Raw genomic sequence first — 72,089 nt, 5'->3', positions numbered from 1 at the left:
TAGACCGATAGTGACGTCGTTTCTCTCTAGCAGCAGAGCACGCGTGCAGCAGTCTCTCTCAGACTTCCCAATAGGTTAGAAAATGTGTCCGTGTATTTAATTAAATGAAATGTGCAGCCCCGGTGTGTCACTTCGTAACTACAGTGCATAACTAAGTCATAAACATTATGATTAACGCATTACAAAACACAAGTGCATAACAGCATTCAGAAAGACTTTGATGGACCCGCTGGATTAACACAATGAACCACTCATTGCACTTTCCATGATGGTGATCTTGCAAAGTGCAATGTGTGGCATTCCAAATAAACAATGTGATAAACCCAAGCCAAACATGTGCATAACCTCATTAAGAAACACAGACATAACCAATAATATAGAAAGACTTGAATAAACCATTGGAATTAACCCAGTGATAAACACTGGGGCTGCACATTTCAGCTTCGCTGGTTTATCGTCTGTACAGGGTGCATGGGCAGTAACGTTTTCTGTTATTGTTTGTTAAGTATTGTAAATGTTGGGCCAGTAAAATACGTTGGGCTAGTTGGTGTAATGTATTGGTACTGCTTTTTTTGCTGGTTTTTTTCTTAATGTTGTGCCCTTCTTCCTTATGTAACAACTTTTTTATTCCCCCTTGCATAATACTCCAACCTTGCAGCCTGCAAGGTATATAAATAAGTACATAAGCACGTCATTCATTCATCTGCATGCACCTCGCACCATTCCTTGCTCAACAAACGTCACTGCATTGATGTCTCGCAGCGTGCATCTACATTAACTGCCATTTGCGTTTCGGTATGGTTTGTGAACAGTGTAATGCATAAAGATTACATGACATTAAGGTTTTGACCTATGCGGTGCATAAGCAAACCTTGCAAAAGATGACATGTTGGATTGTTGAAAATAAGACAAATTGTATATATCGCAGTTACTTTAACAGCATTTAATTGACCACTTGACAGAAACTTCACTTCGCATAGATTCCAACACGTACACTGAATCTGCAGTTTTCTTTTTTGCTCATTAATGCAGTCGTTACTGCATGGCCACATGGTAGATTTGAAAACAAAATGAAATAAGTTAGTTTGTTACAATATAGCAATATGTGTAGATCACTGCGATTGTAACACGAGAACTTAATACAAACATGCACACTATAGGATGAAGACAAATGCTCAGGACAATCTCCAGAATGTTTGCATCCTGATACTTATGAAAGTGAACGGTTTCATTCCATGGCTGTCAATGAGAGGGAGAGAGAAAACTTTATTGTGTTCGTGGAACAAAAACGCATTGATAAGCTTAGACATATAGTCATTGCTTAACACTTTCGAAATGAATAATTATAGCTTGCTATCGACATTGGAGCAGCCTTTCGACAGCAAGAAAAGGAATCAGTTTTTCCAGCTCTGAACATTGAATTGCAGGAAATGCAAGCAGGCATAAAATTCTGCCAATATAATCTGTTTAGGAATACGAAATTGGAATAAATATTGAAGCTTGCATTTGTACTTCCTCTGGCTGAGCAATCTAGTTTGAAATGACTCCCAAAGGCATGTCATAACAATGTTGACCTAATACAGGTTAAATGCATGACTAGCTTAAGAAATCTGGATGATTGCTATAAATTACAGTGAAGAAACTATAATACCTAATAACATTAATAATATAATAATAATGTTTATTTCCACAAAACAGGCTAACCATGAGAGGCGTGCGAGGCTGAGCAGAAAGCTGAAAAATTCCACGGCAAGTGCAGAAGCTTGATGTGGGTGAGTTGGTTATGCATACTTGATGAAAAGAGCGCTGCGAAGACGCGGACGAAAGAACACATGTACGACAGACAAGGCGCTTGTACGACAGACAAGACATGTACGACAAGACAAGGCGACAGAAGCGCCTTGTCTGTCGTACATGTGTTCTTTCGTCCGCGTCTTCGCAGCGCTCTTTTCATCACGGCAAGTGCGCCTGCCGTGGGCCTACGATCCTGCATTATGAATAGCGCGTATTGATATGGTCTTCTTGTTAGAAGTTCCGAGTATACTACCAGCGCGAGACACGGGACAACAAAGTGGACGAGAAGCGTGTCTTTTAGAATGCTACATTACAACGTACAGGTTTCTACAAAAGCGACGGTAACTGCTCGAAACATTTGATGCGTCGGCTTTTGCGCCTTTAGAAATATTTAGAGAGGGCTCCCATATATATATTCGCAGCGCAAGCACGGCGATGGACGAACCAGGCTAGCGCTAAGGTTGAATTTCACAACACAGTTTTCATTCCACGTCGTAATCACACTGATAGTTTGAGCCTTCGTTCAGGGGCACACGCGGGCGTTCGGGTTGGTGCTTCTTGTTGCGTTTGGCGTAAGAATACGGCTAGGAGCAGGCACCACATATGCGCAATGACGGGCAATATACACGCATCGTTTCTCCAGAAGCTGACGCCGAGCACGGGTAGCGCGAGGATCTTGCTGGGCTGACAACTTCGTGGCAGCCGAATTCCGAATACTGCATATACGGTGACGGTAGCTATATGGACTTGTCGATAGGTCATCTTGCAGATTGTTGTAGCGCAGGCAGAACGAAACGGTCATAGAATGTAGATAAGACACCACACAACGCTGAACCACAGAATAAAGAATCGCTGGCTGAACCACCTGCGAACAGCTGTTTACGTGCGCGATGTCGCACTGAACTAACAAAACCGCCGTCGCGCACCCCAAGACAAATCTTAACTAACGTTCTTAAATTAGTAAACGTACATATTATTTGCTTCTAATCAAGAGAAGTCAATAATATTATAGTGTAAACGTTTTATTCACTAAAATAAAAGAATTATGCAGCGTGTGCCACGAAACCTGGCACTAAGCAACCCTGGGCGTCGCACCAGTCACATTGTTGAAATCGCAATCATGTGAAATGAGCCCTCTAAAAATCGCATTGCTACGCGTGCGACAGCACCGATTTTCGTCGTTGCAGTCGCAGCATGTGAAACAGGCTTAACCCGACAATCGCTTCGTAAACCAGTGGTACTATATCTCAGCCAAAATTCAGGCGGAACGCGAGGTATGAATGAAAGCGCTGGCTCGTTCGCACTCAAATGCCATAAAAGAAATTAAAGGGGAAAAAAATGAGGCTTGCCTTGTCAAGACCACGATCTGATTGTGAGGCAGGCCGTAGTGGGAAACTCCGGATTAATTTTGACCACTTGCGGTTCTTTTCAAATGCCGTAGTCGTCTGCTTTTAACATGCCTTTTAACATCGCGTTAGAGTACAATTTGCTGTATCTAGACCGTAACGCCATCTGCTACTATTAAGGTGACATCAGAGAATATGGGGGTGTCCTTTATTTTGCCATTACGAAAACAGACGGCACTGTGGTCCGTTGTAACTCGGGCCCCTAGATGAAAAAAGAAGGCAAGTTTTATTTAGGCACCCTAATTTTAGTGGTATACGCTCCGTAAGCGTGTACAGGTGCAAAAGCTGTCACATCTACACTCCCTGCTAGGCTCTGAATTAGGCAACGCATATTTCGATATATTTTGAACGAGACAAGCAACAGTGCACCTAAATGTTGCATTAAAATGCATGCACCTCGAGGCGATTTCCTTGTGTAAAATTTGATCGCGAACGAGTGCACAGTTCAATAAAGAATGATGCATACCCGATGGTCTCATTTGGCAATATAGTCTGTGATTTTCTATGCCCCACCTTTATTTCGCAGTAAAAGACAGACAGGAATCCGGTGAATAACACATTTTATTTCTAGCAGTACATAGGATGGAAGAAGTGGAAGAAATGTAGAAGTACCTCGCATGAGCTCCGGCTTTTTCCTCTCACAGCGACCGTCAACCTATAGATTCCCTGGAAGTAACCATCGCCGCTACTGCGGGAAGTCATCAGGATCATGAAGAAATCAACATCTCGGCAAGTGCTTCCATATCCATCCATAAAACGCCACATTTCGTGTCCGGTTCGCCGGCCACCGCGTTAACCCTAACGCCGGTTTGGCAGCCCGGCATCTCTACCAACTCATCAGGCAGCTATGGAAATAGAAGTGGAGGGGACTGAAATCGCCCCAGAAGAACTAAACGAGGCCGGATGGCTTGCCGCCCACAAGAACCTACAGCGAAGCAAGCCAAGCCTTAACGAATCCAACGCCATACCGCGTACAAGACCTAATTCGGTAGCGCAGACGCCGTCGTGCCGTCCGCGTCGGCAAGTGCCGAAGCCCCCACCGCTGCCGGAAGACGACTTCAAGGTGGTTCTCCGACCGCGTGACGGATTCAATACAGCCAGCTGGAGCTCCGCGCTCATCACCGACAACATCATGAGAACGGCCGCTCTGGACGCGGCGACGCAACTAGAAGACACAATCCGAATCAACACCAGCCAAAATATTATTGTCAGCCCACCAAGGGAAGATAACGCCGTCAAGTACAGCCAAATCAAGGAGCTCAAATTACAAGAGAAGAGATTCAGCATGACTACCTACATTACGGCGCCCGAAAACTCGGCCAAAGGAATCATCCATGGGATTCCGGACTACGACACACAAGAAGACATTATTAGAAGTTTGGCGCGTAATACCCCCCGGGTTTTGCACGCCAGGCGCATGGGCAAGACGTCCTCAGTTATCATCGTTTTTCAAGGTGAAGAAGTACCACACTACGTCAACTACCGAAATACTACGTACCGATGCCTTCTGTACAAGAAGAAGATCGAAATGTGTGGAATCTGCCGAAAAGTCGGCCACCGGGACGATGTGTGCCCCACACCGAACGAAAAATGTTGTATCCGGTGCGGCAAGCAAAACCCGCCAACGGACCATGACTGTGAACTAGTATGCGCTATCTGCAACGGCAACCATCTCTCCGGTTCAAAGCAATGCAAGAAGCGTTTCCAAATCCCCTACATCATCCGATAACGACAGTGGCAGAAACTATCGGTGGAAGAACAGAACCACCCCAACGAGGGCAGGCAAAGTAGATCGCGAGAACGCCGATCGACGCAGAACAGCCAAGAAACCAGTGCAAGCTATTTTCCCGGAGGATCGAGCAGTCGGAGCCGATCTCGATCTTACCCGAGACTAAGCTCAACTCCGAGTGCCACCGACTCCGACGGGACATCGCGGAACCGGTCGAGTTCCGGGAGACGAACGACCCCGACTAACAGCGGTCCACAGGTGAGCTGGGCTAACATTGTCTCTTCTCCCAATGCTCAGTATCCTAAGATGCAGGCTCTCGAGGCAGAACTCCAACAAATGAGGCAGTTAATAGAACAACAGAGAACCGAAATCACTAAGCAGCGTGCAGAAATCACCCGACTACAAAAAAGACAACAGGAGCGCAGTCAGACGCCGCGCCCAACCCCACCATCTAATCCCTCGCACAACACCACAGCACCACCACAGAAACGTAAGGCAGAAGATCATACAGACAACTCTTCAGACATATCCCCAAGATTCGAGAAACTAGAACATATGATTACTGAACTTGCCAACCAGATGCTTCAGCAACATCACGATAATGGCGCCCACTTGCAACAAATAAGCGCACGTCTAGACGCTCTGGAAACCAGAACCACCAACCTAGAGTCTCGGGTAGCCGCGACCGAAGCCAAAGTACTTCGCTGGGAGTCGAGATTTACATCCACGGCCTCCGGCTCCCTTAAGGGCGTGGCATCCAAACCCTATGACCGTCCATCCCTATCCGAAATCTCCAAACCATCGCTGAACCCCCGCCACCTCAGAATGGCTCACACTCCTAACTACAAGATCTGGCAGTGGAACTGCCGTGGGTTTTGCCGCAAACGGGGAAACCTTCAGCAGTTCCTTGGGGGTAAGGCGGCCCCGGATATCATTGCCCTTCAGGAGACGGGAGGCCACGCAAAATTGGCAGGGTACAAATCCTATAATGCTTCTGGGTCGGATTCCACCAACGCTATTCTAGTTCACAGAAATCTAACAGCCATTAAACATGATATTGAAGAAGTCGACATAGACCACGTCTTTATTGAACTCATCCCTAAACGTAAGGAGGATGAAAGCCTATTTATTCTCAATGTCTATAGTAGCCCAAAGTGCCGACGTCGCAAGTTCGGAACTCTATTCAGGAAGGCTCTCAGAATCTCCCAACAAAAGGCCATATTATTATTAGGTGACTTTAACGCTCCCCACACTGCATGGGGATACCGCACAGAGGTAGTCAAAGGTCGTAATGTTTGGCTAGAAGCCCAACAACAGGGACTGACTCTCAGCGCAGACCCCCAGACACCCACCCGTATCGGGAATAGTGGCAGTGTTGACGCCACTACCGACCTAACTTTCATCAAAAACATAGGCAACTATGATTGGACTAATACCGGGAAAGCCTCGGTAGCGATCATTATATCATAGAAATCCACATTCAGGCGGGTCCACCCCGCAAGAAGGGCAAACGAGTTTCGCTCGCGGAATGGGACCGCTTCCGCCAGATTCGGGAGACAACCGCCACCGAGCACATAAACGATCTCGAGGCCAGGATCGGGGATCTCAGAGAATGCGTGAAACACGCCACGAGGGAAATCCCTGAAGACGATGGTCTGGTCGAGGTAGATAGCCGCCTCCTACACTTGTGGGAAGCCAAAAAGAGCATGCAAACCCGCTGGAAAAAGAATAAACTAAACCGTACACTCCGCTTGCGCATCGCGCAAATCAACATGGAAATCGAGGAATACGCTAACCAATTAACCAAAAACCGATGGGAAAAGGCATGCGACAGCATGCAGGGACAACTCGGTCTTGCCAAAACGTGGAATCTCCTCCGATATCTTATGAACCCGGATAAGAGTAAATCCGAGCAGAGGAAATGCCTCAATAAGATCACTCACCAATACCAGGGCACGAACGACGAGCTCCTAACAGAGCGCAAAACCCGGTACATAGGCACAAATCCCCCAGAGGCCATACACTGGTCCGGAGAATGTTAACCTAGACGCACACATCCTAGAGGCTGAAGTACGAGCCGTCTTGCTGAAACTCCGAACTAAATCTGCACCAGGCCCCGGCGGCATAACAAATAAGACCCTCCGAAATCTAGACGACGTATCTATCACTGCCCTAACAGAGTACTTCAACCGCTGTTGGGAAACAGGTTCCATCCCCTCGCAATGGAAGCATGCACAAATAATATTCATACCTAAACATGGTAAGCGACAGCTCGAGAACTTACGCCCGATCTCTCTGACCTCATGCGTAGGAAAACTCATGGAGCACGTTATACTTAACCGCCTCCACAATTTTGCGGAGGACAACTTATTCCCGAACTCCATAATTGGCTTTCGTCCAAAACTTTCCCCGCAAGACATCATGCTTCAGCTTAAACATCAAGTTCTGGACCACATACCCAAGAATGGCACCCGGGCTGTCCTGGGCCTTGATCTCACAAAGGCCTTTGACAACGTAGCGCATCAGGCTATACTAGAGAATCTGCAGTACCTAGGTGTGGGCCAGAGGACCTACAACTACATCAAAGATTTCCTCAACCACCGCACAGCGGAACTATGAATAGGAGAACTACAATCGGACAAGATCCCTCTTGGAAGTCGTGGCACACCGCAGGGATCACCTTATCTCCCTTCCTCTTTAATTTAGCGATGATCCGATTACCGGAACAACTTAATCAGATTCCAGATCTACACCACAGTCTGTATGCCGACGACATCACGCTGTGGGTGGTTAAAGGTAGCGATGGAGATATAGAAACCACGCTGCAAGCTGTAGACACGGTTGAAAAGTACGTTACCGACAAAGGCCTCGCCTGCTCCCCGCAAAAATCAGAACTCTTCCTATTCAGAGCCCCTACAAACCGCGAATCCGACACTGCGCTACCACCAGAGATCACTGTGCGAGCCGGAGGAGGCGCGATCCCGGTGGTGACCACCATCCGTGTACTAGGCCTCTTCATGCAAGCTTACGGGCGCGACGGCAACACAATTCATAAACTGGAAGCATGCGTTGAGCAGACGATGCGACTCATTTCAAGAAAGTGCACTCTGGCATGAAAGAAGCCAACCTCATAAGGTTGGTACAAGCCTTCGTTCTCAGCCGCATCACCTAATCACCCCGTACCTCTGCCTCAAAGCGGCTGAGAGAGAGAAAATAGAGGGAATTATCCGGAGGGCCTATAAACAGGCTCTTGGGCTACCGATAACAACGGCCAACGTTAAATTGCTAGCCCTAGGTGTGCACAACACCCTCGATGAACTTATAGAAGCGCACCTTATATCTCAATACGAAAGGCTAGCTCAGAGTGCCGCCGGGCGAAGCATCCTCCAGAATCTCGGCATCAACTACGAGTCGATGCAAAGCATTAAAGTAGACATTCCTCACGATCAGAGGCGTCATATCAAAATTAATCCACTCCCTAAAAACATGCTACCCGGATTCCACAAGGAAAGGAGGGCCGAGCGGTCCAAAACCCTACATCAGAAATTCCACGCCTTCAAAGACGTAGTCTATGTCGACGCAGCAGAATACATAGAACGCAACTGTATGTCCCTTGCAGTGGTGGACTCCTCAGGTCAAATACGCGCTGGTGGTTCAATTCGCACCAGAAACTCCGAAACAGCGGAAGAGGCGGCTATCGCTCTGGCAATAGCCTCCACACATTGTCATTACATTATTAGCGATTCCAGAGCAGCAGTACGCAATTTTGCGAGAGGTAGGGTCTTGGCTCCCGTAAAACACATAGTAGACACCAACCAACACCCACGACCAATCCAGATCATTTGGGCACCAGCACACTCCTCCCTACCCGGCAATGATGCCGCCCACACCGCCGCTCGAGGACTCGCCAACCGAGCACCTGGACGGCTCACGCTAGGATCAGAGAGGGATCGCATGGTCAGTTACCAGGAAATAACCCAGCACTACAGGTTAGCCAGGGCAATGTACCCGCCAGCACACAAATCGCTTAACAAGCGACAAGAGGTAGCTCGGAGACGACTTCAGACGAACACCTACCCCAACCCCGTAGCCTATCACTACTACTACCCGGACCAAGACATGTAAGCATTGTAAGCAAAAAGCGGATCTATACTATATTATGTGGTCGTGCCCAGCCGAAAATCATACAAATCACGAAATAAGTAATACTGAGCAGTGGGAGGCCGTGTTGCTCAGCTCCTGACCTGCAGGCCAAGGTCATCGAGAGAGCTGAAGAAGCCGCCCGGGCCCAGGAGCTCGTGGCTGCCTAACAACAAGGTCTTCCGTCAATACCTTGTTTTTCAATAAAGTTTTACTCACTCACTCACTAGCAGTACATAGGCCATAATTGCGAGTAGACAAGCTTGCATCACGAACGCTGCAAACGGTAAAGTCATGGGCATGATAAATCATTCTATGTTTCAGGCGTTCGTATACTTACGTGCACCGTGCTTGCGTGCAAGTGACAGTTTCAGCAAGACGAGTACCCGTGCCTGAGCGAGCAGCGCATCACCGCACTTAACATCAGGATGACCAGTAGTAAACAACTGGCGGACGGCTGGTTGTACGAACAGAGTGCGTGGAATGCGCGCTGCCAAGTTGGAAACGGATGCTACGCTAACATACCACAGGTCCCAACCCACTGAACGACTCCGTTGTCTGCTATCAACACCACGGAAGCGGTCGCGTTCAAATAATCGGATGCGCACAAGTAGGCCTGTCGCCAAAACCTAAACACTGGGCCGTTTTGCCGAAGCTTTTCCACTCACGCACTTTACGTCGCCGTCAGACCGGTGAGGCACACTCACGGATACACCACTGCAATTTCTGTGTTCACAGATCACAGCACGTCGGCATAATCACCACGTAGCCAGGTTGGAACCGCACACAGAGACGCCGCGTCAAGCCCGCGTCCGCTGCTAGCATTAGGCGACCTACCGACTGTGGTGAATGGAAAAGCTCCTTGGTTCCTCACATTCTCTCGTTGGGGAGGCGATGGCGGACGAAATCATCTCTCAGTGTCCAATTATCCCAGCGTCTTTGGCCATCGAAAGAAAGCCTTCTAGTTGGGTTGAGTGCCGTGAACCGACGCCGAGGCGCAGAACAGATCGCAGCGATTTCGCGGAGCTGTTCGGGCGGTTGCCGAGCGTATGTAGCCTCGGAAAGAACCGTAACACTTGCCTAGTCAAATATGTCGCAATAGAACGTCATGCAAGAGGACTTACCGTGTGTGGCGTCATCTATATCTGTAAATCTAAACTATTTGTTTCAAAACATTTGCTCTGCTATTACAAGCCTGCTCGTTTTCTAATTTCCAGACGGAAAATTGACGGTCCCTTAATCTAAGAAGTGTATCCACAGAACACCTATACGTGTATCACGCAAGTTCCACAATAATTTGCGTCACGTGGTACAAAAAGCCGGCTTTTGCGAGTGAAATTCGTCCACTAGTTTCTTTATTTAACCGTTGGCTCGGCACAAAGTTGCAGTAATCGAGGGAACGTATCATAACATGGTATTAAAACTGTGAATAATTTTGCTATTAAATATTCCTTCAAGCCGTGCAGCAAGAGTGATAAGTGCAGATCTCGGAGGCATATGGCGGGGAAGGCGTGGGACTCTATGGACTGGGAGACTCGAGGGCGCTGCTAGTCTGAACGTTGTTTAATTTGGAACGAAAATTGAGTATGTTCCGTTATTCAGTGCGGTTTGGTGTCAATTGCAGAGTCGTAAAGGCATTAGACAATTACAGAGTTGTAGGACATCAAACAAAACGCCTGTTTTGTTTCCCGGATTTTATGAATTTGTATATCTACATTGTAGCTTGAGCCCTGCGAGTATAATAATATTTTTCATTTTACAAAACAAGATACATCGCTGCTATAAATTATTTACTATCGCAAAGCGTGTGTATATAATATTGAACTCTGGCGTACATGCATCGCCTCTACAACTGTAAAAAATAATAAGCAATGTGTTTTGTGGCCAGACTTTAACTAAATTTTCAAAGTGGCCACACTTTTAATAAAGCGTAGAACCAAAGTCAATTCATTTTAGCGTCGCATAATTTATTATTTTTTTGCACTCAAATTCATGCATACTGCAACCAATTGAAAGTTATGAAAAAATATTTTTTGAGTTATCATTGTTTGCCGACTGCATTGTTTGTAAAATTTACATTGTTGCCAAGTTTTTATTTACCTGTTGCACTTTTTGACTGTTTATAGATGGTGTCAAAGCACATGGCGTCCATGACGTTATTTCGCCTCGGCAGTTGGTTTCAGCCAAGGTTTCAGCGTAATCTAGCGAGAGAAAGCATAGCGTGAGATTGTTCTTGTTGTTATTATTTTTTTTTGTCACATCAACAGAGAGGCTGTTGGGACAGGGGTTTGGACACCACCTATTCGTTATATTTCAGTTTATTTCTGCGCATAATAATATAGTTCCGAACATCACGAGCTGTTGTATATTTATTTTTAGTGCAAATGGAAGGAAATAATGCTTTGGGTCATTGTGACTAGGAATTCGTTACGCGATTGACTAGCATGTTGTGAAAGCATGTTTACGCCCAACTGATAAAAATAAGAACTTTATTAAATCTGTTTGCGCAACGTACCTTTTCAGCTGTTGTGTCATAACGCTCTGGCAATCGAGTGAGACGAAAATAACCTAAAATACAGTTCTGGCGTAGCCCTCAGCCGTTCAACTAGGTTCCACGAGCTCGTTCCGTGTGTTCGCCTGCGGTGCTATACAGAATACCTACATACCTACCAGTTGCTGCAGTGAATAATCATCATCATCAGCCAACGGTATTGTTAGTTGGGCGTTTGTGCTCGCGCACGCAAGAGCAGAATAGTGAATGGTGACCATGGAGCGCACTTGTGATGTACTCGTCGAATCCCGCTGTGTATTCATGCGTAGCCTAGAAAACGTCGCAGACGGACAGCTGATCGCTGCAGCTTTGTATTCGGGGTTAAACTAGTAGTGCAGATGTCTTGCAAACTTTGCGCGCGTGTGTGTTTGTGGAAGGGGGGGGGGTGTATGTGTTATCTGTGCGTGCGTGTATGAGCAACGTATCGTGAATGGAGATCGCTGACGCAGCTTTTGCCATGTAACTGATATCAGACCGCTTCGACTTATTCAGTGAGAGACAGCTTCCTTGCACATGCAGACGCCCCACGTAAGCCTGCGCGTACGATAGCGCAATATGTTTACGTGTGATTTATACATTTTAGTGGCTGTGCAGGTGCACATGGAGGTGGGGGAAATATCAGCGGAAGTGAGTTCGCGGTTGAAAATTCGAAAGTTCTGTTACCATCAGCTTTCGGCAAATGTCTCAGTTCCTATTTCGCACCAGCAGTTCTGTCTAGTTGTATACCCAGTTGCATATGCGCAAGTCTTAAGTGAGATAGTGTTGCAGAAATACGCCAGCCGCTACTGGTTATACGAACTGTTGACTAGAATAATGTAATTGCATACGATATACATGACTCTTGGCTCGCAACCCCTGTCTGTCCTTGCCAACCGTTAGCATGATTCAACGGAGGGCGAAATGCGAAAGCACCTGTGTACTTAGATTCAGGCGCACGTTAAAGAACCCCATGTGATCCAAATTTCCGGAGTCCCCCGCTGCGGCGTGCCTCATTATCAGATCGTGGTTTTGGCACGTGAAACCCCATAAAAAAACATTATTCGATGCTACACCTCCCTACCCCCAACCCTTGTTTTCTGTTTTATGTTGTTTTGTTTTTATTTTTTTGCGCTCTCAAAGGCACTGGCGAAAACTAAAAAAATTATGGAATGAACTTAGGGCTATGCAACTGCAAGCAGGCTGATGTGATAGCGGGATCCCTTTTCAGAGCTGATATGTCTGAACGAGTGGTGGACCTTACCTTCTTAATTTCGTTTATTTAAATTTTTTTTCAGCATTTCCGTTGCAGTACTGCGCAGTCCGGCATTCTTAAGGACGATTTCATTCGCTTTTCATGTCCCATAGACGCCTATGCGTGCCGTGCCTCGTGAGTATGGTGGAACGCGCTCACCTGAGTCTCGCCAGAATGCAGCAAACCTCATAGGTTGGAATGACGCTGGTCTAGGTTACGAAGATCGCATCGTGCCTACACACACCTGTCTTGCTTTTGTCCTGCGCACTCAAGGACGGCAGAACAGCGTCTTTTCGATCGCGCACGTCGATAGCAGACCATTGTCTAATGAGTATATTTTGGGTGTGACCGCACGCAAACAGAGCAGCCGTGATTATATAAGGCAGCTGTAGTCGTTTAATACGAAAGTGCTTTAAGTAGGGCGACACCGAAAATCTGTCCGGTGTACGTACGTCACGCAATCTCCGTCGCGCAGATCCGCGAGATGATGGTACTTGGCCCTTTTGTTCCTAACGAAAGGTTAGAAGAGTAGACATTGCGGAATTATAAAGAATTGCTTTATCAAAGGAATTGTGCTCTTGACTGCGTACAATATTTGAATGAGAATATTTAGCTGTCACCTGTTTCAATGCGAGTACTCCATCAAAATCTGTTCGTCACGCGAACAGCGTAATGCATTGTATCTGCACAAAAATGCTTAATTTGCGAGGACATTTACTCTTTACATGAGTAAAAATGACGATATTTGATACCTTTATAATCCACAAGGAATAATTGAAACTGAAAAATATTGTCAGAGAATGCCCACATAATCAGATTTGTGCATACCCATAGGGAGACATAGGGCTCCATAGAAAATGTAGGAGGAAGCATATAGTAGGGGTGGGCCAAGTGAATTTGGGGGCGAGCCAACTTAAATATGAGGGTGGGCTAACGTAAATTTCGGTGCAGGCAAACTTGCATTGGCAGGTTCATGGTTACGAAACAACTGAATACTGGTAAGCGAAATTCCAAGACGGGACAGAAGATAGACATACAAGAACAGGACAAGCGCTAACACGCAACTAAATTTTATTCTGAAGACTTCGCCTACTTAAGTACACCGCATATCACGATTCAGAAGAATAAGAATGAATCAGAAGAATAAGAATGTGTTGGGGTGCGCTTGGCAGGCATTCTGAGATCATGAACAGCAGGTTGCCATTATCCCTCAAGAGAAAAGTGTTTAACAGCTGTGTGTTACCAGTACTCACCTACGGGGCAGAAACCTGGAGGCTTACGAAAAGGGCTCTACTTAAATTGAGCACGACGCAACGAGCTATGGAAAGAAGAATGATGGGTGTAATGTTAACGGATTAGAACAGAGGAGATTGGGTGAGGGAACAAACGCGAGTTAATGACATTTTAGTTGGAATCAAGAAAAAGAAATGGGCATGGGCAGGACATGTAATGAGGAGGGAAGGTAACCGATGGGCAATAAGGGTTACGGACTGGATTCCAAGAGAAGGGAAGCGTAGCAGGGGGCGGCAGAAAGTTAGGTGGACGGATGAGATTAGGAAGATTGCAGGGACAACATGGCCACAATTAGCACATGACCGGAGTAGTGAGAAGTATGGGAGAGGCCTTTGGGCTTAGCCAGGCTTAGGGAGAGGCCTACAGTGGGCTTAGCCAGGCTGATGATGATGATGTTAGAAAGAAAAAAAAGGGACTGTATTAGGCGATATGCCGCTAGTTTTGGTAGCAAAGAAAAACAGTTTTTAGAAATGATGCTGTAATCTATGCGCCTCTTGATATGATGTATTGGTTGGCTTGATAGGCAGTGCGCTTGCGCGATCCTGGCGTGCTGTGTACTGCAGTAGGCGAAGTCTTCAGAATAAAACTTACTTGCGAGTCAGCGCTTGTCCGGTTCTTGAGTGTCTATCTTCTATCCCGTCTTGGAATTGTGGTGGTGGTGGTGGTGATGGTGGTGAATTGTACCAACAGGCGGGTTTAGCCTGGCGATCAAGGCCGGCAATTGCTCTGCCCGAGCGTCTCGCACAATACCGCTGAAGGGTTTCACCATATGTCCATCAAACCAGTCTCTCTTAAGAATTCGATGAGAAGACGTGAAGTTTCTCTTCGGGCTATAACTGATCCCTCGGGAAATATAAGGTGTTGCAGGCGCGCATGCGGAAGGTCCTTGTTTTGCAGATTCTTCAGGAGAGTGTCTCTTTCATCTTGGATTTGCTGGCATGACCACAAAAAGTGCTCAATGTCTCCTGTCTCGCTACATGCCGCACAGTTCGGAGAATTGATTCGCCCCGTTTTAAATAACCAGGCCGGTGTATTAGCAGATCCTGTCCTTATTTGATATAGAAGTGAGGCTTCCTCTCGGTGCAATCTCTTGGTTACACAGGGCATATGCGGTGGAACCCAAAGCGATGCAAAGTGATTTCGAATGTCATATTTTTGCACTTGATTACTCTTTGGAGCCTTGATTTTGGGAGGATGATAGAGCGCTGCGTATGCAAGCGCATCAGCTTTTTAGTTTCCTGAGATACCAATGTGGGAGGGAATCCACTGAAACTTTACTGTGAAGCCTTTGTTGTTGAGTTCTTTCACGATGGCTAGTGATTTTCGTGGGAACTTGAGGGATGGCAAACCACGGTATACTTGTTGTAATGCGGCCTTTGAGTCCGTAAGGACAACCACATTCTGCGGAGGCAAAGTCTTTAGTTTGCGCAGAGCAGAAGCTATTGCTACGCCTTCCACAACTGTCGACGAAGTTATAAAGTCCAGACGGCCAGACCACGTATATCTTAGAGAGGGAATATAGAATGCAGCTACGCAGCGATCTTCTTCTGCCTTGACAGAGCCATCTGTGTATGCTTGTAGGCGATTCGGGTAAGTCGTGTTCAGGTGTTCCAGGACTAATGACTTGGCTTCAGCAGATGGAATGCAGCTCTTTGATTGCAATTGTTGCAATCAATGTTGCAATGTTGCAATGATTGCAATTAAGTTGCATGTGATGTCCTCGAATGTCCAGGGGGGTTCTATCCTTTCCCTCTGTCTCGAGCAGCGCAATCCTAATACGCGAAGCGTGTTCAATGCTGCATAAAAATGTGAGCGCGGCCTCTTACCTATACGTCGTAAGAGGGCTCTACCGGGCGTAGACTCACTCAATCGTAGTAGCTGGATCATGAGAGCCTGGGAAGCCTGAAGTCGTAGAGGACGTGAATCAGCTTCGTAGAGCACTTTCTTGTTTGACGCTGGCTGAGGGACTCGAAAGCAAAGTCGGATACCTTTTCTGTGCATGGCTTCTAAGCGCTCGATCGTATTGGCTGTCTGAGGGTGACATCAGAGGTAGCTGACACCAGTGGCGTAGCTAGGTCGTCTGGCACCTGGGGCACATAGGTCTTCTGTCACCCCCCCCCCCCCCCGAGTGTAGCCGGCGGAAAGAGGGGTGTCTTCAGACGTATATGACACCCCCCCCCCCTCCACAGGTTCCTTGCACCCGGGGCCCACGGCCCCCCGGCCCCCCCTATTGCTACGCCACTGGCTGGCACAGGATTCGACTGGTAACCAACGCTGTATGTAGCCGTAGCATCGACGTCGGGTGGTTGCCCCAGCGTATGCCAGCGACTCGCTTGAGCACATGTAGCCTGGGTGACGATGACGCCACAACGTGTTCAACACCGCGGCGCCAGAGTACCCTGTGGTCTAAGGTAACGCCCAGAAATCAGACGTTGGTGACTTGTCGAATCTGGTATCCGTCCAAATTCAGCGTCAAGCGTGTAGATTTTCTTTTCACTCCAGGAAATAGTACGAATGAAGATTTTTCTGCTGATAGTGATAATCCAATCGTTTCCAAGTGGCCCTGAATGGCTTTTACTGTTCCCTGGGCTATTCGTGCGAGGCGGCAATGTTGGTATACCCATATGCAGATATCATCGGCATATATAGACATCTTCACTGGTGTTCGATGGTTTAGTACTCTTGGGAGGCTACTCATGGTAATGTTAAATAATAAGAGAGATAAAACACTGCCCTGTGGCGCACCGCGAAATATACGTATTTCATCGCTCAAAGTGTCGCCAAGACGAACTCTGATGCGATGATCATTGAGGAACATATGTATGAAGTGCAAGAGATGACCCGTGACTCCTATAACTTGTAACTGGCTGATGATGGCTCTTTGAGACACGTAGTCGTAAGCCTTAGAAACATCCATGAAAACAGCAAGTGTCGACAGGCCATCCGCACTGTAATGTTCTCTGTGGCTTGGCAGGTCCAGCACATTGTCTTGAGCGCTTAGACGCTGTCGAAACCTAGTCATGCACGATGGTAGTTTTCGACCCTGCTCGACATGCCAAGTGAGTCTTGTGCATGCCATCTTCTCCATTAGCTTCGCTGCACACGAGGTCAGTGATACCGGTCTGTATGAGTCCAGAGCTGCAGGATTCTTTCCAGGCTTCAGAACCGGTGCCACCCATGCTACCTTCTATAAATGTGGGATAGCCTCACTGGCACAGACTTGGTTAAAAATGCCACCAAATCACGTCGTCTTTCAACTGGTAGGTTAGTCAGCATCTGATTACTGATAAGGTCAGGTCCCACCGCACAGCGACGTCGGAGGCTACCTATAGCTATTTCCAGCTCTCTGAGTGTGAAAGGAGCATCCATTAGAGAGGGAGATAGCGGCGGAGGCGGGTTGGTTGTGCCGGCTGACCTGCCGGAAGAGTAAATTTCAGCGAAGGCATTCGCAAGACAAGCGAGTGTTTTGCCCAACTTCAATGCTAATGCTTCAAATGGCTTGTTTGGTCGAAAATTTCCAGCAAGGTTATTAACGACCTACCATACCCATGGAACTGGCGTGAAGACCGATAGGCTTGCACAAAATGATTCCCATTGATCTCTTCTTAGTTTCCTTGTATAACGTCGAATCACTGCGTTAATCCTGTTATATATAGTCTCCATTGGTGGGTCGCCCTTCGTCCTCATCAGCCTCCGTTCCGCTCGTCTACGGGCAGCACATATATTTTTGAGCTTTAGATCCGGAGCGGGGAAGTGGTCGGGTAGCTTCAGCTCAGCGGTAGCCCATCTCTTGCTACGTAGCATGTCCGCGAACAGGTCTCCAGATGATTCGCTTACGCCGTCCCTGTACGTATCCCAATGCGTCACAGGACAGGATCTTCGGCCGTTGGTTCTATATCCAGCAATGGTAACGAAGACAGGAAAATGATCACTGCACATTCTATCTTTGCTAGTCGTTGAGGATGCGAGGATGTCCGTTGAATGTAACGTCAGGTTAATGATACTGTAAGAAGCCGGTGGGCGAAAAAACGTTGGCTGTTTGTCATTTGCCACGCAGAGTCCCTCGGTGTTTAAAGCACTAACAATTTGCTTTCCACGTGCATCGGTCGCCTTGTCGCCTCAGAGAGTATGGTGCGCGTTAAAGTCCCCACATATAATCTTCGGAGCTGGGCAGCGGCTGCAGAGGTCTCTTTTAATTTCTCCCATCGAGACCTTCAGGCGAGCGCTCACATATACGGAGGTCACGCTGAGGCTTCGGTTTCCCAGCCGCACTTGTACAGCAGTGACTTCCACAGCACTGCTGCAAAGGGCTTGAACTGGTAGAACGTTATGTGGTATTTCATGTCTCACATATAGCATGGCGCTTCCGTTCGGAAATGTCGGAATACTTTGGTTTCCATGTGCGACATAACCAGCAATTGATCTGGAACTTGGAAGACTAGCCTCGGACAGGGCCAATATTGGCACAGGCATATTGCGTAAGAAAAGCGACAGTTCAGGTAAATGGCACGCAAGACCCGCACAGTTCCATTGCAAAATAAGTGGCACCTGTGGACGAGATGGGGAACATTGTGTCCTGACTGCATCCATATTGCTAGGTGCTTTAAAAAGAGGCAGAGCTTAGAATCACTGACTCGAGAGCCAGGACTACTTCGAGCATTTCCTTCATCGAGCTCGTCGGCATCTTCTCTATGTGTGATCGCAAGGCCTTGAAAAGAGCACGTAGCACGTGTTGACAGTCCTGTTGTGGTGTTTTTTCATCGCAACGCGATTGGGGTCGCTGCAGTGCAGACACATAACTTCGCTGTTCCGGTTGTTCCGCAGTCTTCTCGTCTACGGGGCTTCTGTTCATTGATTTGACTGCTTTAGCCGGTCCGCTGCGCGATGGCACCACTATGTCCTGGATTCCTGGAGAAGGCTTCAGGTTTGGAAAATCAGTTTCATTCTTTGAACTTCATTTGATTTCGTCTGACTCTCTGTGACTTTCTGTCTTTTTCTTCGTCGTATTTTTCTCCTCCTTTCCTGTTGGCCCCAACATAAACGTTTTCTTACGCTTTATTGCCGCAGCCTGCGTGCGATACTTGCTATAACTAGCTGTATGACCACCACTACTGTTTCCACACAGAAAGTTCTCGTTGCACGCGTATGTTTTGAAATCGTGCGGTCCTCCACATCTCTTACACCGCTGCTCACCACGGCAGTACTTGGCCACATGTCCATAGCGCTGACACTTTAAGCACCGAGGTGGTGTCTCAACGTAGTCAATGGTCTCGTGTCTTGTGAAGCCCAAGTTGATCTTCTCTGGATGGTCTGTATTTGGAGCGAACGTAAAAACCACGGAGCTGGTTCGTCTGGACTCCCAATCGGATTCGGAAATTTGAACGCGTCGCGTGACTCTCCTTGCGTGGTAAACACCTTGTGGCTTTAGGTATACCAACAGTTCCTCGTCAGTGTGACACTTCGGTACTCCTCTAATAATGCACGCGTTTTGCAGGTACGAATTGGGCACTCGTGTTGAGATTGCAGTCCCTGAGATTGACTTGCAGCTGAGAAGGGAATTCACATGCTCTTCTGTCTGTACATCTAGAAGCAGGGCTCCCTGAGCAGTAAATCAACTCCTAATTTTTTTCAATTTCTGTAGACAGAACAATGGGATTTACTTTTTCCAGGTCGGCTCCTTCTGTGGCGGGGGTAATAATCACTGGGATTCCGACGGTCTTCTTCTTGCGGTGACGCACAAGCCTGAAGCCTTCATCGTCCAGATCTGTGATGTCAGCTATGTCACAATCGTCAATAAGCGTATGCTCGTCGTCTGTTTCTGTAGCCTTGTAGCGCTTACAGTCACGGTTGCTTTCAGGGTAAGTCGGTGGCCTCTGGCCCGGTGTCAGGTCAGGCGTAGTCATGACGGAGCTCTCGCCGCTACCAGATCGGGCTCTTCTGCAGGCTCCTATCGAAGCGACGGGAGGCGAAGGCCCCCCTGGCCTCCGGCAGGGAAGGTACCTTGGCGAGTCGTCCGACGTCTTTGACAAATCTATTTGACAAAACGTCGAAAAATATGCAAAAACACTAGGGAGCGAGACAGCAGTGCGACTGTGTCGAACCAAACTTCCTCTTGGAATTGCGCTTACCAGTATTCAGTTGTTCAGCATGAACGAACTAGCCCAGCAACACATTTTGTTAATGGTTACGAAAATTCAGTGCCAACACAAGGGACAAAGAAAGAAAATGAACGGGCCAACTGAACTTTCGGTATGGGCAACTTCAAATTTGGGGGTTGACGAACTTGAAATTTGGGGATGGGGCAACTTAAATTTGGGGGTAGGCCAACTTGAAATTTATGGGTAGGCTAAATTAAATTTGGAGGTCGGCCAACCTAAATTGAGGAGTGGGCCACTAATGATGAAGATAGTCTTATTTATGGCGCGTCCAAATTAAAGGGATAATCCGCTGTGCTGGCTTAGTGGATATGGCGTTGGTCCGCGCTAAGCACGAGGTCGGGGGATTGAATCCTGGCAACGTCGGCCGCATTTTTATCGGGGCGAAATGCCAAAACACCCGTGTACTTAGATTTAGGTGCACGTTAAGGAAACCCAGGTGGGCAAAGTTTCGGGAGTCCCCCACTACGGCGTGCCTCATAATCAGATCGTGCTTTTGGCAGTCAAAACCCCATAATTTCATTTTCTTTAACTAAAGCGATAGGCCGCGAACCAGGCGGTTCTCGAAGCTATCAGCCCATTCCTCCTCCTAATGAAGTTCTTCTTCCTTTTGTGGCAAATGTGCTCTCCGGAAGCCAGCAAGTTAGAAGCACTACAGCAGCACTATAGATTCTGCTTTCCGCTGTGAACAACTAAGCGCCAAGATACAGCCTCTCGATCGCACTTTTCGCAATTCTTAGGATCCGCTGCCTGTTTTACTGAAAATTTCAATGCCGGCTTGTAGAGGCGCTACTATTTCTGCCTATCGTCGATATGTGCATCAGTGTGATCATCTATTATGCACAGCTGCATTTGATTCGGTTCGCTTCCCGCCTTCCTTTGGTCTCGTGATAGTTTTAGTCGCTCACAACGCAACCTTGAAACAGATATATAAGGCTTTTGCTTAATAAGCCACACACAAAGGGATGTGCCACAAACAATACTAGATCAGACGCAAAAAGTAAACCAACTTATCATGTGGCAGAAAATTTGGCTGGAGTATAGAACTTGCTTCAAAGCTCCTTTTACTTCAGCATAACCCGTTCATACGGCTTAAAGGGAAGATGAAGAGTTTTCCATAAAAAATGAGTGAAGAGCAGTACGTAATGGTTTTCAACCCTCCGAATTCGAATATCGCATCGAAATTGAGCGAAAGAAAGCGCAAACAGATTTTATTTCGATGAAAAGTGCAGCAGCAGACTCGGGCAGCTCGCGCTCCTCGTTTCCGCCGGTGATTGGTCGGGCGCCTCGTGACGTGAACATTGGTGTTCGTCCGGACCGGCCGCTGCCGCCACACATGAAGCACGGTGCAAGGTGGTTTGGCGCTGTAGTTTGGTGAGACGGTAATGGTAAATTTCGAGAGCTTGCGCTTCTCTGAGGAGTTCGGCCTTGCTCCCTACATGCATACGTAGCCGGCCTCTCCAAGAAGCAAAAGGTGCTGGTAGCAAGCAGTGCTTTCGACGCGAACGAAAGCGAAGTGTTAGCATCTCCTCGTGTTAGAAATGTTCTTTGGAACTCACTGGATCGCTGTGTTCAGCGATCCAGTGAGTGTTTCCGGGCAAACAACTGTACTGTTATGTTCCTGCATGTCTCCTCGTGGAACGTAAGGAGGGATGCGATCGTCGGCATTTGTGCGCTGCCCCAAAACTGTCGGCAATCTACACAGACGGTTTACATGCGGGAAAGTTTTCTGGCTCTTGTAGCACGTGTAGTGGCTTTCATGAGCGCGCCATCCGCACGCTACTCGTAACCGGAACCAAGGCGGCGAATTGCGTCGGCTACGTGAGACAGCCGGATTTTCTCTGTGCGCGAGGGGGAGCGCAGCGTCATGGTGTGCGCCGGCTTTCAAACACATGAAAACTTTACACTTGCACTGCATTATGGTAGCTGCGTTGGCTGTTTCACAACACACGTGCGAATAGAAAATTAACGACGGTTTACGACGAAAACCGCGTCAAGGATGAACATGTACCTTCCGTTCCGCGTGCTAACACGAAGGAGCTAGCAATAAATCAAAATCCAGGTTTGGACGAGTTCGTGTATTCGTTAGGTCTTCCAAGACCAGTTACCATCCGTCCGCCCGCTCCTGTCCCGCCTTGGTGCGTTCGTTGCCCCGACCTTTTCGTGTTTAGAAAGCCTGCCAGCAGAAAGTCGTACTCTCACTCATTCACGCATTATTGATAAACTCTGGTGGTTAGAGCACAGCACTGTGCTTCTTGAGCGCTTGTAATTCTTTCGATTCACAGCAGCCTCCCACTTAGCTGCAAGCTTCTTGTCTTGCGGGGAGTAATGGAACATCGTCGCGGCCGCTGGTGTTCGTGCAACCGTAGGCTGCACAGAATGCCGGCATGATCGGCCCACCACTTCAATTGATGCTGCGCACGTCAACTACCACTCTACATACACACAAACAAAGGAATGCAGGATCGAGCGAGGCAGATTATGACGGCACGCACGCAGAAACAAACGCGGTCAGGCACGGTCGCGGAGACTGCGAAGGAGCGGAACACAAGTGCTGACGTCACTACGCCGCGGTTTCCGGTCTCCGCTCGCATCGTCAGCGTCAGCAGCAGCGCGCGGCGATCGACGAGGGGCGGAGCGACAGCGCAATTTTAACCGGCGATTACGTCGTTCCTAAGTGAAAAATGCCGCCCAAAATTTTACATGCATGGTTTATAAGATTCCCGCATCCGTATACGAGCGTTTTATTGAATTCTACAGACTCTTCAGCTTCCCTTTAAGAATATACCAACCGCCTCATAAACATTGCCGTCAGAGTTATCGACGCTGTTATCAGCATTTCTCAAAATTTTGAACACCATTGGAGCGCGCAACTGGCCCAAAGTTACAGACCTCCAAAGAATGCCGCGGCCCGTCCGCGGGAGCCCAGGAGAAAAAGGGTGCCGTGCGCAGCCGGCGGGTGAGGAGAATCGAGAAGGAAAGCGCCTCTAGGAGGAGAGTGTTGGTACTTTCAAATTATCAAGGGGTTTTACTACATGCGTTTCCCCGCAGGCCGGCTGAGGCCGGTGAACAATAGAAGGCAGCATCCACGTGACCCTGCGTTCCCGGATGTTGGTTCCCTAAGTCGGTTTCCAAATGTCCCTATGAGGCCACAGAATACCTAGTGTGTCACGTGATTGGGGAGGCTTCTTCCCTGTATTGCCGCCGGAATATACAACAACCCACGTGCGTGCAATGACACGGAAACCACGTGTTTCCAAACGCCGCGAGTTCGTCTATAAGTATGGCTGCTCGACATTGTCCTGCTCTTGCCTACTCCGCATCGGAATGGCGCAGGTCTGTGATCGAGCTGCCATCGGCGATGACGATCGTCGCTGCGAATTTTGCAGCAGACTATTCACCCAGAGGAAGAACATGCTGCAACACATCAGGAATGTTCACAAAATGGCCGTGGATGTCAAGAAATTGATGAAATGCGACGTATGTGGCACTTCCCTGCCTACAATGGAGAAGTATTCGGAGCACCATATCGCAGCGCACAACTTTGATGCTGAGTACGTGCACCTGGTGTTCCGGAACGATAAGGGTGAGGAACAGTTTTATTAAGTTTATTCTCATTCATCGTGAGCAAATGATGTTGAAACACAATATTATATCTCGGACTTTTTTTTAATTTTTTGTTGCGCAGTGTGCCTCCGAAATGTAGTTGGTTATGCTTTGCGCCTTTGTTTTCTCTCTCTCCATCTGTTTCGCGTAGAACAGCTTTTGCGCAGGTGCCTAATCTATTTCCTTGGGGCATATTGAAGTTTGTATCCCCGTTAAATATTTAATTCTTTGTTTATTCATTTCTAGTTAGTCGTGTGCGCGCTCTCCGCGATGCACTACAACGCATACGTTTGGCATGGTCTGCTTTTCTGCACAGCAAGTTGAGTGAAATTTGACGTTTGTGCATGTTTTTTTTTTTTTAAGCGACAGGAGTAAGCTGTTTTGCTTTCTGACGTTGCTTTGTGCCACGTGCGTGCGTGGCCTAGTCTTCGCCTCAATGCACGTCGCAATGCGGCAGAGACGCAGAACCGGGACGCGTGTTTCTATTTAGGCCCAAGCCCAGCGCTCGACCGCTGCGCCACTACGCGGTGCTCGCACGAACCACCGTTTTAGGTACTTTTTCACCAAAGCGGCGCGGCACGCGCCCTAGATCTCACTAGGTACGTCCCTAGGCACTAGGGAGATGCGGTACGCCTGGGGCGCACACGCCCAGCACTCTGCGGCCTTCGGCGACGCCCCGCCGTTCTACGCGTTTGGGTCTTCGGCAAGAACTCCGTTGTTTTTGTGCGCATACACTGCGGGTCTACGCAGAGTGTAGAGGTAAGCATTTCCTTGTTTTTGTTTCTGAACTTGGTGTGATACTTTGGCATCGCTGTGTGGCGGCTGCGTCTTGGCTGTTGTGTGGGCTGGGAGAAGGCAAACGTTATATACTGAACGCTATACTGGTGCAGTAACCCGCGTTTCTCACCGGAGATTAAGCGTACGCTTCCGTCTTTTGATGCTGGTGTCTCAGCTTCACTGAAGAAGTCGCAAATACACTGTGAAAATTGTGGCATTTGAAACAGATCAGCCCACGAAACATGCTTTTTAATTGCTAACGCGCTTCTGACTGGTGTTGTAAGTCGCGAGCCACGTTTTTCGTCGCGAAATATGTGTCCAGCCGCCAAGTTCTGCAACACCAAGTCAGAACTTAGCCGTTTTTGTAACCCACGTTGCGTGGTATACGCACCGCGTTCAACGAATTTCAATTTTTATCATAATGTGGTCTTAGTTTTATACCCTTCCTGTTTCATGTAGAAACGTTTTCTACGCTAGATTTCCCTATTTCACTCATGTGATTAATGGCTCTATTACTTTTTTTTGTGATCATTTTGTACCACGCTGTGCCAAAATTGATGATTTACTTGGCTTCTATTTTCCTGTTTGAAGTACTACATTCAACCACTGTGGTCACGGTTTGGGTCTTTTGAAAAAATTACAAGCGATTTAGTTGAAGTATGGGTTTACTCTCTTCAACTGCTAAAAAATACAATGTGTAAACATATTTTTATTTACCTTGAATTTAACTCTTTCATATAATTAATACCTGGTTGACTCTAGGTGCAGTTTTTGACGCCTTAGAGATTCTCAAGCACTGATCTATCACTTTTGCTTGACTTAATAATTGCTTTAGTGTCCCTTTAACAAGTCCTGTAACTGAAATAACTCGCCTTTTGCATGTGTCTCATCCCGTGTGCTGCAGGGCACTGCCCTCAGCCTTGTTCTTCAACTCCTTAATAATGAATTGCCACATCACATTGCTATCAAAATATGTCCTAACATAGTTGGCTGCATGCCGTACCTTGAGGCTCCATTGGTCAGATTACTTTTAACATTGAGTTCACATACTCTCCATGTATCTGACACTGGGCAAATGAGCTCTAGCTTCTGTTGTACTGTCGCATGATGATGCACTAGTGAAGTCGGATTGTGCACGTGTCTTGAGTACTCCCATTCTTTCAAGGAAAGTGGGTTCGTCATATCATCTTATGTGCAAGTTTGAAGATGATTGTGTTTGTTCTGCAGTTTACCCCATTGCTGCCATTACTTATGAAAGTGTGATGATATTGAGATAAATAACGACAGCTGACGCCTGTGGGATTTCATATTATGATTACAGAATACATTTTCTGTCATCACTGCTAATGAATTATTCTTGGCTTTCCTGTTGGGCACAAGCTTGCCAAAATAAAGCTTTATTTTCATTTTTTGCTTTCTTTTTCTGCCATCTGGAGCGCTCCAGCCAGTGCGTGACAGTACCTTAAAAAATTCCTTGCTACAAGGCATGCCTGAATATGTTGGTCTCCTGCACGCTATTGACTTGTCTTGGTGTAAACAAATCAAAGTTCGAAAAATAGATAACTTGCATATGTCCTGCACTTATTTCATGTAGCTATCAAAAAACTAACTTGCTGGCCTCGCGCCCACTTGTCTAATCTGTGAGTGCTTGTAAGCTGTAAACATTAATGCAATCATATTAGCTGGACTGCATGTACACAGAACTAAGACGTGGACATATGCCGATACTCACTTCCTTACAAATCTAAATAAAGAAAACTAACCCCACCTTAGATTTGGGTAAGACTATCCTACTGAATGTCTTACCTAAATGGTAATATTACTCCAGTTTAGCTCCATACTTACTGTTTGCAGAAGGAACAATTGCCAGATCTAAGAACATTAATATTCTCACCTTTTAGCCATGTGTATTCATTGTCACCTTTTATTTTATGTTTTCAAGTAAGTATATTAACAATAAAAGTAGTGAGGATCATAAGCGCAGGCACTGTAACTTCAGCCAAGCGCATCAGTAACTCTAGATGAATCCACACTGACATGGAAAAAAATGCTCAGATTCGTGTTTTAGAAAGGGCAACAGATCTTTGAGATAGTGATTGGTAAGTTTGGCAAAAATAGAAGTTTGATGGATGGCCGCTTAGTTGGCTTACATATTTCATGTGAAATGTTTTGAGTATAATTCATGGTATGTTTACTAAGAGGTGGTTCATGATCATTAGTCTCATTTGCTTGTTCAAGCTGGAATGTGATGTCCATTGTCAGTACTCAGTTATAAGAACTTCACTAAATGATTAGAGCAAATGTTGCGTGTCAATATCGAAGGACGCAGATTGTTGTGAAAGAGAAACAAGAAAGAATAGTAGGCTGCCAATGAAAACAATTTAATCTTTAAACGTGTCAACAGCAGTTGCAAAACAACTTGGCACATTTGCGCGGCAAAAACGTAACAGACAGTACAACAAACAACAAAAGGTGAAAAGTGAAGTCACAGAGGAGAGGTGGCAAAGAAAATAAAGAGCTGTACAATGCCAAAAGGATATGGTACAGAACGAAGATAGCATTTTGTTCAGCTCATCTTACGTCTCTTCCATGGTTACCTTTTTCATGCAGTGCACCGTCTACCTCTATTATGCATTTCTGTGGCATCAAGGCATGTCTTGATGTTGCATCATGGCGTGTATTGGTGCTGGTCGCATATCTAATCAACACAGGACTAACGCTACCAAAAAAATTAAAATGGCGTGCTTCATGATGAAATCATGGTTTTGGCATTTAAAACCCAGAATTAAATATTAAAAAAATTCACACTCTATTCACACTAGGTTGAGAACGACACAAACAGAGCTAGAAATGTTCCTGTGACCAAAGTAACAAAATTTATGAAGAGCGCCAGTGTAACACTGCCAGTCACAATTTACTGAGGTGTGAGCAACCGAGGGCCACCATGTGGCATCAATGTTTGAAGCACAACTTATGAGCAAGGCTGGCAACTTGCAAGCTGAACGGATGCTATTCATACAATGCTTTGGGCTGTACCTTACTGCTACCAATCAAGAAGCCCTGCCTGATAAACAAAAGCTAGCCCTACAGCTCACTATAACCACAGCACTGGTGGTTTTTACACACAAAATGAAGGAGTGGAGGACAGCTGAAGTGCAAGCAGGATCGCCAATGCAGAGCACGAGACAGTGCTCGACCTGAACCAGTGCTCATCGCTACGGACCTTTCTGCATTCATGGCCCATGTTCAGTAAACATCTTTTTACTTGCAAACCTAGATATTGTAAGCACTATTAACATACTTCGTCGTTTTAATTTGTACATAGCCATCATCATCTCCCCTGTTCTACTTCTTCACGCATGAGCTGGGGCATTTCCTTTTTGGAATAAAAAGCGCTTGACAGCTTGGTTAGTCTCAGTCTTACAATATTAGTGCTAGATTTCAATACAAATAGCAATATCATCCTTGAAAAGTCGCTTGAAGCAATGGCACTATGAAGGCAACAGAACTAGAGGTGGACTCTTGGTAATGTGCGGATGCTGCATGAAGTATTTAAACCACCTCAAGAAGGGACAGACAATTCATATAGGGTTCAGGAGCAGCTGGCTATGCAATTTCATAAAAATAACAAACTGCAAAAGGAAAGGGGCACGTTAGCATTAGTAACCACTGCAATCAGACTTTGTGACCTACAATTACTGCTTAAAAATCATCCTAGTGCAGGCCGAAAATGGGCATTTTCGATGACAGATGATGTGTGTTCAACGTATTCACTGTCCTTAAGCATGCTGAGACATATTTAGTGGGTCAACTGTGAGGTCTCCATAAAGTTTGAGTTCTTAATGGCATTTGGCCCCAGGTACATCATCCCGCACACTTTGGCTGAGCACATGTCCACGTTTTGTTTTCCTTTTTCCAGCTGTTCTTGGTCGGCCGGCAGGAATGCGTCCCGAACCTCTCGGTAGGCCAGGTCGGCGCCTTGCCAAGCTTGTTGGTTGTACCTTCATTTTTTACCATGCCTGATAGCCCTTCCCATGGCCTTTTGCCTCAACATGTATGCAAACACAGCGCTGCTGGTGTTCAACTTTAACAGGTCTTCTGTTATGGACTTGATAACAGCAGCATACTGAGGAATGCATTCACCAAGTCCATGGGCGCGCTGGTATGCTTCATTGAATGCAGCACACTCTTTTTTGTGGTCCTGCAAAAAGTCACGTAAATGAACATGTTTAAACCTTGAAAGTCCTTTAGGCCAACAAATGTTTTTTGCTTTGAAGTGATGTTTGCTAAAGCCAACGCACTTACATATGTGTTAAAAGAAAAAGCCAAAGAAGAGAACAGGGACGCAGACGGATGAAGCCATCAAAAATACTCCTTTGATAAGTTGTTCAAGTCATGTTCTAGTTTGTGGACATCTTAACAGAGTACATTTTCTAGAAATCTACAAGCTATAGATAGAGATTGTATATTAGCCATTAAAAAAAAGGCTATATTAAGCACCCAAAAAATGCACCTAAAGGTGTATTTTAGGTGCTGTAGAGGCCATAATATGCACAAGCTGTTTGCACACAGTAATTTTTTTTTGCATGTGCGAATAGTAGATTTTGGGCTAGCAAATATTGATTTTGGATGAACATTTTCTCAATCGAATATTGAATAGCTGTTGTGTAGAGAATTCACTGCAAACTTGAATGAATGAATGAGTGAACTTTTTTTAATTTATCAGGGTGAAACAGGGGCTTATGGAATGTAACTACTGAATATTGTACTAATTGTTCTGTGGAAGAATGAGATCAAACTTTGGTACTGTAGGACTTGTTAAATAAATGTCAAAAACTATAAAGAGGTTAATTGATAGTAAAGCATGGTGCAACTGCCTTTGTGAATGCCGTAAGTTAATGAGAAGAAACAAAAGTAAAACAGTGCACGCATTAACAATTAGACTACAGCTATGACTAGAAGTATAAAGGGGATGGTGCCATAACGGTGCTTTCACCTTAATTAGACATCTCAATTACACTTAATAGACATCTTGGTGCTCATACTGACACTGTAGCGAGCGCGTGCATACACGTAAGCGAATGCTTACGTGTATGCATGGTATATATGCTTCACTGCATGACACACTAGTATTGCGACGAAGCGGAATCAAAAAGACCGATTATTACTATTACACTTTGAAAAACTATTTTTGTTGTGAATATAGAATTGCACAATATTCAAAACTACTAGTAAAGTTATGTCTCATATCTACCTTAAAGTACAAAAGCCTTCACCTAGGGGAGGAACAGTATTGTGCAACCCTTCATAGTCTATACACTTGGTTGGATTTGTGACAGGCTACCACATGGACTAATAGAATGTTGCAGCAAACCTGTCATTTCATACAGTTCCTGATGCAATGAGCAGGTAATGGAGATATAAGGGCTACACTTCTTACAATGCATCAAGTGCCACTTGCTTGCACAGAAATTGAGATGCTAAAATTCCAATTGGCATCTATAGGCATGTAGATTAGAAAATTGATAACTCACAGGCACCATCAAATTTGTGCTAAATTTCTTCATAACCCATAAATTCTAATCTTCTGCCTTTGATTTGAAGAAATGGAGATATAATTCAGTGTCTGCTCCTGAATGACAGCTTAGTGATATTCTTCAAAAGTTGTAGGTATTTTACTGCATGCCAAAATTATGCTAACGTTTTTTGTTAAGAAAGAAAGCCACATGAGCTTATCACTGTTCCCCCTCCTAATCATTTAAAGTGAATGCCTTCCTTTGGACGCGTTACCCATTATTCATGTTTGGGCACCAACTGGTAATGGAAGCCGAGTGGCACTGGCTAGGTTAAGTAAGCTAAAAGGTGGAAGAGTTGTATGTAGCCCTAATTGGATATCTTAAAAAGTTATTCACATTTCTAGATATACTTAGCACACTATAAGAGCTGTATAATGCTAGACCTAAGCATTTAGGCAGAAGCTTTTTGGTGGCAATGAAGTTTGAAAAGGAGGTAAGGGTCATGCATTGGTTGACAAAAGGAACAACTGTAGTGTATAGGAAAAAAAATTTACTCTTCCCACTGCTGTAGAAAGCAGAGAGAACAGCTAGTGAAATCAAAGTACCTAACTTTCAAATCAATACTAAGAAGAATTAGTGGATATATGCAAGTCGTGTAATGCATAGTACTATAAATGCTGGTGTAATTGTGTGATGGACGCATCTTTTCTATGTTGATAGTGTTGAATCAAACCTGTTCAGAATTGAGCTCGTCACATTTTATAAAGGAAAATGCTATCAAAACCTCGTACCAGATGTATTTGGCCCAAGTCAGCCATCTCTCCTTGCACCTCTGGCGCTGTGGAGATTGTCTGCGTCTCCTGCCCTACGTCTTTGTGCGAAGTCGATGGTCCTGCTTCGCACACAGATGAGGGTGCCAAGGTGAGGGCATGTGCAGTCAAAGGCATGAAAAAGCCTGCTGCTGGACAACGCTTTCCGAGGGCAAGCTGGCCAAGCTCTGTGCGGTCTCCAACTGTCAGCTCCGGGCTGTTCGGGAAAGCACCACCAAAGGCTTGTTGCACAGCAGCCTGGTGCTTACAGAAAGCACCCTGGTTCCCTGCCCTGCAGCTGCATAGCCCAATATCCGCCCATACCTCATATGTCCCAGTTCCAGAAGAATTCGGAACATGGTAGCAATTTTGTTCTACTTTTAGAATTGATTTTGGGGGGGATTCCGGCATTTCTTGCAGAAGGTGCTCATAGCCAATTCGGTGGGTAGGTTCCCGATTGTGTGCGTGGCGCAGCAGCCATGTTTCGAAATATTTCTCCCAATTACTAATCACAAATTCAATTTAAGCTACTGCATTGTAGGCTTTTGTTCTGTTTAGGATGATGTCCTTTAGAATACGGACAGAAGCCTCCGAATAGTTGTGTTTTGGCCTCTTGTTAGCACACCAGTACGATACAAGAGCACCCACTCACATTGGCGCAAAAGAAACGTGTTCACTCTCTGAACATAGGGCATATGAGGCAAGGACTGAAGCTCTGCAATGGCTGTCTCCAGTTTGTGCTCCTCCTTTGCATAGAGAATCTGAAACACCAGTTCAAGCATGCATTTTTTTATTAGCATTTTGTTTTCAGCATATCTCGTTATCTGCTATTTCCATTTCTCTGTTAAAGCAGAGTTTTGCAGCCATTGAAAAGTATAACTTTTCCAGAAAAGATTTCCACATGGAAAGTGTACAGTATCATGATATATTCCTTTTTTTTTTCATTTCATTGCACGTGTCAGTGATAGCAGTAACTTTGCTTTCCGTATGACTTCTCTTCAGCTACATATTTTTTTTTACTTTACAATAACTTGTATGCTGTGTTCCTTTTCTTCTGTTACTGTTAAAAAAGATTGCCAAATTTCATGCTAATTCGACACTACATGCACAGGCCTTTGGGAAAAGGCAGTAAAAGGTGCTGTGTTTTATTGGTTATAACTTATCAAAAAGTATATTTAAATGGTGATAATGTCACTTGAAAAATAAATTATTACAAGATAGTGGAAATTCAATATCCAATTCTTAGTGTAGGTTCTGTGCCTATCAGCATGGGTCATGTGGGCTCACTGCTTAGTCCCTCCGAGCGTGCTCTTTTTTTGCCTTTTAATGGGAATCACATTTCTAATAAATAGTAGTTTTTCTAGTGATGTGTGTTTGTGAGTGCATGTGTATGACATTCTTTTCTGTACTATGCGTTCTGGTTCATGCTAGCCAAAGAAAAGTCATGGCCAAAATTTCCTGGTTGCTCTTATTAATCTCAATTGAAAGCTGTTCAGTTGAAAGAGCTTAGAGATAGCACTGCATGTGCGGAAGCATGAAAATAATTTTTGCAACTTTTCTGCTCTAATTGTGAATAAATTACTTGGTGTGGAGAGACAGGATTGCTGCATTGTTTTGGTATTTAATTTGTATAAAGTATGCAGCAAACAAGAAAAAATTAAAATATATAAAAGGGTATGAACACACTAATAAGGCTGTTGAGTTTAGAGTGACACAAGAGGCCTTCGCTGGAATTGGGATATTTGTTTTTGAAATAATTTACATTCTTACCTCAGACAGAGCTCCCATGAATGAGGAAATTATGTGAATGTGAGAGACGTGACAGAGCAGTACAAGTATGACAAATTTGGATTAGCATGCTGGGTGGCATGAGGGTCCTCCCGTAGTCTGTTTTTGGTTGACTGTACATTATGGTGAAACAATGCCAACAGGACATGTCTTGTCCTGTCCCGTTTTCACATGTCCCGTCATCTGCACAGCTTCGCCATAATGCTGTGCTGATTCTGTTTTGATATTATGCTATGCCTCTACATTGTAATTGGAGTGAGAGAGTGAACAAGGTAGTGCACATTGCCTCTGAGATGATGCACGCAATTAAGTCAGCTCACTTATTCCTGCAGTAAGAAAGGGATGTAACCTATTCTTCCTTTTTTTTTTCACAGGCAAGTTGGATTGTGAGGTACATGAACGGCGTGTTACTTTTGACAAGTTTAGTTGCAAACAACTGCAATAAAGAAGCGCTAATAGATTGACCCCCAGCCACAAAATACTGCATGGCATGAAACCACATGGCAAAATAGGCTTCTGCACCTTATAGCGGTGCACACTTGTTATCGACACTAATATTTCTGCATGTGCATCCTTCCACAACTGCAAACGTGAATATTTGGTGCTTTTGCTATGTGTGCTCGCAGTATGTCAGTTTGAGTGGGAGATGTCACTTATCTGTTTGTATTCTTGCAAGTTGGGTGGCTTAAGGAGTAAAACGAAGTTTGCGCTGTTCACGGGGTTTACACTCCATCACTAATGTGACAGTGCATATAATGTGTCTTCGGTAATGAGTGCGCAGCGGTTCTTCTTTCTTAATTTCACTTTTGTTGCCAAGCTCCATTTGTTCTTATTTTTGTCTGTGTATGTGTGTTTTCACATCTTTGAACATGCTAGAGGATTCGCAGTGGAAAAGAAAGACTTACCAAATCTTGTTGCAGTTTGCAAACACACTGTGCATACACATTGTTTAATACTACTGCCTAGTCGCGTGACCCTAATAAGACTTGGTGTTCCATTGGCCCATGGTGCATTTCTGTGCATCATTCCTTTGTCTAATGCTACACGGCATTAACGATGTTAACCTGTGACCTGGAAGTTATCGGTCAAATCGCGAACGCTGAAGAGGCATATACAAAGTTCATAGATATAATTTCTGGTATATACAAGTACCACTTTCCTGAAAAAAGAATTACCTTAGGCAAAAAAATTCGTAAACCGTGGATAACGCCTGAACTGCTTGCAAAAATACATCGCGAAAACGAATTGTATCATAAATTTATTCAAAATAAGGATCCAGATACACTGAAACATTGAATTGTTTCAGTGTATCTGGGTCCTTATTGAAATAAACTGAATAAAGAAATAAAACTAAGTAGAGTGCGACACATTCAGTCTGAATTTGAGTGCTCTGCACCAAAACCTGACTTCTTATGAAAAAGGTTAAATACTGTCCTTAATCGTAATAAATCGCATTCTCGTATAGAAAAACTGAACATAAATGGCAATGAGATATCTGGCATCCCTCTCGCCACTATGTTTAATGATCACTTTGTTAGCAACAATCAAAACAGTTCATCTAGGACATTGCTTAAGTTGAAGCCTGTTGCTAGCTCCTTCTCATTATTTCTTGAGCCTGTCTCTGAACATGAAGTTTTCTCTGCTTTCACGTCACTGCGAAATAGTTCCTCGTGTGATTTTGAAGGCATGCAAATTAGACCGATAAAGTAAGTGTTAGATATTGTCACACCGTACCTTACATATATTATTAATTTATGTTTGTCCAGTGCAACTTTTCCGAAAAGAATGCAAATCGCTAAAGTGAGTGTTTTATTTAAAAAGGGAGATAGAAATGATATCCAAAATTATAGGCCTATATCCATATTGCCCATCTTTTCTAAGGGCCTGGAAAAAATCTTACATCGCCAATTTAATAATTTTTTCGAGAACAATATAATATCACCTGCCCAATTCGGCTTCAGAAAGCTTAAGTCCACCGAATATGCACTGTTGGAACAAAAGGAATTCATCTTATCCCAGTTCGAAGAAAGAAGACTTGTGCTTGGCGTCTATGTGGATTTTAGCAAAGCATTTGATAATATTCACCATTTAACATTGATTGAAAAACTTTATAGCTATGGCATTCGAGGTCACTCTTTAGCACTAATTAAATCTTACCTAGCAAGCAGACAGCAATTTGTTCAGATAGATATGCATTGTTCAAGTATGAAGCCTATTTCAAAAGGAGTTCCGCAGGGAAGTGTCTTGGGGCCCCTTCTTTTTAACGCCTATATCAATGATGTAACTAATATTTACCTAAACGCGAAATATGTCCTGTATGCTGATGACGCCAGTATATTTGTTTCAGGAACAAACTGTACAGATATAGAGTATGAAACGAACCTCATGCTCTCTAAGCTGAGGGACTGGTCAATAATGAACCAATTAGAAATAAATACAAACAAAACCAAAGCTGTGCTCTTTAGGCCCAAAAATAAGCCAGTGAATTCAAATATTAACATTATGTACGGGGAAAAAACGATAGAAATAGTTACTAGTATGAGAACTCTCGGCGTAACGTTTTCGAGTAATATGCTCTGGGACGAACACATTGACGCAGTCACAATCCAGTTATCTACGGTCATCGGCGTGACGTGGAATGTAAATCACTATTGCCGTTTAAAGTTAAACTTCTCATTTATAACTCGCTTTTTTATTCGTACCTCTATTATTGCTTATTGGTATGGGGTACAACTACCTTTGTTAATTTGCATAAACTACTTGTCTTGCAAAAGAAGTTTGTTCGGCTGCTCTTTAATGTCCCCTACAACTCCCATACTATAAACTTATTTCAGGAAGCCAACATAACTTCTGTGTTAAAGTTATACCAGTACAAGTTAACAACTGCATTTAGGCGGGAAGTAAAACTGAACTGCTCCTTTCTACGAGAACTTTCTAACCTTGAACTTAATGACAAATTTTATGTTACCCGTCATAAAGAGATATGGTGGGTGGTCACACCCAGAACAAATTATCTAAGGGAGAAGCTGTCACACACAATGCCAATGCTTCTAAATAAATATAATAATCTAGGCGTTGATATCACCCAAATAACGGCCCAACAACTGAGAGACTTGTATATGCATAATTTTTAAATTACTGGTTGAGTGTACATCCTCTCGGCTAGCATGTATATAAAGTGTGTATATATGCTTCTGTATATGTGTGTGTGTGTAGGTATGCATACGAGTGTGTATGCATATACGGGTATATGAATGCATGTGTATGTATATATATGTGTGTATATAATGTTCAGCGGCGTATTCTTGCCTCATTTGTATCACCACGAGAACCACACAAGCTATCCTAAGTATTGTTGGTTTAGTCACCAGTGGCTCTGTATAGATATGGGTGTGCATGTGTAAATGCGAGTATGTGGGTTCATGAGAGTACTTACGAGTATGTGTATATATATGTATGTATACAATGTATGTGTATATATGTATGTATGATGCATATGTGCTTGCATGTATGCTGTTGCCGAATATTCTGTAGAGGGGGCTGCGGGCCTCGTCAAGCTGCCTACTGGAGCAGCTTTTACTTGCAGCCTCCTCCATCAAGTAGATGGAAATAAAGCTATTCTATCTGTTCTATCTATCTATAGCACTTCACAATGTGCAAAGTACTACACACATTTCAAGGTGCATATCACTTGAAGCAGGAATCCATGTTACATAGGCATCGTAGGGCAGCTGTTGGATAAAAGTTCTGTCCCCAAAATTTTGGTAATGTGAACAGTTCTCAGAAGTTCCGATAATTGTCTCATTGTTTGCTGTAGCTGCATAATGTTCAGTGTGCCATATTTAATAAACCATGTTCAATGAGCAAACTAAGGCCTCCTGACATCCAAGCATTCCGAGCCAATGTACACCTACCAGTCTAAGATAAAATTAGAGCACAAAAAATATTTAAGCTGACCAAAACACTTTGACTTCATAGATACATAACTTCAGTAGTTCATAGTTTCATGCCAGAGGTTTTGATGACACTGCATCAAGTCTTCTTAAATATCTTAAATTTCTTGCTACTGAAAGGGCCCCTGAAACAGTTTGGAGAAATATTGTAGACGCATAGGGTTCAGCTACAGTAGATTATTCACATCACAATTCGTAGGAAGCGCCGCATGTTAAGATAGCTAGGGACGAGTACAAGTTACCCTCCTCCATAGTGATGCATTTTCTCCTCAACTTGTTCACCGAGTGATCGGGGCTAAGCTCCGCCTTCACTGGCTCTGCGTCATGATGACAGGTCATGTCATCTACTTCCATTTGTCTAGGAGCGAGCGCTCAAAGCCTCTCCAACCTCTCCGCCAGCTGCTTGGCAGTCGATCCCACGGTGTGAGCGAGAGCTATCGAAGCAGCGTGCGCTGCGAGCATTCTGTCGCAGCGCTGAACATGTCTGATATTTCGGTAACCGCAAGCGAGCTGAGCGTTTCAAAGGATGGGTGGAGGCATAAACTCAAGCTAATGAAAAAGCTTTGGCATAGATGTGAGTGGCCTGATTGGTCTGCATGGTCCAGCCACCTGGTGGTACAGAGCTTAACCACCCGAAGAGCTAATATTGCTTTAACCAAGTGTAAAACGTTTTAAAGATTTACAAAAACTATGTGTCCACGATTATGCTTCTGAGAAAAATTTACACCAGCATCAAAGTATAATAGACTTCGCTACAGCTACTGTCCTTGGTTGAGCTTTTGCAACCAGGTGGCTTCACCGTGCAGACTATTCACATTTGCACTTCTGCTCATCCTGTAAAACGGCACAGTCACATGGCCTGGTCTAGTCTGCTTGCGCTTGCATTTACCCAAATAATGGACATGCGAAACACTATTGTGGTAATAATTCTAAGGCGTAAAGTGACGGCCACAAACGCGCAAAATGGCATCGATCAGATAGCAACAGTCTATGCGCTGTAGCCACTCCGCTTGTCTGCTTCCTTGCATAGGGACACAAGGTTGCAGCTTGACATATTGCCAGTTGCTAGGTTTGCGGCCCACAACGTGACAAGGGTGAACCATGGTGCTTGTGAAAGTAAAGATCGAGATCAACACTGACTGTGGGGCTCTTGTTTACACGAAACACGTAACAAAAGCAAACACTTGCTTTGTGCCACAAGTGCTTAAGTGTAGTGAGAAATTGTCCTGGTGCATTCTCGTTGTGTTACTTTCTTTTTATAGAAAAGATTAATAACATTCCAATTATTACGAACATTTGTTCACCATAAAGTTAGAAAAATTATAGATGATGTGCTCAAGGTAGCCTATGGGATAACTCACCATACTGCCATCATTAGGAAAACTTGCGTCAAATAGTTAGGGGTGGCTGAAAATTCAGCCGAGTGACATGGTGCGATTGGTAGCAATGTACGTTTTTAAAACCTTATAATAAATTACAGGCTTTACGCGGAGCACTTAGATATGTCAATTAACGATCAGAAAGATCTACCCTAACAACTCAGTACGTTTGTACAAAATCGTCAAAATCATTTCAGGGTTTTTTACTAATTAGTATCTAAGTATACGCAACAAAAGTATTAATTATCTGAAACATTGCTCTACCTTCTGGAAAGCTGCCATGAGCTGACGTCTTTCTGCTTTCCCTATGCTGTTCTGTGCTGATTTGAGCCAGATTCCGGCTCAGTTTTGCTAAACGGTGGTAAACATTTGTACCACACACCACTGCTACCCGCACGCTGGATGTGATAGCCATTTGCTATCGCCACCGCAGGAAAAAAGCTGGGCGCAACGCGATGAGCAGCTATCGTTTTGGAAAGATTAAGGTAGGCTCCCACCATGTCTGCGCAGAAGCAGTTTAGTCTTTTAAAAAGCGCGGAACGCGAAAAATAAAACAATAAACGGCATTACAGGTAATTGGAGCGCGAGAACTTTACGGTTTCGGTTTCGGCGCAAAAAACGCCAAATGCCACTTGCCCTCTCCACGCACATGTTGCCGTTACGACGTTCGGATTTTTAACATGATGTGGCCGCTACGTTAGTTACGTGAATGCCATAAGCAAGGCTTTTGCAGTAGCTTAGTACAGCACGAACATTTATAGATCTAATCTGAAATTGTTGGTAGAGCACACGGTTTACAAACTTTAATAGGGTTTTCACTTCCCGTTACTTTCGATTCCTGTCACCAGGGGCCTCTCTGTGAAGTGTTTCAAACATGGCGTCCCCCAGTAGCATCAGCACACTGCGCGACTCGCATGACAATTCACCGTGGTTTTTGTTCCAGGAAAGGTAAATGAAGTTTTTTTGCGATGACTGCTTATATTGCAGTATCATTTAGGAGTGCTGTGATGTTTCTGTTGGCGTGCATCACATTTGACTAAGCGTCTCTCGTACGAGCGCCCTTGTTTCAGAGTTGAATCATAGGCTAATGCTAGGAACTTACTTGATCGCTCTCATTTGCTTTTCTTGTTGTCAGTACGTAACATGGTGTTGAGAGCAATGTACGAAGAGGAACACGACGAAAAAGGTTACGTGTTATCCCCGAGCGCAGGGAAGAAAGAGTGTCTTTTCGCCTGCTGCGGCTCTTGACTTTGATGTAAGGCAAAATCGAGAAGACAGGCAAGCTGTAAGCATCAGTTAAAAAAAAAGAAAAAAATGAAGAATTCCACTAGGAAGTGAGAAATAACGGCGTAGGCGTGTTCAGATGAGGACACACTTGGGGGGGGGGTGCCGACTATTCCTTCTCAGCGAAATGTTTTTATATGACGTGGGCATGTGCTCTAGTCCCTCTATAGAAAAGAATCGATCAACCTTTGTGTTAAGAAATTCAGCGCGAATTTGGAGAAAGTCTAATCGTGGAGAAGAGCATTCTTTCGACTTTCAGATTTTGCAAACTTGAAGACCAATCACTTCAAAAATAAAACTTTGTACACTGCCAAACATATTTTTTGTAATAATAAACTATTGGAACTACTGGCCCAAAAAAAACTTAAATTTATGCCACCCACAATCTTTTTTTTTTATTTAAGTTGCTGTACTTTTCTTGTTCAGCAAGCGCCTCTCATTGACCCTGAGATCAGCGGCCATGTGGGGCTATTTTAGACAGGGCAGCGAAGCGAAAAATTTCCAGACAAATCTTCGAAGAAGTTTTTTGCAAATTAACGTAAAAAATTTGCAGCTACACTGCGTATTTATTTTGTAAGAAAATGGCGAAGTCACCAAAATTTTACAGTACACCCTCACAGGAGTCATAAATCTAGTGCTGCAAGAACATTCAGCATTATTTTAGGCAGAAAGATTGGTCCTATTTTTTAGAGCCCTATGATGTGTGTAGTTGTAATAATATCAAAGTTACATTCACATTGCATTCCGAACTCGCTGTTTTTCTGTTACTAAAGAATAGTGACCCAGATTCTGCAGTTGCCTCTTCCGACTCACGAAATGACAGACTTGGGTTTTCGGGGCTCTGGTAACCACATTTTACTTACGGTACGTTAAGGTAGCAAGCATGGGAGAGCGGGCACAGCGAGCTGTTTGATACCCCTGTGACATGGGCACCCACAAACTCCTTTTAACATTGCCGTCTTTATCTCGAGGGAGATGCACTTGGTGGCTCACAGTCACCCTTCTGCTAAGGGAACTTAATGGAGCTTTTGGTCAAAGGAGATTGGCGACACCCCTCGACGGCTAAATGGAGCACTCTCGTGCCCATACTGGTTGTTGTAAAATTGAGATTGTTTGCATTAAACTTTATTGTTGTGTGTGTTTAGAATGTTTGTATTGAATTAAATAAAAGCTCCAGCACAGTTCAGCAGCAGTTGTACTTGCTGCTGCACAATACCCTTGACCTAGGCTGCTTGGCACAGTGTTTTTTTCGTCTTTCAGGGTGTTTACATGAACCCGACAGAATCAGGTTGAGCCGGCTTGTCGGGCTGGAATATACCATATTTATTCGAATCTAGGCCGATAGTTTTCAAATAATCATATTCCAAACCTAGGGTCGGCTTAGATTCGAGGATTTTAAAAAAAACGTGCCAGTTTTTCATTGAAACTGCTAAATATGGTGCATAGCTAGCACCATCTAGAAAAGTCAGTATCGCAGCCGCTACTAGCCGTGCCAGTAGCCAACCGTACACAAGCGAGGTCGCCATTTTGACCTGTGTCGTGTCGGCCGTGGTGTTATCACGATGGCACCAAGCAGGAGATGCCACTACAGTGCCGCTTTAAAGCGAAAAAGTTGTGATAGCCGCAGAGGCATCGTCGAACCTTAAAGCCGGGCAGCACTTTGGCGTCGACAAGAAAAACGTCTGTCATTGAAAGGGACAACAGCAGCTTTTTGCGTGTGCCGCAACAAGGATGGTATTTAGCGGACCAAAGAAAGGCCATCGCCACGAAGTGAAGACAGTTTTGGCTGACTTTGTTCGGACGCAGAGAGCAGCCGCCCTTCCAGTGACAACAGAAGTGCTCCAAGCGAAAGCTAGGGAACTTTCAAGGGAGCGAGGCCTAACGCGAAATGATTTCAAAGCCAGCCGGGGCTGGCTTCAGAAATTCATGAAGTGCTTCGGCTTCAGCCTCCGATGTCGCACTTCAATCACCCAGAAGCTGCCAAGCAATTTCGAAGAAAAGCTGATAGCTTTTCAGCGCTACGTGCTGCGAAAGAGAGAAGCAGCAGGCTATAACCTTGGGCAAATCGACAGCACCGACCAGACGGCTGTGTATTTTGTTATGCCAGTGGCGTACACCGTGAATGAAAAGGGTGCCAAGGAGGTGAAGGTGCACTCTGCAGGCTACGGGAAGCAGCACGCAACTGTGATGCCGTGCTGCAGAGCTGATGGACATAAACTCCCTCCTTATATGATATTTAAAAGGAAGACACTGCCTGCTCGAGAAACTTTCCCAAGAAATGTCATGCTCGCTGTCATACCGGGCGGCATGACGGGCCAGTTGCAGCCACTTGATGTCTGCATCAACAAACCTTTCAAGGATCGTCTGCGGAAATATTACACGGACTGGTTGACTGATGAAGACCACATGCTAATGGCAACGGGCAGCATCAAACGTGCATCACAATCGCAGCTTGCGGGCTGGGTAGCTGCAGCGTGGGACGACATCCCAGGTACTTTGATCGTGTGCTGCATTTTAGAAAGTGCAGCCTATCTAATGTGCTTGACGGTACCGAAGATAGTGCACTGTTTGAAGGTGACAGTGACAAGGAACATAGCGACGAGTCTAGCAGCGATGATGACGTTGAATGAGCTCTGCACGTTCAGATTCAATAAGTGCTGTTTGCATTTTGTGAACGCTGACCTGACTTTTCTTGTTCGGCCTACATTCGAGGTAATATATAGTATTTTTTTTTGTTGGCTTTGGACTTTAGGGACTGAGCCTAGATTTGAGTAAATACGGTACCTGTCAAGTTCATGTAAACATTAGCTGGTTGGACTGAACAAGTGTTGAGTTGGGCTGCCCAACTTGTTTGCAGCGTGTATGCACACGTAGAAGGGTCGGGCCCGCCAATGCCAAGACTTGTGCAGGAACACTGTGATGTCGCGATTTAGGTGCCAGCAGCGGGAATAGCATCAAGATGAGGCCAAAACAAGCACTGTGCAGCCCAACCTCATCGTAGCAATAAGACCCATGGAATAGAGCTGCTGCAGACAGAAACGAACCAGAAGCTCAGTTAGGACGCGTTGGTGTCTCAGCTCGACACCATGTGCCATCGTTGTCTGGACTTGTCAGAAGCGAGTTCATGTAAGCGCGGTCACGTGGGGCTCAGTCAGCCCAATTTTTTACTGCCCACTTGCGTTGGGTAAATGTAAGTGCAGCCTTTGTCGTGCTAGTCATGCAGGGGTAGACCAAATAAGAAAGCTCACAAGGTGACCATTGCATGAAATGTTGCGTTTTAGTATAGTTTGCAGCAGTTTAGGTTGCAGAACGCAGAGCCTACTCACTAGACCGCAAAGGAAAATGTCGATAAGCACAGGGTGGCTAGTGTGGCTGTCAGCACTGCTGTTTAGCGAGCGCATTTTGTTTTTTAACGAGGTGTATCTTTCATGCATCAAATATATTGAATATTTTTGTGGAAGGAGTGTTCACTGTAATAGCTACAAGCATAATTAGCAGTAAGTTACATTGTTGTACTGAATGCACCTCTCACGGTTTCTTTTATAGGCCGTACACAATCACTACTTCCTTGAGGTCGAACTCTTTTATCGTAAAGAAGTTTGTGGGTGCCTGTATGACACAAGCATAAGGCTAGTCTGGGTAAAGTACTACTGCCACTGCTCTCTAATTAAGCTTGATATCTGAAATTCATCCCATTTACATGACCAGTGTATATTGACACGTGTACTTGTCTTTATCGGGCGACAAGTTTTGTCGCCTAACAAATGTTATCGTACAGCGCGGGACGCGCCTGCATGTATCCGAAGTTTCTGGAAAGTTATCGATGCTTCTATCCGCTGTCTGTCGTCGCTGAACGTTGTGTTATCTGATTTCATCGCTTGACACGAATGGTGTAGAATATTTTAGAAGGCATGCGGGTCCCAACGTTTAATCTGGAACATTCGATGATTGCTGTATAAAAGCCGACGCGCTTGACCCGCTGATCAGATTTTCGACGATCGCCGACCGTGTTCGCTGCTATCGTTGTGCTATAAGTGTAGCCTGTTTTGTGGGCACAGGTTCGCCCAATAAAAGTTAGTTTTCTTGTTCACAGTATCGCTACTGTGTTCTTAACGTCACCACCACGTGACATCTGGTGGAGGTGCTTTGCGTTCATGCACCGGACGCCCCCACAAAGCCGTGACCCAAGCCCTCACTCGGAAGACACCAACGTCGACAAGAACCAGCGAGGTAGCCGCAGGCTGCAAGGACTGCCCCCGGAACACGGACTTTTGCCCGAGACGACTAGAAGGATGGCCACCAAGTCCACCCCAATGGCAGCACCAGCGTCACCCGTCGTGCTGCAGCAGCCCAGGGAGCCTCCGACGTTCCGCGGTTCAACTTTCGAGGACCCGGAAAGCTGGCTTGAGACGTACGAAAGAGTCGCTACCTTTAACAACTGGAACAGCGACGACAAACTGCGATATGTGTTCTTCGCTTTGGAAGACGCGGCCAGGACGTGGTTCGAAAACCGAGAAGCCACCTTAACAACCTGGGAACTTTTCCGAAGTGGCTTCCTGAAGACATTCGCAAGCGTCGTACGCCGAGAACGAGCCCAAGCGCTACTAGAAACCCGGGTGCAGCTACCTAATGAGACGACCGCGATCTACACGGAAGAAATGAGCCGTCTCTTCCGCCACGCCGACCCTGAAATGCCCGAGGAGAAGAAAGTCCGCCTGCTGATGCGTGGTGTGAAGGAGGAACTTTCTGCCGGAATGGTACGAAGCCCACCGAAGACCGTCGACGAGTTTCTTCACGAGGCCACCAGCATCGAGAAGACACTCGAGATGCGAAACCGGCAATTCGACCGCCGCACGACCTCGACAAACTACGTCGGAGTTCAGTCACTGGCCGCCGATGACCTACGCGAGACTATCCGAGCTGTCGTGCGGGAGGAGCTACAAAAGCTGTTCCCATCATCACAGCCTCAAGTGGCTTCGATTGCCGACGCCGTGCGTGAGGAACTCCAACAACAACTTGGAGTAGCCCCTGAATCGCCGCAGCGTGAGCCGCAAGCGATGACCTACGCCGCCGTCGCACGCCGTCAAGGACCCCCTCCGCGACCACGCCAGGGCCCTGTCACGCCACAGTTTCGTCGTCCGCCGCCGCCGCCGCCAGCACGACCACCCGTCGCCCAGCGCACCTACGCGAGGAAGACGGACATCTGGCGTGCTCCTGACCACCGCCCGCTCTGCTACCACTGCGGAGAAGCGGGTCACGTCTACCGACGATGTCCGTACCGGGAGATGGGACTGCGAGGTTTCGCCGTCAACGCGCCGCGTCCACAGCTTGGCGAGCGCCCACGTGACATCGCCGATTACCTCGCCGCTACTCAGTGGAGCCCTCGACGGCCGTACCGTTCGCCATCACCAGGCCGCTACCTGTCGCCGCAGCGCCGACCATACACTGGCCCAGCCCGGGGCCGGTCAGCGAGCCCATATCCGGAAAACTATAAGCAGCAACCGATGGAGGTGCGGTTGCTGTTCGTCGAACTGACGAAGATCCTCCGCCGCCGACGAAGACGACGACGAAACGATCTCGACGACATAACAACGACACGCCGCCGTCCCGACGAAGTCAGGAAGGCAAGACTACACCGACGAACGACGACTTGACGACGCGACGTTCCAGCTTCAGTTCAACACGACGCAGCCGTGATCCGACGCCAAGACCAAACTGCAACGCCAGACAAAGAACCACCGACCTCGATGTACTTCTAGACGGCCACGCAGTCACTGCCTTAGTCGACACAGGGGCCGATTACTCCGTAATGAGTGGACACATCGCCGCCCAGTTGAAGAAGGTTAAGACTGCATGGGAGGGCCCCCAAATTCGCACCGCTGGAGGACACCTCATTACGCCGACTGGAATCTGCACGGCAAGAATAACCGTTCATGACCGGACTTACCCTGCCACCTTCGTTATCCTCCAACAGTGTTCACGAGACGTCATTCTCGGTATGGACTTCCTGAACCAACACGGCGCAGTCATCGACCTGAAGTCGAAGTCAATAACGCTGTCGGAAGATAAAGCGATACCGCCGGAGAGCCCTCGTAGTTACCACGCCTTGAGTGTGCTCGAAGACCAAGTGAGCATCCCGCCCCGCTCCAGCATTGTTATTTCGGTCGGCACCGAAATACCCGCTGACGTAGAAGGTGTCATCGAAGGCGATCAACGTCTCCTGCTAGACCGTGAAATTTGCGTCGCAAGAGGGATCGCTCGACTGCATGAAGGGAAAACTGAAGTGTTGCTGACAAACTTCAGCCACGAGTTCAAGCACATCAACAAGGGCACGACGATCGCGTACATCGAGGAAATTGTGGAAACCAGTAATGCGTTTGTCCTCTCGGATTCCGCCGCATCTACCCCGACGACCATGGTTCCCGAACCAGACTACGACATTAATACAAGTCTCCCAGTGATTGAGCAACAGCAGCTCAGAAGTCTGCTCCGACAATACAAAGGCTGCTTTTCGACGACATCGAGGATTCGACAAACACCAGTCGCCAAGCATCGCATAATCACCGAGGAGTACGCTCGACCACTCCGCCAAAGCCCTTACCGAGTTTCGCCGCGAGAACGCGAAGCTATAAGAGAACAAGTCGACGAAATGCTGCGCGACGACATCATCAAGCCGTCGAAAAGCCCGTGGGCATCCCCTGTTGTCCTGGTGAAGAAAAAGGACGGAACCCTACGTTTCTGCGTCGATTATCGTCGTCTGAACAAGATCACGAAGAAGGACGTATACCCCCTTCCACGAATAGACGACGCATTGGATCGGCTCTGCAACGCTAAGTACTTCTCGTCGATGGATCTCAAGTCTGGCTACTGGCAAATAGAAGTCGACGAGAGAGATCGCGAAAAGACCGCCTTCATCACGCCAGACGGCCTCTACGAGTTCAAGGTCATGCCATTCGGACTCTGCTCGGCGCCTGCAACTTTCCAGCGCGTCATGGACACGGTGTTAGCAGGATTGAAGTGGCAGACCTGCCTTGTTTACTTGGATGACGTCGTCGTCTTCGCCGAAAATTTCGACGATCACCTTAGGCGGCTTACAACAGTACTAGAGGCCATCAAGTCATCAGGGCTCACTCTGAAGACAGAAAAATGCCGCTTCGCTTACGACGAGCTTCTGTTCCTAGGCCACGTCATCAGTAAATCCGGAGTACGCCCCGACCCCCAGAAAACAGCCGCCATCGCAAAGTTCCCGCAGCCCACCGACAAGAAGGCAGTGCGTAGATTCCTTGGCATGTGTGCCTACTACAGGCGCTTTGTCAAGGACTTTTCACGCATCGCCGAGCCGTTGACACGTCTAACTAAATGTGATGTTGAGTTCAAGTGGGAAACGCCGCAGGCCGACGCATTTGAAGAACTCAAACGATGCATGCAGTCGCCGCCGGTGCTTGCGCACTTCGACGAGTACGCCGATACAGAAATCCATACTGACGCCAGTAGCCTAGGCCTCGGTGCCGTTCTAGTCCAGAGGAAAAACGGAGTTGAACAGGTGATATCTTACGCTAGCCGGTCACTGTCAAAAGCGGAAGGCAACTATTCTACGACCGAAAAGGAATGCCTCGCCATCGTTTGGGCTACAGCTAAATTTCGCCCTTATCTTTATGGCAGGCCATTCAAAGTCGTCAGTGACCATCACGCGTTGTGTTGGCTAGCGAGTATAAAGGATCCTTCAGGACGACTGGCGCGGTGGAGCCTCAGACTACAAGAATACGACATCACTGTCACCTACAAGTCCGGACGAAAACACTCCGATGCCGATTGCCTATCACGCGCCCCCATTGACCCGCCGCCGCAAGATGACGAAGATGACGACGCCTTCCTTGGCATGATAAGCGCGGAAGACTTCGCTGAACAGCAACGGGCAGACCCGGAGCTAGAAGGCCTGGTGGAATATTTGGAAGGGCACACCGACGTTGTCCCCAGGGCATTTAAGCGCGGATTATCTTCCTTCACGCTTCAACACAATCTCCTCGTGAAGAAGAACTTTTCACCAGTCCGCGCCAACTACCTTCTTGTTGTCCCGTCAGGACTTCGTCCAGAAGTATTGCACGCCCTGCATGACGATCCGACCGCTGGACACCTCGGTTTTTCCCGGACACTATCGAGGATACAAGAAAAGTATTATTGGCCGCGCCTGACCGCCGACGTCGCCCGTTATGTCAGAACATGCCGAGACTGTCAGCGACGCAAGACACCGTCGACAAGGCCAGCCGGATTACTACAGCCAATCGAGCCTCCTTGCCGACCATTCCAGCAGATCGGGATGGACTTGCTGGGACCCTTTCCGACATCAACAACCGGAAATAAGTGGATCGTCGTGGCGACAGACTACCTCACCCGCTTCGCTGAAACTAAAGCACTGCCGAAAGGTAGCGCAGCCGAAGTGGCGAAATTCTTTGTCGAAAACATCCTGCTTCGACATGGCGCCCCAGAAGTCCTCATCACCGACAGAGGAACGGCCTTTACAGCAGAGCTCACTCAAGCCATTCTGAAATACAGTCAGACAAGGCACAGGAGGACCACGGCCTACCACCCACAGACGAATGGTCTTACGGAGCGGCTGAATAAGACCCTCGCCGACATGCTAGCGATGTACGTCGACGTCGAACACAAGACCTGGGATGCCGTCCTGCCGTACGTAACATTCGCTTACAACACGGCGGTGCAAGAAACAACACAGATCACGCCGTTTAAGCTGGTTTACGGCAGGAACCCGACGACGACGCTCGACGCCATGCTGCCCCACGTCACTGACGAAGAGAATGTTGACGTCGCTAGCTATCTCCAGCGCGCCGAAGAAGCCCGACAGCTCGCCCGCCTACGGATCAAGAACCAACAGAGGACCGACAGCCGACACTACAACCTCCGACGACGCTTTGTTGAGTACCAGCCCGGCGACCGTGTTTGGGTTTGGACACCGATACGCCGAAGAGGACTCAGTGAGAAACTACTCCGACGCTATTTCGGACCCTACAAGGTCATCCGACGTATTGGCGCACTGGACTATGAGGTCGTGCCAGACGGCATTTCGCATTCACAGCGACGTCGCGCACGACCTGAAGTGGTCCACGTGGTGCGTCTTAAACCATTTTACGGACGCTAACGAACTTTCCTTATTTTTTTTTCTTTGCTATGAGTGCTTACTTATAATTTTAGATTGTTTGCAGCATCGGGTCGATGCTTTTTAAGAGGGGGGTATTGACACGTGTACTTGTCTTTATCGGGCGACAAGTTTTGTCGCCTAACAAATGTTATCGTACAGCGCGGGACGCGCCTGCATGTATCCGAAGTTTCTGGAAAGTTATCGATGCTTCTATCCGCTGTCTGTCGTCGCTGAACGTTGTGTTATCTGATTTCATCGCTTGACACGAATGGTGTAGAACATTTTAGAAGGCATGCGGGTCCCAACGTTTAATCTGGAACATTCGATGATTGCTGTATAAAAGCCGACGCGCTTGACCCGCTGATCAGATTTTCGACGATCGCCGACCGTGTTCGCTGCTATCGTTGTGCTATAAGTGTAGCCTGTTTTGTGGGCACAGGTTCGCCCAATAAAAGTTAGTTTTCTTGTTCACAGTATCGCTACTGTGTTCTTAACGTCACCACCACGTGACAATATGCCTAGTGGGAAGTGACGCAACTGCAGTGGAGGAGTCGGCGGGGTGTGTTTAGACAAGGACAGATTGTAGAAGCAGTTCCAAATATTTATTTTAGGCACGAAAACCATCCCACAGAATAGGACAGAGACTACTTTGTCACAGAAAAAATCTCAACTGTAAAAAAGTGCTAAAATCGCATTATCAGGCCGCAAAATTTTGCAACTGGAAGAGCGCATGGTATAGAGAGTAGTTTTCTACACATTAAACATTTCGCTATAGATCTATTGAACTAAGGTGAATTCAGTATGTGAAATAACATTACGCTGTGCGACCTGACCAATGAAATTCCTTATATGTTGTGCAGTGTGCATGCACAGATTGAAAAAAGAATGTTCGGTTTGCATTAGTACTTACTTCTCTGAATGGTTACTTACTGGGCACAAATAACACAAATAATTACATTCCGAAGTCTTAAACCTAAAGCTACGGTTCTTCCACTTTCATATAACTTCATCAGACACAGACCTCTCAACCCAAGCTTTGAATGATAAACCCGCCGTGGTTGCTCAGTGGCTATGGTGTTGGGCTGCTGAGCATGAGGTCGCAGGATTTAATCCCGGCCACGGTGGCCGCATTACGATGGGGGTGAAATGCGAAAACGGCCATTTAGGTGCACGTTAAAGAACCCCAGGTGGTCAAAATTTCTGGAGTCCTCCACTACGGCGTGCCTCATAAGCAGAAAAAACCCATAATTTATTTTTTGAATGATAAATTAGTCGATCTCTATAGCCTCGTCATAGCTTCAAAACGGCCCTTTATCACAATAATGATTCTGGCTGCCTGTGCATGATTTCCACCAACTCCAGCTACTGTGAAATTTGTTTTCTTGGAAAGAAAATTGGAATAAGTATGCTGTTGACCTTGATAACTACCCCCATCGTTGAACAGTGAAGTGAGTACCTTAGTATATATGTTGCATATTTTTATCAATAACAAAACATAGCAACATAATTTTGCAGGAAACTGATCACAAGAGATGGACCTCAAGTAATTTTACAGAAATCGGAAATTATTTGTATTTTTTGAAGACAAAAATAGTTGATATTCTGACTTATGATTTTTTTTTACATTTACCATCCAGTTCCTAGCGTTAAAGAAAATGGTAAATACACTCTTTTGTAAGTTATGTAGCACATTACAAATAGAGCAAAAGATTTTCCATATGTAAGCAGTTCTAGGCATACCCAACCAGGAAACCCATCCATCCGTCATGTAAGATGAATCGCTATAAAGAAATTAATGTGTAAAACAAAATAAATTCGAAAAGAAAAATGTTGGCAATATTGAATTTTGAACCTAACACCCCACACTCCAGTCAGTCAAGAACTTTATTGAGGTCCTGAGGGGTCTAAGCCGTTGGAGATCGCACGCGGCGAGCTCTTTGGGCCGAAACCGTAGGCGACGCCCAAATCGGGACGGGAACGTGGTGACGCTCCGCCAGTTCTTGGGCCCTCTGGACGGCCTTGAATTGCAGTTTGAGGTCCGGGCTCCCCGCACTCTAATACTGAGTTTCTTATGCACTGGGCTATATACCCACGCTTGCTGAATATAGCTGAACCATATGAATGTTGTACCGGCAGTACAAAACAAATGTCAAGAACAGTTTCTGTGAAGGCTTTTGAAAGATTTGATGATGGTGGAATAAAAGCCATCTATAGAACCACACGTAGAGCCATCTTGGAGCGTTGTGCATATCATGAAAACTCAGACTTTGGGAAAATGTAATGCCAAACATGCCACATCCACAATGCATTTCAGTGGTCACGTGATGCGCCTTGCATTGAGGGTTCCTTCACCGACCGAAATGCCACTGATCTCCAAGGGCTCGTGTGCTTCGCATCTCGCAGCACAGATACACAAGGAGTCAATGAATTGATATAAGGAGTGATGATGGGTAGCATTGGTCTTGCCACGGTTGCTACTGGTTCAATGTGGGTGGATGAAGTGCTAAAAAGGGCTTATAATGATCAGAGCAATACTAGTGAGGTTGATAGTAGTTGATAGCAGTTGGATTGTGTCCCATAAGGACAGATAAATGTTAATAAGGAGCCAATCGATTGCGATAAGATTTATAATGACTTATAAGGGTTGATAAGCATTTATAATGACTGGCCGGATCAGGTTTGATAAGATTGATGGTGGTACTGGGTTGCATGGAGATGAGCAAGTGGCACAATGATTATGCATACTTGGACTACACCTGTGGAGTTCCTGCATGAATTCTTTGAAGTTTAACCCACCATTTCAAAATGCCAAATAAGCCACCAATTTTTTCTTGTATGTGAAAGTGGAAAGTTAGCATTTTTGTTCATGCCGTGCTATGATTAAACTCAACTTACCTTAATTCTGTGAGAGAGGTTGTATAGATGACTTTTCAATGTGTACAAAACTGTATTCTCTATACCACTCGCTTTTTAAGTTAGAACATTCTGAAACATGGATGTGACATTTTTGCACTTCATCTTATTCAAGATTTTTTCTGTGTGAAACAAAGACGTATGTGGGGAAAGTAGTCTCGGTTACAATGTGTGGATAGGTTTTTCTGTCTAATACAAATATGTTAACAAAAAAAATATTCTGGACCTCTTTTGTAACTGTCATTAACTGATCACACACACGACTCCTCTACAACAGCGGTGTCGTTGCGATTTCCCACTGGCTGGTGCACCGGTCATATAAACGAAGCATTTTAGAGAGCAGTGCCAGTAGTAGTTTCCCAGACCAGCCTTCACCAGCTTGCTTTGCGCTCTCTTGTGTGCTTGCTACCTTAACATATGGTAGGTGAAATATTGATACAGGAGCCCTGAAAACTAGGGGTGTGCGAATATTCAAAAATATTGAATATTTTTAATCATACTCGACTCGACAATAGGTACTCTATAATTTTTGAATATTCTATTGGATAGGAATATTTGAAATAAATTGAATATATTTCTTTCGGTGCAGGAGTAAATACGCTTTATAATGTTTGGTTTTAACCAAGGTAAGCAAGTGCGTGATTTTGTGCTGAATTTCGCGATTTTGTGCAGCTGGCAAAATTTCATTTGTAAAACATGCTTAGCCGCTGGACTTCTAAGCTGTGCAGCGAAGCTAACCTCTCTCTGGCAAAGGACACAGATTTGTAAACAGCGAGGGTGCACTCTTTTGCAGGTTGCAATCCTGAGCTTATTGCTTGTCAGCAAATTCGATGAGTTTCGGCTGGTACAGGGTCAAATGCCCCTGAGTTTCCAGGACATTCATGCAGTATAACAGGGCACAGGTTGGTGAGAACAGACAACCAGCGGAAATTATTCAATTTTCAAGAGATAACAATCTTTTAGTATACCTTACTAGTTTATTTTTGTACCAATGACAATGTAATTGCAGTGTTCCAACATGTTAAACCAACTTGCTAATAAATGCATGTGCATATCATTTGATGTTTCATTGTAAGTAATCATATTCAAACATTTTTATATTTGCACACCCCCTACTGAAAACCCAAGCTCATGTCATTTCGTGGCTTAAAAGAGGCAAAAAAGGTGTGATATTAGTCGCTTTTCCTTACTAACAGAAAAACAGCGAGCTTGGAATACAATATGAATGTAATTTCGATTTTGTTATTCTACATACGAGGAAAATTCCAAATGAAAGTTCTCCTATTTTTGGGGGACATAGAGAAACTGTTAATACGGTGTTCACCACACTGTTGTGAGTGGCGCTTCCTCCACTCTCAAATAAGCCCGTGTGCGCTTTGCTCGGATGCTCAGTCTTGGTTTGGCAGCCATTGAAAATGAAGCTCCCGTTGAACACTACTGCCAAGTGTGAAGTTTGCGCAGTTATTAAATTTTTTAATGCAAAAAGCGTTAAGCAGGTTGAAATTCATAGGTAATTGATGGAAGTGTATGACCACTTGTGCATGGATGTCAAGAACGTTTGCAAGTGGTGTAGAGAGTTTACAGCCGGCTGTACTGAAATTCACGACAAAGAAAGGAGCGGTAGGGCGTCCGTTTCCGAAGAGACAGTTGCGAAGATTGAGGTCATGCATGAAGATCGGAGGGTCACTCTGGGTACTCTCTGCATTTTGGTTCCCGGGGCTTCCCGAAGCACCATCCACAGGATTTTAATGGAAACGTTGCAATATCGGAAGGTGTGTCCAAGATGGGTACCATGGCATTCCACTTTACACCTGAGACAAAACAGTCCCACAAGTTGCGGCATCCCTCTTTGCCCCAGCCACAAAAATTCTAACACAGTCTGCCGATAAAGTCATGGCAACTGTGTTTTGGGACTAGAAAAGGGTACTGTTGGTCAACTTTCTGCCTGTTGAGACAGCAATAAACACTGACAGATATTGTGAAACACCAAAAAAACTCTCAAGGGCAATTCAGAACCGGAGAAGAGAATTAATAAGAATATAGCTGGTAACATACAGGAATTCTATAGCATTAACGAGAGGGTGGCAGGTCTTGTTGTGAAACTTAATAAGAGGTACAAAATGAAGATTGTACAGGTCTATGCCCCTACATCCAGTCATGATGACCAGGAAGTCGAAAGCTTCTATGAAGACATGGAATCGGCGATGGGTAGAGTGAAAACTAAATACACTATACTAATGGGCGACTTTAATGCCAAGGTAGGCAAGAAGCAGGCTGGAGACAAGGCAGTAGGGGAATATGGCATAGGCACTAGGAATATCAGGGGAGAGTTATTAGTAGAGTTTGCGGAACAGAATAACACGAGGATAATGAATACCTTCTTTCGCAAGAGGGATAGCCGAAAGTGGACGTGGAGGAGCCCGAATGGCGAGACTAGAAATGAAATTGACTTCATACTCTGCGCTAACCCTGGCATCATACAAGATGTGGACGTGCTCGGCAAGGTGCGCTGCAGTGACCACAGGATGGTAAGAACTCGAATTAGCCTAGACCTAAGAAGAGAACGGAAGAAACTGGTACATAAGAAGCCGATCAATGAGTTAGCGGTAAGAGGGAAAATAGAGGAATTCCAGAACAAGCTACAGAACAGGTATTCGGCTTTAACTCGGGAAGAGGACCTTAGTGTTGAAGCAACGAACGACAATCTTGTGGGCATCATTAAGGAGTGTGCAATGGAAGTTGGTGGTAACTCCGTTAGGCAGGATACTAGTAAACTATCGCAGGAGACGAAAGATCTGATCAAGAAACGCCAATGTATGAAAGCCTCTAACCCTACATCTAGAATAGAACTGGCAGAACTTTCGAAGTTAATCAACAAGTGTAAGACGGCTGACATAAGGAAGTATAATATGGATAGAATTGAACATGCTCTCAGAAACAGAGGAAGCCTAAAAACAGTGAAGAAGAAACTAGGAATTGGCAAGAATCAGACGTATGCGTTCAGAGACAAAGCCGGCAATATCATTACTAACATGGATGAGATAGTTCAAGTGGCTGAGGAGTTCTATAGAGATTTATACAGTACCAGTGGCACCCACGACAATAATGGAAGAGAAAATAGTCTAGAGGAATTCAAAATCCCACAGTTAACGCCGGAAGAAGTAAAGAAAGCCTTGGGAGATATGCAAAGGGGGAAGGCAGCTGGGGAGGATCAGGTAACAACAGATTTGTTGAAGGATGGTGGGCAGATTGTTCTAGAGAAACTGGCCACCCTGTATACGCAAGGCCTCATGACGTCGAGTGTACCGGAATCTTGGAAAAGCGCTAACATAATCCTAATCCATAAGAAAGGGGACGCCAAAGACTTTAAAAATTATAGACCGATCAGCTTACTGTCCGTTGCCTATAAACTATTTACTAAGGTAATCGCAAATAGAATCAGGCACACCTTAGACTTCTGTCAAGCAAAGGACCAGGTAAGATTCCGTAAAGGCTACTCAACAATAGATCATATTCACACTATCAAACAGGTGATAGAGAAATGTGCCGAATATAACCAACTCTTATATATAGCTTTCATTGATTACGAGAAAGCGTTTGAATCTGTCGAAACCTCAGCAGTCATAGAGGCATTACGGAACCAGGGTGTAGATTAGCCGTATGTAAAAACACTGGAAGATATCTATAGCGGCTCCACAGCCACCGTAGTCCTCCACAAAGAAAGCAACAAAATCCCAATAAAGAAAGGCGTCAGACGGAGATACGATCTCTCCAATGCTATTCACAGCATGTTTACAGGAGGTATTCAGAGACCTGGATTGGGAAGAATTGGGGATAAAAGTTAATGGAGAATACCTTAGTAACTTGCGATTCACTGATGATATTGCCTTGCTTAGTAACTCAGGGGACCAATTGCAATGCATGCTCAATGACCTGGAGAGGCAAAGCAGAAGAGTGGGTCTAAAAATTAATCTGCAGAAAACTAAAGTAATGTTTAACAGTCTCGGAAGAGAACAGCAGTTTACGATAGGTAGTGAGGCACTGGAAGTGGTAAGGGAATACATCTACTTAGGGCAGGTAGTGACTGCGGATCCGGATCATGAGACTGAAATAATCGGAAGAATAAGAATGGGCTGGGGTGCGTTTGGCAGGCATTCTCAGATCATGAACAGCAGGTTGCCATTATCCCTCAAGAGAAAAGTCTTACCTGTGTCTTACCAGTACTCACCTATGGGGCAGAAACCTGGAGGCTTACGAAAAGGGTTCTACTCAAATTGAGGACGACGCAATGAGCTATGGAAAGAAGAATGATAGGTGTAACGTTAAGGGATAAGAAAAGAGCAGATTGGGTGAGGGAACAAACGCCAGTTAATGACATCCTAGTTGAAATCAAGAAAAAGAAATGGGCATGGGCAGGACATGTAATGAGGAGGGAAGATAACCGATGGTCATTAAGGGTTACGGACTGGATTCCAAGGCAAGGGAAGCGTAGCAGGGGGCGGCAGAAAGTTAGGTGGGCGGATGAGATTAAGAAGTTTGCAGTTTCCACGATTAGTACATGACCGGGGTTGTTGGAGGAATATGGAAGAGGCCTTTGCCCTGCAGTGGGCGTAACCAGGCTGATGATGATGATGATAATAATAACCAAAAAGGTGACAACTATGCAGAATCCTTTTCGTATCTCCGAAAATATTCGGCCAATCTGAAAAATTATTTCTGGCAAGCCTTTGGGAAGGGCAATGCGCTCGCTGCAATGCATATTTCAGTTTTCATAGAAAGTGTTTCCGGGCCCCTCAAGCTTTTTGTGGATACTCATGTACCATAAAACTAGTAATTACGAGGGCCACTTTTCTCGGAGTGTATCACTTAGCATGGGGAGGTTGTGAGCAGTGACAATTGTCAAGACAATGAAAGCCGTTCTAATGACCGTGACGAGGACAAAAGTACCCTTAGACTGTGTAGATAATTCTTCGAGGGGAAAAATGGGAAAATGAAGCCATTTCGTTTCAGTGCCTAAGCAAAGCAATTTTCAGGTGCAAGGTGGGCTAGTTGGTTTCTTGGCTGACCTGTGAAACGTGTCACATTTTTATCTTGCAGGCTAGACCACCTGTCCAGTCAGCTTGTTCGGCGAGTGGCTGGGTATGTAGTTGGCTGAAAATGCTGCCTGTGCACATAGTTGAGAGCAGAAGCAAGGCAGCAGTACATGCATTATAAATTATTAAGATATAAGGTTACATACTTGCAAATCACTGATCACCTTGGTTCAATTATTAATTACAGTTGGTACTACTGTGAACCTGAACGAATTTTGCAGCCAAGTCTGACAAATTTAAAAAATGTAAAAGGTGAAATCTTCAACATGCACTTACATTAGTCTATTTTTTTCTCCTCTCTGAGCAACGTGCTAGTGTGAGCCTTTCAACTATAATACTATTAGTGGTAGCTTATCACTGGTGTTGAGCAATTTTGTTTTTGGTGTGGAAGACTAAGCCTTTTTCTTTTGGTTGCATTGTGTATTGCAGTTTTTACCATGTCACCCAAGAAGTAGAGTAATTACTGTTTAAGAATAGACATACTGAGATGCATATATACATCGTTGAATGTAATTTCTGGTTGTGCAATAAAAATGCATCTTTTTCATAAAAGAATGGCTGTCCTCATTACTGTTTGATACAAGTGCTGGGTGGGGTGTTTCAGAGATCAAGTATCATTTACAGCAAGCACATATTTAACAACAGCACTGTAAAATGTAGCCCATACTGGACCTACTGTATACACATATACAACACATTGACATTTTTTATTTAATAATTTAAAGATTTCTTCATGATAGAAATTGCAGTTTCGGTGCCTTAACTCTCTTTGCACTATGTGTTGCACTTGATTAACTTGAAATGATCGGAACTGCTCACTTTTTAATTATTGGCATGAGATTGCTTCAAGACTTTTATTTCCGAGAATGATTATGTATTTATTTAAAATACCTTACAGGCCCAAAGGGCATTGAGTAAGGGGGGTTTAGTTATTACAATGAAAGTACAAGCAAACTAGTAACATCAAAATGTAATGCAACAAAGCAAATTGCAAAATACAAAACAAGGTTCCAATGCAAGTGAACAAAAATATGCAACACAACAAAATATTTATTTATTTATTTTATTTATTTACAATACTGCCAGTCTCTACTGAGACCATAGCAGGTTTGCAAAAAAGCACTAAAAGAGCATTTGACTGCAAGTGAAGAAGAAAGTGCAACACATCACAAAATGAACAAATTATGGACTAATCGGACTAATCCATAATACAGCACTACTGCAAAAAATTCACCTCAAGCTTGTGACGGAAGTTATGTAGTATTGTGTTATTGGTCATGTAACCCCCCCTTACACAATGCTTCCTTGAAGAGTCTAAGGTACATTAAATAAATTACTTAACAAGAAAACATGCACTTTTTGTGACGGCAAGGGATTTATATATTTCAATCCACAGGCTTCTTTTACTAGTCAGCACTTAAGCTGTTTGGCATTATGGAGGCACCTAGGTCTTATTTCACTTGTTACCAAGCCAGAAACCTCTTACTCTTAGCGGTTTTATATCCGGTGGAAACAAAAGCTTCTCAAGGAGTGCAAACTGCACTGGAGTGCACAGATACGTCTGTGTTGTAACTTGGAAATGGATGCCAGACCATCTGGCTCTCTCAGGACATCAGGTAGTATACATATACTGCAACACTGCAGTAACACATACAGATACCATGTGTTTCAGTCAAGTAAATGTAAAAAAAAAGAGTTGTATATATTTGTGCATTTATTCCAGTAATCCATTATTTGCTGTGGTGGACATCAGGTGCATATATTGAAATTGCTTATGAACATGCAAACAGCTTGCTCATTAGATTTTTACCTATTACTTTTAGAGGCCATGTAGTAATGAAAGTCAAAGCTAGCCAGTCGGGAAAGTATTTCTTAGTAAGTACGTCAATTGGCAGCACCTTCAAGAAATGTGCACTAGAATTAAACGTTGCACGCAAAGCTTTCACACACTGACCAAACATAGTTAGGCGCGTAGAATAGAGAGCAGGATGTCACTGCATCTGGAATATCTTTAAACTGGTGCCGCTTATGAAGCTTCTGTCAAATATTCTTCCTGCACGAGCTAGGTGCAGTTTGGCAATCACATGATTCCAAAGTAAAGACAAATTTGCATAAAATTTTGTTGACATGTTCATTTAGAATTTGAAGATGTACAGCTGTAATTTACTGAGACTAATATTACTTGAATCCCCTTATCTGAGAAAATATGCATTTATTATCCACATAAAATTGTTTTAACACGTGGTATTGTTAAGTAGTCTCTATTTGTTCCCGACAGTACATTTAGTACTATGCACCTTTCGTTATACTAATTTGGATGGATATCGCAGGAGTTTTGTTGAGTGCGATTCTAAAACTACCAGAAAGGTGCGCATAGCAAGCACCCAGATGTTACTAAATATTCTCTTCAAAGAAGAAAATATATTGGGTGCCTGACAAAACAGTGCCCAATACACACTTGAAGCCGTGTTAGACCTTTAACATTGGGCACTTGAGACTGCAGTTAATCGAAATGTTCTGTGTAATGTATGGTGCACAAACACATCGTGCAGGTGGTGCTTGTGGCTGAGAAGCCTGTGTGTTGAATGATGTGTGAATATCTTTACTGTTATTTGCCTTCTTTACCACTGTATGAAGAAGAGATGTAAAAAATAGACAGCGAGAAGAGTGCATGTACATGCGTGCCTAACCGTACACAAAATAAAGTTTATCCAAACAAAGTGCCACTACCAACTGAATTTTTTTCACAGTACAGGTTTTTATTTTTTTATAACACCCATCATGTGTGGCTAAGGCAGAACTGTTGCTTAGCATGAGACAGCGGGATTAAATTGCAGCCACAGTGGCTGCATTTTGATGGAGTCAAAATGCAAAAACATCCATCTGCTGCCTGCATTGTAATGAATGTTAAAAAAGAACTAAATCGTCAAAAGTAATTGGAAGCCATCCACTATGGCATGCCTCTTAATCATACGGTGGTTTTGCTTTAAACATCAGAATTTTTTTTATATATATAAAACTGGAGGTGCACATGGGTATTAATACGTTCCTTATACTACAGCATGCTGGAGAGCAATTCCCGTGTTGTACAATGAAAGTGATGTGTTGCTGACATACATTTCCCAATTTCTTGATATTAAATGCTATGAGGGCCTCTCCTGCCACTGACTCTCCGACCCTACTCATTGTCTTCAATATGAACTCTCCCAGTAGCTATAACAACTAAAGCAATGAGTTGCACTTTGCCAATAAGTAAAAGGAATGGGTGGAGCAGCAGGCCAGAGCCACACTATTGCAGGCACCTTTTTGTACAAAAGATAGCATGTCTTTCTCTGTGTGCTACAAGTAAATTATTGGCAGGGGAGAAACTCAAAACAGTGGGTCACTTCACTTGATCCCCCATATGGCACCTGTACAGCACTTTGAGTGGGAAATATGCACTTCACCACATGATAAGCAACGGAAGTTGGCTGCCAATAATAAAATCGCCTTCAGAACAACTCTGTGCTTGGTCACATCCACGCTCTGTATCCTGTTCTTTGAATGCATTCTCATGACAGTGTTTCGACGACCTGCAAAAAAAGAAAGCCTTGAAATGGGACAACCTTGCAGTAGACAATAGCAAAGTCCAGTGGAGCTGCTACAATGATTAACACAACAAACTTTTTTTTTCTACAAATTGTCAGTGTACACTGTAGGATCGGAGCTTCAGGAGGCCCATGAGGACTTATAAAAAAAATTCATTCAAGCAAGCAACACCTTGAAATTCCGCTCAAGTACTGCACCCTTTCCCATCTATGTGGCTGGAAATGCCACCGAGCACATCAGTGTGGTTAAGAGGCATACGAGGCTATTCAGTTGAAAATTTGAGCCTTTGCAATGTTGTGTGCTTTTTTAAAGGTTCAGCGTTTTCTCTTTTTTTTTGTAATTTGCACTTCCAGAAATGTAGCTACACGGCCTCCATTAAAACATCAAATAAAAGTAATGGTACGGCCTCTTCATACAAATGCGGTTCACTGTTTAATTGGCAGTGGAAAACGAGTACAATGTTTTTGTTCAACTGCAGCACTGCCCCTCATACATTGAGCATACTAATAACTTAATTTTTGGCTGCTGCTTGAGCATTTGCAATTACCACAAATGCGGATTCGCACCGAGTTTCGGAAAATTGCGCGGCTCACATAGGTTTCTCGCGTATATGATTTTGCACACGCGAATTCACCATGTGAAACGAGAATACAGGAGTGCAACAGGGTGACAAAAATGAATGACGAATAATGCAATATACATTGTCGCGTTTTAAATCGCAGAAAAGTATAGTCGCTAAAAGTTCATCGGGGATAGCTTCCATTGGTATGAAGCCACGTTTGATACTGTTCCAAAAAAAGAATAACATTTATGTTGGAACCTTGAAAAGGGGCGGCACGAGTGTCTACCAGTTTATTACAAAACAATACGTTCTACATGTGGAGCACTTGTACTTGATACAAGTGATCGCGTCGCTAAAGGCGTATGGGTTTTTCAATACACGCCGCCTAGGCTACTCCGAAATAAATGTTGCGTGCGTGCGTGCGCTAGGAGTAACACACGACGAAATTTTTCAGTATGGATAAGGGGATAAAGGGACGTGATAACGAGGTGTATATGGTGCGCGAAGCACTTCGATCTACAAAAGCTGGGATAATCGTGTGGTATATGGAGCGTTTCTCGCACCAGCCATATAATCGCTGCAATGAAGCGTCCTTCTTCACATCACTGCCTCTCTTCCAGGCGAAAGAGTAGCAAGGCACAGGCGCCACACATTACGCATATTAAACAAACTATCGCGTGACATGCAGAAAAACAACAACAAAAAGCTTACCTACACGCGCCCAAACTTTGCGAATGCAGGCAAAGCGGGCTTGGGCTGAGCAGAGTGCTGGGCGTGTGCGCCCCAGGCGTACCGCATCTCCCTAGTGCCTAGGGACGTACCTAGTGAGATCTAGGGCGCGTGCCGCGCCGCTTCGGTGAAAAAGTACCTAAAACGGTGGTTCGTGCGAGCACCGCATAGTGGCGCAGCGGTCGAGCGCTGGGCTTGGGCCTAAATAGAAACACGCAACCGGGACCACAGTTGAATTTCCGGATGTCGCCGGGATGGTCTCCCAGCGTATTGTGGGAAAACTCTTTAGTAGTACATTTCATAGAATAGAACGAAATTTGACGCTCGCGCAATCCCTTAACCGAGAGGAAGCATTTGCTCTGCGTTCTGACGTTGTGCGCTGCTTGCGTGCGTGGCGTAGTCTTCGCCTCAGTACAGGCCGCCATGCGGCAGAGACGTAGATCGAGGACCACACTTCAAATTGCGGCCGTCAGCGGCTTGGTCTCCCGGCGTAGATTAGGAAAATTTTTTAGTACCACCACAGTCCTTCAATTGAAGGACTGTGGTGGTAGATTTAATAAAATAGAGCGAAATCTTACGCATACGCAATCCTTTCTTTAAGAAGAGTGTGTTAGGAGGCTACTTGGTAAGACATTTTTTGTGTGTGTGTGTGTGTGTGTGTGTGTGTGAATTTGAACTGCGCTTGCGACGAGACACCGAAGTAGAAGACAGGACGAACGCAGACTTAACAACTGGTCTATTGAAATCGCACATAATGCTGCCTCTTCGAACCAGGCGCATGCCCAAGCCAGATCATAGCCGCGTGACTATGGAACACTCCCTCGCCAAGCCCTTATCTACAGTAAAAAATCAAGCTCTTCTTGAAAAGAAAGAGCTTTTCAAGAAGAAACTGAGAGAAGGGATTTGGGCATTGTTCTGAGGCGTAGCTTGTACCATGTGCTGTCAGTTTGTCTTTGTGTCATCGTAACAGCATTGCGGTGAACGTACAGTCCGATTCAATATTGAGGAAGGAGTGAGGATAGATCATGCTTAAGTTTCAGATTTGTTTCTTAATAAAACAAAACTAATATGGTAAATATCGCATTTGAAATTCAGTTTCAACAGAAATTTGAGCAATATCAAGGCTGACCTCATGACATGGTGAAGTTGAAGGTGAGGGAGTAAAATTAATGCTACATTAGCCTGTGTCCAAGGGCTTCAGAGTGATTATTTTTGTTTGCATCTCGCTCGCCAAAGTACTTGTCACTATCTAATGCTATTTTGTGCATTTATTACAGAATTTTATGAATGGAAAGCAGAAGAAGAGAGCAGCCAAAACTGCTGGTTCATTTTGCCCACGGGCCCCAAAAAGCTGGCCACTGGAGAGACAAGGATCCACTATTATTGTAATAGATCAGGCGAGGCAAGGAAAAAGGAAGGTCAGAGTGGCCGCCGGGAGAAAAGTCAGGGGAGCTGTAGGTCTGGTAAGATATGTCTTTCATTTATTACTGTCACAAAGGACAGCACTCGGAGTACGACACCTGAAGGCACCACCATAAAAGTCAGGTATCAAAGAAACCATTATGGTCATAAACAAGAAATTCAGCACTTGAGAATGAGTGAAAAGGAAAAGGCCAGCATAGCAGAGGACCTAGAACGGGGTGTGCCCATGAAAATCATCCTAAAACGAATAAGAACATCTGTGGCATCCAAGCTGAGGCCAGTGCACTTGGCAGAGCGGACAACCCTGCATAACATCAAACGGCAGTTTAACATTGCTGCTCCTGAACGTTGTCACACTAATGACGCTGTCAGTGTAGACACGTGGGTGCTTGCGATGAAAGAAAAAGGTGAAACACTTGTCCGCCTGTACAAGGCACAAGGTGCAGTGGACCCAAGTGGTACATTTTCTTCAGCAGACTTTGCTCTTGTTCTGATGACAGAGCCTCAGAAGGAGTTACTAGAAGAATTGGGCCCTGCAGGGACTGTATGTCTTGACTCCACACATGGAACTACAGGGTACCAGTTTGAGCTGACCACTCTTCTGGTGCTAGATAAAGTAGGATCAGGTGTACCTATAGCTTATTTCATCTGCAATCGGATGAACGAGCAAACTTTGACAGCATTCTTCAAATGTCTGGAGTCGGCCATAGCCAAAAAAGTGGCCGCTAAGACATTTATGTCTGATGATGCTTCGCAATTCTACAACGCATGGTGCATTGTCATGGGTGCTCCAAAACAGAAACTTCTCTGTGCCTGGCATGTGGATAAGAATTGGCGTAAGAAGATACTCGAGTGTGTAGAGAAACAGCTTAGGCCAGATGTCTACCATAGTGTGCGGCTACTGATAGAGTTTCTTGACGAAGAGGAATTTAAAAAGTATCTCAAAAAATTCCTTTCTAGTGAGGAAGAAAAACTGAGGGACTTCCTGAAGTACTTCAAAGACCACTATGCAGTTAGGCCACAAGAGTGGGCCTATTGCTTTAGGACTAGAGCACCTGTCAACACCAACATGCACCTTGAGAGCATGCACAGGACGTTAAAGCATACTATACTGGAGGGAAAACAAAATAAGCGTGTTGACAAACTAATTTCTGCCCTCATGGACCTGACTTATCATTTTTTAATGAAGAGGGCTATCCAGATGATAAAAGGGGCAAAGGGTCAGAAGCTGAGCACAATTCAGAAGAACCACAGGTCTGGCAGTGAAATGGCAGTTTGTGCCAGATTAAACGAAGATGGCACATGGACTGTGCCATCTCAGTCTATTAAAGGGCTCTCGTATAAAGTGTCGAAAGTGGGAGATGGTGCTTGCTGTCCTTTGAGCTGCAAGGAATGCGCAGTCTGTGTGCATACTTACATGTGCACTTGCTATGACCATCTCATGCGCTTTACAGTGTGCAAGCACATTCACTGTGTGGTCATCGCTAATCCAACTAGCAGCGACAAGGACCACGAGAGCTCACCCGAAGAAACATGTGAGGCAAGCCAGGCATTGCACATTGTGCAGAGTATAACAAAGCTGGAAGCAGCCAAAGCAGTGTCAAGCTCAGCACTCTTAAAAGCAAAAATGGACTCAGTCAGACAGGCAATATCAGATGGTGAAGTCTCTGAGGGTGTGGCTGAGAAGGCAAACAAGTTGTTTGAGCCAGTTTTCATGCTTGTTGAAAGTGACCGAAAAAGAAAGATGCCAGACCATCCAAATGAACCAGCAAACAAAAAAGTTGAGCACCAGTTAAGATTTCACTCTACAAGAAAACCTAGATTGTCACAGCCATCATCTAGCCTTTCAAGGCCCACTGAAGCTCAAAAGGAAGTCCTTAAACGACAGCTCACGAACAGCAGCATAGAAACTGAAGAAATAACCACTTCAGCAGGGCACGATTACTGCTAACAAGCCTCCAGTACAGTTAGGAAGAGAGAAGTGGTGCAGTACTATTGTGCTGTCATGCCTTATTGAAGCAGGTTGAGGTGTGCAGCCATATGTCACAGCTGGATGGTATGTGTGTTAGAGCACGAGAGATGCCTCCATGCTTGTTGTATGAGCTGCTGGTAAGTGTTCTGTGAAAATAGGTACAGACCCAGAAGTCATCTTTGTTATGTGGCTATGTGACAGCTGCTGGATGGTACGTGTGTTAGAGCACGAGAGGTGCCTCCAAGCTTGTCATATGAGCCGCTGGTAAGTATGTCTGTGCATAGATGTAAGGAAGTGCATTGGATGGCGTGTAGTGTTTCAGTGTGCTCCTACCTTCTCTTTCACTGTCTCCCCATTTCTTTTCTGCCTTTCAACTTTCTTCACTCTATGCACTATCTCATTCTCCTCTTCATCCTACATTGAGGGTGTAGGAGAGTGAGCTAAGCGTGCATAAAGGTTGCTGTGGAGACCTTAATTGCGGCACTGATGAAGGCGAATCTTTGTCGTAAGGTTCACTACAGCTACATTTATCCTCCAAACACTGTTTATCACTTCAAGCCTTCATATTCCTGTGAGCTTCTGTCTTGTTTAACAGTCGTAACAGTCATACTATTTCCTACTGTCAATAGCTAGCATACATTTAGCACTGCAAAGCGCTGTTTAGAAGCTGTGCGAGTTTCTGCTTCCCTTATGATAAATACTCCAGACATTCAGTTTATATTTTATGAAAATCTTTCAAACATTGCCAATGATGACCTCTGCCTTGACGACCATCATATGGGTTAATGTCGGCATGAGACTGAGGCTTTCCCACGAAAAGAACAGTTATGCTTTGCTCATATCATGTGACTGACAGTTTCTGCTGTAATTGTTGCAATTGTAGACTGCACTGTGAAGAGTCTGTTTCTGTAAATATGTGCTGGCCTGATTCCTCTTGTTCATGCGTTTCAGATATTTTGCTATGAGATGATGAGGTGTAACATAAAAACATGATGTAAGTTTCACAATGCTTTTAAGAAACCACTCAAAGCTTGGAGATGAAGCATTACATGCAACTTGAACCAAGTATCTGGACAAAGCGAGTGAAAGTTGCTTTGTCGTGAGCTACCGTGTCGGTGTTGCTATATGTGACCACCTTTAAATAAAAGATTGTTTCGAAGCTGTGGCTCGACTCTGTGTCTCCTCCCCCCCGGTAAGAAACAAAACTATTGGGATTTCCAATTCGTTTTGTAAACATAATTGACCAATATGAACAAAAAAAAAAGCTTGATGAGCCAAGATACAACTTTGCCATACCATGGAAACACTTGAAACTCCTTTTGAGAAGCTTACTCATGCACAAACAATTATTTTCAATCGTATACTCGCAATTTGCCGCGGCACCACGTCAAGTTTCAAGACAGATTTTTTTTTTTTGGTCTCCAAGAAGCTATATGCTTAATTCTATCCATTGCTTACTGCACCAAATTTGATTTTCTACAACAAATAAAATGATTAGTCGATTATTCATTAGTCTTTTGTATCTTTCATTTGGAATGGGGGGGGGGTGGCTGCACTGGTAGCGTTCTACGAATTTGCGCCGGGTGTTTGTGTGGGTAAGCTTAAGCGCAGAATTTTTTTGCGCGATAAGAAAACAATGCACTTCAGATATTTTAATTAATGCAGCGAGCTGTATGAAAGATCAGTCAAGGGGTTGGAGACGTCGTTATAGAGAATCCCAAGTATTTTTCTTTTGCGTGTGTGTATTTCGCGTTGATGCACAGTTTTCTTTATTTTGGCTACATTGCGCTTCCACGCGCTTGCCGACTCGATCGCAAGGGGACAGCCTGATCAACATCGATATCAGCAGCAATGGCGGATTTGCGCATGCAAAGTTTTCAATAGTTTTCGCCTTTAAAGTGATTATCTTGTTATTTTAACGTGTGGAGGTTCATTGTGCAACTGTTTTTTTCAAGTTTGGCATGTGTTTTAACACATGTGACCGTGTAGTCTTTTCTTCTTCAGCGGATATTTGTACAAGACCCCGTTCACGGACTATCAGGTAAGATGTGTACGTACATACGCTGCACGCAAGCGTAGTGCTTCACTAAGCTGCAGAGCAATACAGAGTTAAGCATGAACGGTACTCAAAATTCACAAGTTCTAAGTATTGCCAAGAACGAACATTCATTGGCGAAGTTCTCACAGACGTTGTAGAAGTCATGGGGCGCGGCAGTGCTGAACGTAGCGTCGCAAGTTAGCGGCTGGGCGCAATTAGATTTCTTAAATCGTGTTTTTTACTAGTAGCAACGTGTCACTGTTTCATATTATTGGCGGCGTCTCCAGGAAACCAAATCGGTAACGGGGACACCTGAGCTAGAACCCGGACTGGTCCATGGTTTGGGGCTCGCCGAGGTCTGCGCGTGCTAGTAGTATATCTATGATACCTGTAGGCTGTGTGTAAGTCGTACTTTACGAATTTTCTGACGCATTTTACGATCAGCTGTCCGCTTTTGCGGACGAAGCTGGAAGCAGGGTGTTCCGTGGGTTGGGGCAACATACCCTAACCTATGGACCGTCCTGCTTCCAGTTTTGATTCCCCCGATGCCCCTTGGGTACCCTAGAGACCTTGCGCATCTTCCTTGATTATAATCTAAGGTGCTCTCCTGAGGCCTCTGTTTGCCGGTTACATGCGCCTTCGTGGAGCAGTACTTGTAAAAAAATCGGATCTATCGTCGCAACGAAAAAAGCGCCCCGCGACTTCTACATCACCAGTCAGCTAGCCCATTGGTTTACCTATGTGTGACCTCAAACATCTGAAACTTAATGCCAGTTCAACAGGTTTGTTGGGAAGGGTGTCAGGTCGTTGCTTTGTGCTGAATCGGCCTTTTCTCAATTTTTAAGAATGTAATTTGAATGCACCTTACCAGTGCTGTGCTGCTTGCTACCAGTCCCTTGGACAGGGAAGACATGAGAATCCCTGTGCATACACATTAAATGCAGTGGTGTGACCGCTTCCTTTGGGAAGCTACCACGTTAGCGATATTGTGAGCGCAATACGTGACTTTCCTCCATCTTCCTCATCCGTACATAGTGTGTGTTGTTTCTTCCTTGCCATAGCTCTAGCTCGCTTACAATAAAACGGTTCCCTAGAAGTGTTGGAGGTGCTGGGGTTCTGCGTTCAAAGGACGTAAAAGGTAACAGTGTTTGTGCCTTTAATAACATGTTGCAGTCGATCATTTTGATACGTGTGGTGGTGTTCATGCGTTTGCACACTGCAAAGACATCCACAATGTAAGAGGTACGTGACTCTCGAATTATATACTCTCTCCGGGCTTTTCTTGCGACCTCAGCACAAGTAGTTGGAGCACTAAAAAACTGACAAAGCTGGTGCAAGAATGTTGCCCAGTCAGAAAGATCTGGCTCGTGTATCAAAGCCAATTGCTTTTTAGATTGTAGAGGCAGACGAGCACGCTGTGCAGTTCCTAAGAACTGTCACACACGCAGAACTGTCCCACCATTGCTGACTCTGTTGCACATTTATCAAACCGCTTGATTCTCACTGAGCTCAAGCTATGGGACGAAGACGCAGCACATGGTTTACAGTCATATATTGCACTTGCAATACATCTGTTATGCCAGTTTGCCGAAATAAGTGTGCACACTAGTGACAAGTTTACTATGCGTGCACGGGTATTTGCCTTTCCTGTCCTATGGGCTGTTGGCAAGCAACACAGTGCTGCACTCGTCAGGTACACCTCAGGTTTCAGTATGTTTACATTCGGTTGCATGAACATGGAGGGAGTGTGTGTGCTGTAATCAATACCACACAGATTTTGCTAATGTAGGCTTGAGTAGCTTTTCCATGCCTCCACTAAATAGTCGGAATACTTCCATGTATGATAGAATGATGAGAATTTTAACCTCCAGACATGCAGCAGTCTTGGCACCACTGCAAGGCAGAAGCAACCTCGTCACCGTGTTAACGCTCAAGTAAATCTGATTATTAAGGCATTTTATAAGCCCGCCAAACCACCTGCACCACCTGAATGATGTCACTTGTTGCACCTGGCTGTTCATTTCATTTGCTCACTTTGGCATCCTCTGCTCGCACATATTCGTTTCCAATAATTCAGGAAAATTGCAGGGCTGGTTCACAATCTTTCCAAAGCCTCAGGAGGGACAGGACCAGATGGTGGGTCTGGAGCAGCAGCGCACCAGGCAGGCATAAGTGTGACTGACATGAACCACACATATACCTCTCTGCTGTGTCTACGGAGTACCAGGTATGTTCCTTACATGCATGTTTACACTTGTGTATGTGAGCATGTCATGTACTTATAGCTATCCACCTCTCTGTAATATTGTCAATACTGTTTTCTTTATTTTACTATATGGCCTTGTAAAACTGAGAAAAGATAATGAAAAAAAGGAAAGAAACGCTGTCTTCCTGTTCACCAGTGAAAGTATTGTTGCATAGAAAGAGGCGCAGAGAAAAATATGTATATACATGTCGGACAGCCTGCACAAAGTTTTATCTCTGTCTCTTCAAACATAGCGTACCTGTCCGGGGTCAGTGGAATAGCTGTTCTGTAGCATTACCCCTAGCAGTGGAAGCACTGTCCCGGAGCTCTAAAGAGAGTCATCGGAAGCGCAGTGCTAAACCTTCAGCCTTAAAATGCGAAGGGCGTCACTGGACAGAACGAGAGATGACAAGGTGAGACTGACTGGGGCACTGTTGTGGTGATGGGTGCCACCTGGTTGAGCACACAATATGGTCCCCTGTCCTGAGAAAAGCTTTTCTGAGAGCCCCACACAGTGGAAAGGGGGCCAGAGAAGTACAAGCGCACCAGAAGAGAAATGAATGTCGTATTGTGAAGCATGGTACTGTCATTTCTGGTTGCTTCATGACGCAGTAATGATAGTCACAGCACAATATTTTGAATTTGTTCTGGCAACTCATGATATGCTAGTGAATGCTGCTCATTCTGATCATGTGGCCTGCATTTCAGTGCTTGGATATCTAAGGCCATGTTGCAAAATGCACAAGAGATTTATAATAGACTTGTATACACACAAAATGCAAGAACAGTTCTAATATCACTGAAAAGACAGAGCGTTCACAGCGTCGTTCAAGCTCAGTGTCGTTGAGCTTCACAAGAACTAGTCTTAACTGATCTCATGACTGGCCTGTATGGTCAACAATTTGTGTCGCGCCGCCAAAGCAACACCGAAAGGCTGGACGTTTTAAATACGCCGAACCACCCACAACTGTTGGAAAACGCCTAGGAGGCTCCAATAGCGAAGAGACCTTACCCTTTGTGCAGGCATTTTCCCCTTCTTACCCACGCCTTGCACGACACCTTGATGCCTGCGTAGTCTCCACAGTGAGTGGGACGATTAAGCTTCGTGTGTGCATTCGCTCTTTCTCTTCCTCCTCGGCAGGGAAGACGCCGGCGGTGTCTGCGTGTGCATGTGTGCACGTCAGTGCCTTTCCTTCTGCTGAGCCAGTGGCAGTTAGAAAATCCGTTGAACACTTCCATGTATCAAGCGGCAGCCACCAGTGTTTTCTCTCTTTTTCTCTTGAGTGAGGGTATTCCAAACACTATAACGAACATCCTCGCGAATCGACTTCAGCCTTCAGTTTTTGAGTAAACTAGAATGTCTGTCGCTCTCCATCAGAAAATTTGCAGAGCTGACCACTCCGTAACAATGTGAAGTAAACATTCATTGTTACTTGTTACGTTGTTGCCTTATCGTATCTCCTGCCTGGCCCCCTCGGTACTCATGAGCTGCTGCAAAATTCAGTCAGTGGCACGATCCTCAGGACCTGGGTGCACAATTTGTAACGATTGGTGCCAACGGTGCGACCCGACAACCAATGGTCAAGCTCCAGACCACCAAACCCACACTACTTCTACAGTCCTGGGTTCCCATCTTTAGTACGGAGCAGCAGCAAAAAAAGAATTGACATCTGTGAATAAGGTATATGGATGTGGGCTGCTTTCCTTGAACATAGGAGGCAAAGGCCTTTGGGAAGTTCAGTCGCACTTTGTTATTTTAAAAGGCGTCTCACCAACATTGGACCTTGCAAACCGACAAGTGCAGTGCATAGATCACACACTAACAATCCTGTCTCCAAATTATCAAAATGATGCACAGCGGGAAAACAGCTGAAATTTTAAAGAAAAGCCATCAGGCCCTGCTTCAGCCAGAGTCAAGGCTGCATGCACAAATGTCTCAATGTAAAATGTGCTGCCTGCAACATCACCAACCATGGCACATGACTTTCGTAAGTCGTCATCCAATGTGAAATGCCATCCCTGGATGTGTGCCCCACAGCAAAAAAGCAAGAGAAGGAAAAGAAGAAAGAAAAGACAAGGCTCGTCATGCAAGTGTGGCGTGAACCCTTGGCTCTGGTATGGGGGAAGACGAAGAAGGAAGATCACTTGGAGGGAGGCAAAGCGGTTGAGTGCCGTTGCTTTTAGCGCTCACCTCCTGGCAGCATGAAAATGCAATACAGTAAAAGCTCGGTAATTCGAACCGCAAGGGGAAGCCGCTTCAGTTCGAATTAACGAAAGTTCGAACTAACGAAAGTGAAAGAGAGCAACAGTACACTGCGAGTTGGAAGCAGTAGGGCATGTCAGAAATTTGGCGTGTCAGAAAGTGATGGCGTGTGCCGCGGGCACACGCCATCTTCAAGTCGAAGCGCTGGGTCCGACTGTGCCACACCACCGATGTCCACCGAAACGAACGTTAGCCGAGGCTTAAAGGGCCCCTGAAACGGTTCGGACAAATTTTGTAGGCGCGTAGGGTACAGCTTAAGCAGAACAATCGCACCACAATTTAAGTGAAGCGTTACGTATTAATGGAGCTGCAAGCGATTAGAAGTTACCCTCCTCCCTAGCCATGCTTTTCCTCCTCAACTCGCTCGCCGAGCGAGCGGCGCTAAGCTCCGCCTTCACTGGTTCAGCGTCACGATGCGACGTCACATCGCTCACTTCCGGTTGTTTAGGAGCACGCCCCCTCCCGCGCGAGACCTCTCCGCTAGCCGCTTGGCCGTCGACCGAGAGCTATCGAAGCAGCGTGCGTTGCGAGCATTCTGTCGTAGCGCCGAACGTGTCCGGTACTCCGCTAAAAACAGGCAAGCTGGTCATTTCGGCAAATGACTGGAGGCATAAACTCAAGCTGATGAAGGAACTTTAGCGTAGACGTACGTGAGCAGCCTGATCGGTCTGCACGGTCCAGACACTTGCTGGCGCA

General features: G+C 45.3%; 1 protein-coding gene and 2 long non-coding RNA genes across 5 annotated transcripts; 2 read left to right on the top strand and 1 right to left on the bottom strand.

Annotated features, from left to right (window-relative positions):
* Positions 1-26,791: 26,791 nt before the first annotated feature.
* Positions 26,792-36,425, top strand: LOC139056332 (uncharacterized). 3 transcript variants are annotated; one of them, XR_011512287.1, is made up of 3 exons: positions 26,792-28,676; positions 28,776-28,844; positions 33,170-36,425. It is a non-coding gene; the product is annotated as an uncharacterized lncRNA (long non-coding RNA). The 3 variants fall into 3 exon arrangements; XR_011512288.1 differs by lacking the exon at positions 33,170-36,425 and adding an exon at positions 31,106-31,217; XR_011512289.1 differs by lacking the exon at positions 28,776-28,844.
* On the bottom strand, positions 28,695-56,572 carry LOC139056331 (uncharacterized). Its single transcript, XR_011512286.1, has 3 exons — positions 55,710-56,572; positions 30,990-31,768; positions 28,695-28,883 (listed from the first exon to the last, which is right to left on the bottom strand). It is a non-coding gene; the product is annotated as an uncharacterized lncRNA (long non-coding RNA).
* Positions 56,573-63,047: 6,475 nt separating this feature from the next.
* LOC139055804 (uncharacterized) lies at positions 63,048-69,057 on the top strand. The gene is made up of 3 exons (XM_070533354.1): positions 63,048-64,095; positions 64,330-64,443; positions 68,963-69,057. The coding sequence occupies exons 1-3, from the start codon at positions 63,048-63,050 to the stop codon at positions 69,055-69,057; spliced, it is 1,257 nt and encodes a 418-aa protein (XP_070389455.1).
* The last annotated feature ends 3,032 nt before the right edge of the window (positions 69,058-72,089 follow it).

The sequence above is a fragment of the Dermacentor albipictus genome, chromosome 2, assembly GCF_038994185.2.
Source record: "Dermacentor albipictus isolate Rhodes 1998 colony chromosome 2, USDA_Dalb.pri_finalv2, whole genome shotgun sequence".
NCBI classification, from domain to species: domain Eukaryota; kingdom Metazoa; phylum Arthropoda; class Arachnida; order Ixodida; family Ixodidae; genus Dermacentor; species Dermacentor albipictus.
This window is presented reverse-complemented; position numbering and strand designations above follow the sequence as displayed.

What these genes read in the sequence shown, in the direction of transcription:
- LOC139055804 (XM_070533354.1), top strand. Translation starts at nt 63,048, where the DNA reads ATGAGTGAAAAGGAAAAGGCCAGCATAGCAGAGGACCTAGAACGGGGT. An exon ending in GATGATAAAAGGGGCAAAGG is followed by an intron (nt 64,096 to 64,329) that starts GTCAGAAGCTGA and finishes TGCGCTTTACAG; the next exon opens with TGTGCAAGCACATTCACTGT. An exon ending in GGCATTGCACATTGTGCAGA is followed by an intron (nt 64,444 to 68,962) that starts GTATAACAAAGC and finishes CCAATAATTCAG; the next exon opens with GAAAATTGCAGGGCTGGTTC.